Consider the following 57,070-nt stretch of genomic DNA (forward strand, 5'->3'; position numbering starts at 1 on the left):
CAAATTCTAACCCCATGTACCTTGCGACGGCGAGGGATGAAAACCTATACGGTTATATCGGTCTGCACGTACCGTTCTCTCACATGTGAATTTTGTGGGCAATTACCTATACGTCTATATCGGTCCCCACGTACATATCTCTCGCAGGCAAATTTTGTACGTGAATTGCCCGCTTAAGGAAAGTATGTACAAACATGTTAGCAGTCTATGTATGTTGATTGATTGGACTTATCGAACTGGACACTCGGTTCGAGCACATTGCATATGTACGTACTGACTGTGCCTGCCTGTTTTCTCTGTCAAGGCAGACCCAAGTCACGAGTGACGAGTTCCCATGGGTTAGCTCGGACTTCGTTTGATAGGGTTGGGTAAGGGGTCTCTTAGGTCATTTTGGCAGCAGCTCCTGTCTGACTAATAAGTTATAAAATGTCATAACTAAAACACTCATTGAAGCTAGTCTATGATTATGTAGTGGGGATATTTGAAATTGTTGCACGGACAAAAACACTCTTAGGTCTCTCACCATTTTTATTTGCATTACCAACCTATTTTATATGAAAGGCAAACAACTAATCACACACCTATTCCAATCATGTAAAGATGGGAGATCTGTCTCTCAATTACACTCTCAAATCATCAAAAATGGGTTCCTCCATGACAGTTTGCTTGTTACCAAGCTGAACTCATATTATGCTAATTACCTCTCTCTAGAACATGCACGTAAACTGTTCGATGAAATTCCTCATCGAACCGTTTACCTTTGGAATTCTATTCTTAGAAGTCACTGTAGAGAGAAACAATGGGAAACTACTCTCTATCTATTCAATCAGATGGTATCTACTACTACTGCTGAAAATGATAAGCCTGATAATTTCACAGTACCTATAGCTATTAAAGCTTGTGCCGAGTTATTGGCGGTTCGAACTGGGAAGGCAATTCATGGGTTGATCAAGAAGAACGAAAAGATGAATTCGGATTTGTTTGTGGGTTCAGCTTTGGTTGAGTTGTACTCTAAATGTGGAGAAATGTGTGATGCTTTATTAGTTTTCAAGGAGTTTTCTGAACCAGATGTAGTTCTATGGACCTCCATGGTTACTGGGTATCAACAGAATGGAGATTCGGAAAAAGCATTGAGTTTCTTCTCTAAAATGACGATTACCGAAGGTTTAACTCCTGATCTAGTTACTCTCGTAAGCGTTGTTTCTGCTTGTTCACAACTGTTGAATCTTCTGGATGGGAAATCTGTTCATAGTTTTACAATCAAAATGGGGTTAGATAAAGATCCATCTTTGGCTAATTCCTTGCTCAATCTATATGCAAAAACGGGTTCGATTAGAAATGCAAGGAATTTGTTTGAGATGATGGATGAGAAAGATGTGATTTCATGGAGTTCTATAATTTCTTGTTATGTTCAGAGTGAGAATGCTGATGAAGCTTTGAGTCTTTTTAATGAGATGATTGAGAAAAGATATGAACCTAATTCAGTAACAATTGTTAGTGTTTTACAAGCTTGTGCTGCATCTAGTAATGTCGATGAAGGTAGGAAGATTCATGAGCTAGCTAAACGAAAAGGGTTCGAATTACATATATCAGTTTCGACTGCTCTTTTGGATATGTATATGAAGTGTTCATGCATTGAAGAAGCAGTAGATATTTTCGGAAGAATACCTCACAAGGATGTTGTTTGTTGGGCTGCTTTGTTAAGTGGGTATGCTCTGAACGGGCTTCCAAACGAGTCACTGGGTATTTTTCGTAGTATGTTGACGAGAGGAACTCGGCCCGACACAGTTATAATGGTGAAAGTTCTAATGGCCTGTGCAGAACTAGGGATTCTTCATCAAGCTCTTTGCTTTCATGGTTTCTTGGTTAGGAATGGGTTTAATAATAGAGCCTTTGTTGGAGCTGCACTTATAGATTTGTATTCTAAGTGTGGAAACTTGGAGAACTCTATTAGGGTATTTGAAGAGATGGATCAGAAGGATGTTGTTGTTTGGAGTTCGATGATGGCAGGTTACGGAATTCATGGTTTTGGTAAGGAAGCTATTCGAACATTCAATGATATGATTCAAACCTCGAAGATTATACCTAACCAAATCACGTTTCTCTCAATTTTATCTGCTTGTAGTCATACTGGTTTGGTTGAGGAAGGGTTGAAGATGTTTGATAAGATGGTTCAGAAATACAAGATTGAGCCTAGTTCAGAGCATTATAGTGTTATGGTTGATCTTCTTGGCCGGACAGGAAACCTAAAAAAGGCGCTGGAGTTTATCGAACAGATGAGAGTTCCATCTGGAGCCCATGTTTGGGGAGCACTGCTTGGTGCTTGTAGAATTCATCGAAATGTTGAGATAGGAGAGAAAGCTGCTAAAAAGTTGTTTCGGTTAGAACCAAATCATGCCGGGTACTATGTGTTGTTATCGAATATTTATGCTGTAAATGGGAAATGGGACAATGTTGCAAGAATAAGAACTCTGGTAAAAGACAAAGGACTAAAGAGAGTACCTGGGCAAAGTCTGATAGAGGTTAAAAGCAAGGTACATACTTTCTCAGCTACTGATAGTTCACATCCAGAGTTTGAGCAAATATATCGGTTACTAAGAGAATTGGAGGTGAAAATGAGAGAGGAAAGTAACGTTCTTGATGTCGATATCATGCTGCATTGTGGTTAGGTTAGGAGCATTCTTTCATACAGAAAAATATATCGAACACGAAAAAGTGGCAATTATAAACAAAACATTCGCAATATTGTATTTCAGAATAAAACTCTGAAGCATGAAATGCTATGTTCTGATTGTTTACACAGGCAATTCAAAATAAGAAAGATAAGTGATTATCACCCTACAAAATTATTTGAAAATGCTAAACCAAGAAATTACCGAATACGAGGATCAGGATATCTAGATCCTGCCTGTGCCCGAACTTCTTTATTATCTTCTGTACACGAAATCCATGTAGATACATTGAATCAAAGATCAGAAGATTGAGAAATCATAACTGCTGGTCAAGATAGTGGTCTCTTGGAGAGTTTGCTCCAGATCCCAGGTATCCTGTAACATTCTTCAACCATGAGGTGCTTCGTGTCAGCCATCCAGTCTGAGCTTGTTCATTGTTAGCTTCAAGTGTGCTCTTACGTTCTTCCTCGATTAGGATTTCAAGCAGGAGCTTACTCATGAACTCCTTCACAGCTTCAACTCCACGATTTACGATCTCTGTAGGAGGAATTGTAAGTGGGTTTTGTTCCAAGTTAAGCTTTTTAAGATTTTCTAACCGACCAAATGTAACAGGAAGAGCACTAATCTGATTGTTACTGAGATCAAGTTCTTTGAGATTGATAAGATCACCAATTGTGTCGGGAAGAACTGTCATATCACTGAAATTACTACTAATGTTAAGGATTTCAAGATTTGTCAATAGGCCAATTGCATGTGGCAAACCGTGTAGTTCGTTAAAGCGAGCATCCAAATGTTGCAATGATCTCAGTTCACAAATGGAAGTAGGAAGTGATCGAAGCTTATTAAGGTTCACGAAAAGCTTTTGTAAGTTAACCAGTTCATAACCAATATTTGTTGGCAAATACCCCAGATGATTATAGCTTGCATCTAGCTCCACAAGCGATCTGCATCGACAAGAACTACTTAATCGCATACTAAGTCAAAGTACTGAAAAATAATTACAAAGAGAAAGTGGGTTTTCATCAGAATTTCCAAAATCAGTAATCACCTGCAATGAGATATGCTGTCAGGGAGCTCATTAAGCTTGTTCGAGGACACATTTAACAGTTTCAGATTAAGTAGCAAACCAATGGAATCGGGTAATGACTCCAAATGGTTGGATGAAAGATTAAGCTCCTCCAAGTTTTGTAATCCTGCTATGGAATCAGGAATGACCTTCTCCCAGGAAAATAATGCCATATATAGTTAGAACTTAAGCGCAACTAAAACCCAAATATAAGTCAAAGCCTACTCCACAGCTACACGAAACCAATGGTCTCCATTTTTGAGTCAACTATCTCTCTCTCCTATTGGATGTTTTCATTCTCGATGGACAGTTGATTCCTATTTAGGTCCGGGGTAGGTCTACTTTTGTAGTGTCTTCTATCATTTTTCTTAATCGAACAAAATCCAAAATATCTGAATTTACAATCTCGAAATTATGCATAATTGAGTAAAGATTGATTCAACCCAACCCATCTTCCATGTCAGATATCATAAAATTCTACTTATAAATCAATTTTCAGAAGTTCAATTCTAGTTCATCAAAGTAGAGTATTGTTTCTGGTTACGAACCAAAATTCGAAAATTGTCATAACTCAATGTTTATGAATTTCAAAATTAAAATACTAACCTGAAGCTGATTGTGAGAGAGATCAAGAGAAATCAATCCATGAAGTTTCCCAAATGCTTCTGGAAGAAACCTCAATTGTCGACCAGAAAGTTGAATCTTTTCTAATTGCTTACTCAAAGCTTCCTGCAAAATCGATACAACTTCCTCATTTACTTCATCATCATAATCACCAACCGGAACTTTATTCTCCTCTGTTTCTGTCGCCGTCGTTGGTGATGATGATGATGATGATGATACCTTCTTCTCAGTTGCTTCTGCCGATCCATAAATCTTCACTAACCGATCTTCAGCAGATCTCAACAACTTCTCATACGATTCATGCATTTCGTCCAATTGAACAACAGCTCTATAAATACTCTTCTCTTTCTCAGCTTCTAATCGAATCTCATTCTCCCTATCAAGATCAATCTCATTAGGTCTAGATTCTAACACAATTTCCTCAAGTTGTTTCGATAACGAACATTCAATTTCAGTAATCTTTGATTTAGCAACATCAACTGATTCATGATCTGGACGATCACCTAGGGTTTTGAGAATCGATCGAGTGTGAAAAACATCAGAGATAGCTTTAGTCATTGAAGCAATTACTTCTGGATCTTTAAGATGAGGCATTTCTACCATTAGTAATCCTTCTGGTTTGTTCGAATTGGGGGATTCAGTAGGGCGTGGTTGTGGTTGTTCAATGTCGATATCATCGAAATCAGAATAAGATGGTGGTTTTGTACCAAGTTGGGGAATTTTGGACATGACATAAGAGACTATTGGGAATTTTTTAGGGTTTGGATCCATACCTTGAAAGAGAGAGATTAAAGAGAGAGAGAAGGAAGAAGAAGAAGAAGAAAGAATGAGGAAAATTGGAAATAACAGCGTAACTGAAAGGACAAGGAATTTTATATGAGAGCGGCTAAAGGCGCCTTCAAAAATTGTTCTTGCGCCCCATGGAGTAGATTGACTGAAGTCAATATCATTTGATCCATTGTCAACCGTTGGTAGCCCAAGCGGTTCCAAGGTGTTGACATAAACTCCAGAAAGTCCTGTAGGTTTCAGTTCGAATCCCAGAGAAAGTGGAATCTTTGGTTATTTGAATTGGGATTGTAAGGGTATAAATAATGTTGTTGGGTTTCAGGCAGACCATTGTCTTGTTGAGTTATAGGCCCGGTCTTGTTAGTGTTTGAGTGGGCGGTTATCGAGCTTATCACATCTATGATGTATCAAATGCCAAATATCACGATTTACGTAGATCTTAGTCGTCTTCCAAAAAAAATATCATTTGATCCATCGACACCTTGTTTGCTCAAGTGGTTGATATTGTTGACATAAACACCAAAATTCTAAAAGTCTCAGGTTTGATTTTCAGATGAGGTATGGTAATTGAATTTGCATTATTAAAAGTATAAATGCTACTCCCTCCGTCCCAAATTAAGGGTCACGTATAGGGAATCCAACTTATTTTCATATTTTCTCTTCTTCCATGTTTGCCCTTATTTATTTGATAATTTTTTTTCGGGGGATGAGATTTAAGTCCAAAATCGCATGATCAACGAGTCTAGAGACCAAAGATAATCTGAAACAGAAAATAAATCCACTCAAAGTAAATTACATGTCTATCCTCTTATTCTCTTTTACTGCCTAACCTATCCTAAGTTAAAAAAAAAAAAACAAGCCAAAATAAAAGATACCATAATATATAGATTCATTACATTTATTTCTTTAAAAACAAAATTTCTTTCCTCGAAAAAATTTGTCTTTTTCGTTTAGCATAACAAAAAAAAGTAGTCTTTTCTGTTTCAAAAAAATAACCAAAAAAAAATTGCCTTTTCCTCAAATATCAAACCAAAGAGAGAGAGAGGGAAACTCTTATCTTAAACACGCCCAAAATAAACCTAACAGAGAGAGAGAGAGCATCGAGTAGGAGAGAGAAAGAATCCATTGTTAGTTTCGTTCATCATCATCAACAATAAAGAGTAAGTTATTTTGGTTTTCATCATTTTTGTTGTTCCTTCAACTTTGTTTATGATTTAGATTGATTTCTACAACACAAAACGAATTAGGTTTTGATTTTTACAACTTTAACTATGATTTATTTTTCTGAAATTGATTAGTTAATAAGAAATTTCTAGGGTTTTGTTGTTTCGAAGTGGTTTAATGGAAGTTATTTTCAAAACCCTAAATCAGTTCAAAGTGAAGAGTATGTTTCTTTTTTGCATGCAACAAAAAATTTGTATTGTTACTTTGTCTCTGTTGTTGTGTAATTTCTTTGAATAAATGGTTTCTGCTTAAAATTTTTATTTTAGACCGACAAGTTAGGGTTCTATCTAATTTAGGATTTTGTATTGTAGACTTTCAAGCATAGTGTTAGATCCAGAATATAGTTACTTTCAATAAAACTTAATATTTTGTCTAGCATTATTAAGTTTCTTATAAAACTTTATCAATGGTTACCTGTCAAACCTGATTTTTTGACAACCATAGAACATTACATGGTGTAATATGGGAAAAAAAAATGAGAGAATAAATTGGATTGTAAAAACCATGTCATTTTTTTGTCTAGCATTTTTGAAGTTTATCATAGAACCTTGAAATGGTTACTGTTCAAAACTGGTTTCATAAGAAAAATGACTTGTTTGACTAGCATTTTTTAGTTTCTTATAGAAACGCATAAATGGTTACAATCCAAAGATGTTGAATTGGTTTGTTGTTTGAACTTTGACAGGCCTGATTGTAGGTTGTATGTGATTTTGCACATGGAAGAACTTTATATCGAATCGAACTATAAATATTTTCCTAACGAGATGCCAAAAGATGATTGAACAAAACTAGCGCAAAGGAAGAGGGGTGAACTAACTTGGTTGTTGCTGAATGAATCGAAGGATATATGGAGAAAAAATGTTTAAGTACTTTAACTTGTATTTTGTAACGGACTATGTGATAAAACGTAGCAAACATGTTTATGTTTTAAGTTTGAATAACATCTCGAGCAGTTATGGGATTATTTATCAATGTTCTATAATACCACAATTATATTATATTTTAAATGTCGTTCAACAGGTTCATAGATACGATAAAGATGTTACTCAAATTTCTTGGACATTATTGAAACTATACAATTGTAATACGTGGTAGGGCAAAGGCATGATGAACACAAACACTTAATGTTGAATCCATTGATAACATATATAACTAAGGAAACAAATAGTTCGTACAAAAATATATCAAAAATCTGGACATTTTGATTAAAATATAACAAAGGCTAAAACCAACCTGCTTTGATTGTATTGAAATATGCTAAATTGCTAGAAACATCAAACAAATTTTTCTAGCATGGTCCAATGGGTATAAAGATACCAGTAAGATGTTGACAAAATTTCTCCAACACTACCAGCATTTTTCAGTTTTTCGACATTTTGTAACTTACTCTAGCCAGATACACATGAGTATAACTACGATAATATCGTAACCATTGATAAAATTTAATAGGAAATAGGAAAATCCTCTTGTTTAAATACGATAATCTGGTAACATTGATCAAATTCTCTAAACATATAAAAGACATAAGTAGAATATTTATGTTTTTAGCAGAATAAGTAAACCTACATAATCAAAATTTAAGTTAGTTATTATATAGTTGCCGTGCATGAGGCACTATTGTGATAAGCCGGTTTTTTACACCGACCGCAAACCCTCATTTTTTTGGGTATATTTCCTGAGCTCTCTCTTCTTACTGTCCTTGGTCTTTCCGGTTTTCTCTTTGTTAACGGAGGTAGTGTTCTTGTTTCATCGATGTACTCCATTGGCTCATCATAATTTGGTATTTGGTAGACATAACATTGATAAGTGTTGACGAGAGCTTGTTTGGTGAAAATGATCAAAAAAAACTTGTCGTATCACCATCATAATTCTTGATGCAAAACATGACATGTTGACACGGGATACCATCTATCGACCACCTACCGCAACTACATGTGAGATCAATGAGATTGACAGAGTAGAATACGAATGTAGAAAATGCTAGTAGATGTCACTAGAATCGATAAAATGCTAGTAGAATACAGAAAATGTAACAAAAACAATTTCACCTTATACATTTTAATTACTAAAAAGTATTTGTTAACCTACTGTAACAAATTCATTCAACAGATACTGATAGGATGTAGAATATGCTAGTAGAATCAATAGGATGCTAGAAAAATAGTATTTGTATTTTAACCTACTGCAATAAATACATTCAACAGATGCTAATGGAATGTAAAAAATGTTATTAGAATCAATAAGATGCTAACAAAATAGTATTTTCTTTTTAACCTATTGTAACAAATTCATAACAGATGCTAATAGAATGTAGAAAATGGTAGTAAAATACCCGAAAATGTAGCAAACACAATTTCACTTTATAAAACTTTTTTATGAAAAAAATATTGAATTAATAGAGATTTCAACATTCACTTTTTACCAAAAAGTGATAAAAAATGTTACATATAAGTTTTTTGTTAGAATAAATAATTTTTTAAGAAGATTGTAGTAATAGAGATTTATAGATTCTGACGATCAATTTAAGTTGGACATACCTCACAAACGAATTTGTAGATGTCTAATTAGATTGAGGTAGAGATAAAACGCAAATCACAACTTCATACTTTCTTGAAGTTCAAAGAACAAAGAGTTACAGAGAGAGAAATTCGTTTTTGGGATTGAGCATCTCGTTTTAGGTAAATATCCATTGATTTGGTAGGTTACTTTAATCAAATACAACGGATTTAGAAATAATATACTTTCTTGAATTCAAAGAATACAGAGTTACATAGATAGAAACTCGTTTTTTTTAGAGTGCAACTCATTTTTGTTAAATATCCACTGATTTGGTTAAATATTTATGGAGTTTATGGAAATAAAGATTGGTATTAAATATCCAACATAAATATTCTTTCATAAAATATATGGAAAGAGTTATTAACTTAACCAGTATAAACCTTTGGTTTACCAATGGTTAAAAAATATTTATGAAAGGGCAAAAATGAGAGATAATTAAAGGATTGATGCATGGGCCCACCAAATAGTTAATTTTTGGACTTATTTTACATTTTCGGTTTATTTTGGTTTTATTTTATTTATTAATTTAGGAGTGGATATATGGCTCATTACCCCCCCTATTTTTGGACCTTAGACTCAAAAATCCATTTTTTTAAGTAATTCAAAACTTACAATTTTTTCATTCTAGAAATACATGTAACTATATTAATTTCTCACTTGATTAATCCAAAAAGAATGGATTTGTTCATTGGAAAACAAATTTTTGTATTGCAAATAATCAAATGTCTTCATTAGCTTAATTAATGGACCATTTATTGGAAACATATAAGAAAGGGTATTTATGGAAAAGTAAGGGATTTATGTGATAAAAAAAGAATGAGACTTTTAATTTGAAACATCTAAAAAGAAATAGTGGGCTCTTAATTTGGGACGGAGGGAGTAATAAATTTGTGGGGTTCTTTAATTATTGGTTTAACTTAAGCAATTATCGGCTTATCACATCTTGATGATGTATCAATAAGTGCACTGTAATAATGACTAACGTAGATCGCGCCCTTTTTGGACTAACCAATCCAACAGCCAAAGCAAAGCCTCAGGTCATTTCGTAAGGTCTCGAACTAGCCCAGTCGGAGAGCCAATGTAAGGCATCATACGGGACAGTCTGAGACTTTTCGGAGTGGTCGGTCAATAGGTAAGGCACTTTGAGTGATTATGTTCATAAGCCTTCATCGTTGAGGCACGAAAGCAAGCTAGGGCATTGAAACCAAATCACTCAAGAGGTTTATTGTTCTCATTATCTGGATAAACTTGCAAATCTAGGGTATAGAAAGCAAATTCTCTTCAAGCTCAAAGCCTTAGGTCTCGAATCTTCATAACCAAGTTGGGATCTTTATAAACTAGTTTGGATCTTCATCAACAAACAAAAGGATCGAGCCCTTTTGCAGTTATTCGGTGTAATAAGATTTGTTGTTATTCGGAGAAAAATCTAGTGTATTGAAGCTGGTTTTTAGTTAAAAGGAAGAGAACGATTGGAGAGAGAGAAAGTCAAGAGAGAAAGATGGTAGAGGGGGTGCTGGAGGCGCCTTTTGCGTAACAGGGAGAGGCGCGGAGAGGGGGGAGAAATGTGATGAGATCGTGAATGTCTTTCTTTTTTTTTTGTTGTTGAAAGATGAGATCATGAATGTGGTCTTGAGTTTCATGGCATCATATTTTAATCAAGGGCATGCCCTATGTTTTTTTATTTTTTTTGTTGAAAGACATGCCCTATGTTATCATTCCCCAAATCAGGATGGTGAATAAGAAATTGAGGCCTTGGGCAAACGGCCCAAAATCATGGGAAGAATGAGGACCGGGCCCAAGGCAGTCCGGAATTATGGATCAGGTCCAAAGTGTCAGCCCCTTGAAAGTGGAAAACTAAAAAACCTTCCATTTCATTGATATTACGGATTTGCCATTCAAAAAAAAGCGCGAAATTGACGAACTTTTTGGCCAAAGTCTGACGTCAAGTCAGGTTCCGAATGACTCCTCCACGCCAACGTCACTTCCTCATTACCTCGAGCCCACGCCTTTCAGTTTTGGAAACCGCTCACTCTCTCTCTCTCCATTACTCCATTACTCCTGATTATTCGTCCACCATTACCAAAAGAAAACCGCTCACTCTCTCTCTCTAAAAACCAGTTCAAACTCTCAAGCTGTTCTTCATTCCTTTAGTGCAAGATCAGTGAAAGAAAAACTCTGAAGTTGTTCTTCATAAAAGGTAAGTTTTCTTTAACAAAAAGAAAAAGGATTTTTGAGGGAAAAACCCTAAATCTAAAGAAAAACCCTAAATCTGACGAAAAACCCTAAATATTCCTTCGAAATCTGTTACAAATTTAACTTGGATTACTGTTTGCAGATGGTGAAGAAAAGCACAAAAACAACCTCACCAAAAAAAATCGCTACAGAGCCAGCAACGACAAGGTCGAGATCCGTGAAACAAAATAAGATGAAAGAAAAGCAACCAACTAGGAGTAGTCCGAGGGGGAAGACGAAGGTACAAAAGTCCACACTCTTTTTAATTTCATGTACACGATCCAGTGATCTAGAAACTTTTTAGTTTCCATGCACAATTTCGTTTTACTTTTTCACAAAGCTTTGAAGTATTTTACTGTTACCATCCTACCTTTTTTTAGTTTCATGTACATGATCCGCATTTCGAGCATGATATGAGTAGTAGTAACTCAGTTTAATACCATAATCTTTTTTGAAGGAACTAACAATATCCTTCGTGCTCTTGGTAGGGTTCTCTCTAATGTCTTCTGCAATCAATAAACTAACAGCTTCAGTCGATAGTCGAGGTTTCCGTACACCAGTGATGAAGTCTTCACAGGTATGAACGGGGTTATAGGCTTTCAGGATAAACATAGATCTCGACTTTAGAGGAGCAACTGCGTGTATTTTCCACTTGCATTTGGTACTTTTGCAAACACAGGTGACACGATCGCGGTCATTCTTAACAAACACATAATTGTAACCGTGTTTGATTGAGTAACGACTGAGAGCCTGGCGAAATGCAATCACACCACCAGGAAATTCTTGACCCTCATGGGTGAATACTTCAGGCCAACTCTCAGACCGGAGAGGCTCTCTTCTGACAAGAGCAGTGGAACCATCACCATGGTTAGAAGGCGGGAGTAAGAAGAAATCAGTGGGCGACCTACAGAAATACACAAAGTTTAAAATCAGGAACGGAATAACTAACATTACATTTAATTGTGGACCAGACATTTTACAACTCCCAGTAAAAAAAAGGTATAACACACAAAGTACTGTACCGATTCAACTCTTGTGGAATCATTGAAGTGTATGATCGAGGCACAATTGACGAATTAGGCGTGAAAAAACCACGTTCCAACCTGCAAAAGTTAAAGAAACGAAAAGTATAGACATATTGCAAAACGGGAACTGAATAATGTAACGGCAACTTGGACACTGAAGGGGAACGAATAGAACAGATGGGAAAATGTACCGATTCATTGCTTCTGTACTCATTGAGGGTGATGATCTTGACAAATTTGAAGCATTCGAAGGGAAGAATTCAAGCTCAAACCTGAATAATTACAGGAATAAGGTGAAGAGGTGAGGGACATGTACAGAAAAATTACCAAGTACAACACACCTTGTATAACTACGTAGGAACTACAACATGTACAACCAACTATAAAACACAACGGGAACTACATACTGACTAATAAATATACCGATTCATTAAGGGTGGTGATCTTGAAGTACTTGATGGGTAGGGACTGCAGAAATCACGATCTGCTTCACGAATGGACTCTTCATTTGACTGCGACCCCATTTCTTCTCTGTTCATTCTGCATAAAAGAAGGATCGGGAACTTTAGAATGTACGGTAAACTATCCAACGGCGAGGGAACGGGCTAACGGATAAGGAACGTAAGTTTGTACAGTATAGTCGAACAATAAAAACGAAAATATAAGGAATGAAAATATACCGATTCATTAAGAGTGGTGATCTTGAAGTACTTGATGGGTGGGGACTGAAGAATTGACGTTCTGGTTCACGAATGGACTCTTCATTTGACTGCGACGCCATTTCTTCTCTGTTCATTCTGCATAACAGAAGGATCGGGAACGTTAGAATGTACAGTAAACTATCCAACGGCGAGGGAACGGGGTAACGGACAAGGAACGTAAGTTTGTACAGTATAGTTGAACAATAAAAACGAAAATATAAGGAATGAAAATATACCGATTCATTAAGAGTGGTGATCTTGAAGTACTTGATGGGTGGGGACTGAAGAATTGACGTTCTGGTTCAGGAATGGACTCTTCATTTGACTGGGACGACATTTCTTCTCTGTTCATTCTGCATAAGAGAAATATCGGGAACTGTAAAATGTACTGTAAACTATCCAACGTCGAGGAAACGGGATAACGGATGAGGAACGTAAGGTTGTACAGTATAGTGGAACAATAAAAACGAACATATAAGGAATGAAAATATACCGATTCATTAAGGGTGGTGATCTTGAAGTACTTGATGGGTGGGGACTGAAGAATTGACGTTCTGGTTCACGAATGGACTCTTCATTTGACTGGGACGACATTTCTTCTCTGTTCATTCTGCATAAGAGAAATATCGGGAACTGTAGAATGTACTGTAATTTACACAACGAAGAGGAAACAGGATAACGGGTAAGGAACGTAAGATTGTACAGTAAAGTCGAACAGTAAAAACGAACATATAAGGAATGAAAATATACCGATTCAAAGTTGACGTGTTAAGATTAGAGATATGACGTTCCAACCTGCAAAAGTTAACTAAACGAAAGTATAGACATATTGCAAAACAGGAACTGAACAATGTACGGTCAACTTGGCCATTGTAGGAAAACATGTACAGAAAACTAACCAAGAACAAACACTATATAACTAAGTAGGAACTAAGAAATGTACAACCAACTATAAAACCAAAAGGAAACTGTAAACTGACTAGTAAATATACAGATTCATTAAGGGTGGTGTTACAGTAAATCATTAGTTTCGAAGGAGTTGTTCAAAGGATCCTAATATTCATAATTTTGGTGACCTCTGTTGAAAGTATATCCATCATCTTGAAATTATTTCATTCAATGCAAGTAGATGAGTTTAAATGTTTTTGTTTTTGTTTTTGTTTAAGGAGTATTCATGGCAGAAACATGAAAGGGACAGTGAAGCAATAGAAATATGAATGAGTTGTAGAGTCTAACTGTTTGTCTTTAAGGAGCAGTGGACCAAAAAAAACATTAAATGATAACATAGAAGGCTAAAAGATGAGATTTAAGAACATTAAAATGATAACATTAAATGATACCATTCAAGGCTAGAAGATGAGTTTAAATGCTTTTGTTTTTTTTTTGTTTTTGTTTTTGTTTTTGTTTAAGGAGTATTCATGGCAGAAGATGAGTGAGGCAAAACACTAGTGTTCCCTTCAAGCCAGGAAGATGATGAACATTAAAATCACTAACCTGATGTGGAAGAACAGTAATAGTTGGTCTTTCAAAAGATGATGAGCTTTTGTCTATAAATAGAGCTAGAAATAGTTGAATAGATTTTGAGCGGGACTGAAAATTTCAACCCAAATTTTCATCCAAATATTTCGGTGAAAATGGCGCCATTACAGGAGAGAGAACAGAGGATAGAGAGAGAAAGAAGAAAATCAAGGAGAGATTTGGGCGGGGAGATAAGGGAAGGAAATCAGATTGGAGAGGGAAGGAAATAAAATAGGAGATATTTTCTCCTCATTTAATGCTAAGGATTAGACAAATCCGGCTCATTAATTGCTGTCTCAATCAGCCATTAAGGCAGGTAAGGGAGAAGCAGGCAGGGGCAAAACGGGAAGGGAATAACCCTTAGAAACAGGAATTGTCAGACAAATCTGACATTTTGGACCTCTCCCGCAATTTGGAAATGGGCTGGGGCGGAAGCTAATTTACCGGGCTTATTTTGGTCCTCTCCCTCAAAAAACCTAAGAAATTGAGTTGAAAAACTAGTCAAGTCATGAGGAACATGTCAATCAGATATCACCTCATGACTTAGGGAAATGTGAAGACTTTGTCATCTTCACTGTCTCCACATCTAGTTGTCACCTCCACATCTATCTCCGGCCACCACCACCTCGACATCTAGTTGCCACATCTACATCTATCTCCGGCAACCACCACCTTCACCTCTCCGTAAGTCGTCTCTCATCCTTCTTTCCTTCGTACTACCTTTCCTTTTGTAGTCCGACTTCTTTCTCCGGAGTAAAGTTTGGGAGAGAACAACTTTTTGTATTCATTCAGTGTACCAGAGTGTTTTGCAACTTTCAAGAGTGAAAGAGACGCTCCTTATGCCATTACATGATTGGCTAATTGTTGAAAATTTTCACTAATGAAAACGGTTAAAGAAGAGGGAGATGAAAATGGTAAAAGCGGAAGATTTAAAAAACAAAAAAAAAGGGTAAGACAGATGAAAATCCGGACACCAGCAAATTTCGGGCAGACGGATGAGATGAACTAGAAAGCGAACACCTAGTGGATGAATTTTAAATCTGTTAAACAAACACTGGTACATGAATGAATCAAAAGCAATAAATGAACTTCAAAACTCAGATACTTTTTTTTTTTGAAAGCAAAACTCAGATACTTAGGTTTGCAAAGTTCTATATTCTTCAAAATTGATAAATATCATAAAAAAAAAAAAAGTTAATCCAATTCTTTGTTCTCATAGCTCATCTGTCTCAAGAGAGGTGGAAGAACTCGAAACTTAGATCTACCGGCACAAGCGAGATAGAAGATAGTAACAGCTAAAATCTGAATTACCACCCGAATCAGGTTAAACGACAAGAGACTCCTTATAGAAGTTTTTTCCTATCATTGGACTGTTGTTCCTCTTTCACCTCCATCTTCATTCTCAACCTGATACAACAAAACCAAACATATTTCAAAATTTTCAGTCACGGAAAAATGTGATCACAAACTTACGAATTTTCATGCAGTAAAAGAGAGGCAGAATCGTTTATCGAGCTCATTCATCTAATGTTATTTAGTTACTCATCATTATTTGAGGAAATGGAAATAAAAACAGGATGACGGATATAATTTTTCTCGGCCAGAAATGGTATCAGTTTAGAAGCTAGTAGTGTTTTATATATACACGCAAATGAACTATAGGATAAACTTTTACCTCGACTACTACCCTTCTCTTCCTCTTTGACTTGGCAAGTCCATCAGCTGATTTTGACTCTTTCCTCGCTCTCTTTTGGACAGTAGCTTCTCTCTCTTCATCATCTTCCACATCTTCATCTGAGTCACCTGCATCAGGTTACACAATTTATTATTCTACATATTGTAGGGTGCAAACAACCAAAAGGTTGCATGAAAAATGAATGGTACTAAATTATGCAAAAACATTACCGTAGTCAGCATCTTTCAGACGCTCATCCATTGCGAGGCCACTGAAATCTTCCATGTCATCTTCCTCTTCAAAATAGCCTTCAACAAACTCTCTCACTTCCTGATCATAAACATGGTAGTAACTTTGACTTCATTGTCATTGAAATAACCAAAATATTTCAATATCCAAGGAGACCGAGATGAAATATAACATACAACAAAACATTCAAAATAGAAAAATATACACAAAATAAACCTTACACTTTTACAGAAATATATAAGACATGAATTAGACATCCATTACTTGTTCTCTTCTATTAGCGACGCACCAACATATTATAATACGAACATAGATTAAGATGTATGTTGATTGATAGTGACACCTTGAGGTGTACACACCAAGAGTCGTACGCCTTGTATGTAAGATATCTACACCTCGTTTGTCATGTCAGACACAATCTCGAGATAGAAATCTAATGAATTTCCTTGAGGCTACGCATCTGCCTTACTAATCCGCGGTCATACTTATATAACATATTATCCTTAACCAACAGACCTATTTGTCACTAGTTAATGATTCCTAAAACAAAAAGGGTTTCTTACCAGAAAAAAGAATTTCATTAGCATGATAACAAAAGTATTCCTACTATTCTACTAATCAACTAACAGCTAAGGAGCTTCAAAGGATAAACCTTTTTGAGACTTACCCCTTCCTCCTCCTCTTCCTCTTCCTCTTCCTCTTCCTCTTCTTGCACTTCTAGATTAAGAACTCGTTCGTAAGCCTCAACATTAGTGTTGAGTATGTCATCCTCATGATATATTCCTTTCCGAAGACGTGCTAATAGTTCTTTCTCAATGTTCTGCAACAAATAATAACATTGTAAATACCAACTTCGGTGCGAAGACATGAGAGTTAAGATTCTCTCGCATATACACACACAAAGAGATAACCTTCTCCACAACTGCAGCCTTTTCAGCCTTTTCCAATCTCCTAGCATCTCTCTTACTCTCCTTCCTAGGTACTGTCATTATCTTCTCCCTGAGAAATTGAAAAAACCGTTAAGTAGTTGATCAGAGAATCTTTAAATTTCGTACCTCTTTCAAAACTAATATAGGTTAGACTGGAGTAATGATGATTCGACATGCTCCTGTTAAACATCATCATCTCGCATAGAACCAATAAATTTTGGTTAGCAACATAAATTAGTGTTCCATTGGCTGCTTTGCAAATCCTGTACTAGACCACCATGTTGAGAAAATAAAGTCATTGCTCACTGAATGAGCCACCAAAACTCGGAAAATGATAACTATTTTAGAGACGGTTTAGCCAAGACCTATTTCATATGGTCCAAGTGGATACTACTTTTAGTGTTATTGCTTTTTCCCCGAGTCAGATACTCAGGCGCCCAGATACACAATCATATTCTAAGTCAGCTTACTAAGTATAACGTGAGATTTTTTTTACTTGCTCGTACTGACACGAAATCGTGTTAGGACCACAAAACACAACTCTAGGTTAACTTCTTTTGTGTACAATTTAGCAAGGTTGATCCAAAACTAAACACTATAAATTAGAAAACAAATTAATTCAATAGTGAAAAGATTAAAACTATTATAATTCATTGTGAGAAAGGATTCCATTACATTCGAATCAAACAGAGAAAAAGTATTACCTTGTCTTCAAAGAAAGCTTCCTCATACGTATCCTCATTTGAGTCATTTTCGTGAGACGCTGCTTTATTTTGTGCAAGAGGAACTTGGGCCAGTACAACTATGAATGTCAAAATTAAACAATATTAGGGTTTTTTCCAATCATTCAAATCAAGGGTAACTTAAGCACTTAACTCAATTAACCAAGGCAAGTGAAAGTAGAATACCATATGCTTGTCAATGATTTCCATTGCTTTCTCATAGTTTTTGGGTAGTTTAACTCTTTCCCATAATTTATTCGGCATATGAGCCCTCTCTATAGTCTTCATATATAAATAAAATACTCCTGTTTCAAACACAAAATTGCAACATTTGATGAAACCCACAGCTAAAAAATCAATCTTTCATCATCCAAATATGTTTAGAGAGAGAAAGAGAGGAGGTATACCATCGTGATCCCTAATGGTGGCATAACGACTGTTAGCAAGAGGGCAAGAACTCCGATTGCAAATTCCAGTTAAATTATATGGATTTCGACAGAAATTACCCGTTTCAATTCTAAAAATGCAAACCAAACAAATTAAAATCCACCAAAAATGAAGAAATAATTAGCTAATAACAAGTTTGATTATTTATTCATCTGAATGAAATTAGTAAGGAGGGTGAGAACTACTTACTTGGCCATGAAACTGCAATGGTTGTGCCTGATAACTTGCCAGATAACTTCATCGTGCTGCATCTTTGATTCAACTTCTCTACAACAACAAAAACTTGGACGAACTCTAGGGTTTCAGATGTTGAGGGTTTAAGATTTTAGAGGTTTTAGGGTTTAGGGGCTCAGTGAGGAGGAGAGTTGAGAAATTTTCTCACTGCTCACTTCACGGTCGGCGTATTAGGTTTCTTTCCTCCTCTAGTAAAGAAGCTTAATGCCTTTTCAAATTTCCACCCAATTTTACTAATGGTGCAAGGGCGGTGGAATTAAATAGACATATCCAAACAGTCACTTCTGGGGCAACCAAAATTGAAGATACGTGCGTGAAATGGCCTAAATACCCCTGAGGGAGGAGAGGGCACAAGTTTTGGGAAAATCTTTGAGACTATTTTCCGAGATTTGTTTGAACCCCTTTCGTATAATTGACTTCCTATTTGGACTCCCTTTTTCCACTGTTGGACTTTAGACTTTTTTTTTTCAAAAAAAATGTTAAATATAACAGTCGAAATATATTTTGGACTATTTTACTTCTTCTTCATGGTGTTATTAACCACCACCACCACCGGAAACCACCCCACTACCGAAAACCACCCCTTACAGGCAAACTCAAAACCACTGTTCCCTAACAGAGAAGCTTAAGATCTCCATAACCCATCAAACTAACATGATAAAATTCTTGAAACTAACATGATAAAATCCATGAAACTAACATGGACTGTTTCCCTAACAGCAAATCTCCTTCTTCTCATCTCTATTAATATCCTTCTTACTCTCAAATCCATGAAACTAACATGATAAAATAACATCTTATTTGATACTGATCAGAGAGAAAAAGAAGATGATTGAGGAGAGAATGTAGATTAAGTTGAAATTTTAGAGAGAGAGAGGGAGTGGCTGAAAATTTGAAATCAAAGAGTGAGCGGTAGAAATTAAGAGATGATTGAGATAAATCTAGATGGAGAGCTTGATTGAAGGAGATGAGTAAGATGGTTGATTGGAGAAATCAAATAGGGAATCGGTTTGCTATTTTAGAGAGAGAAAGGAGGAAATTCTTATCTTCTTCTCCTTCTCCTCTTTTATAAATTACAGGACAGATTTCTGAAAGAGGAAACAATTTTTAATCATCATCTTCTATTCATCATTGTTTTTGAGGATTTTCTTGGTGTTTAACTGAATTAACAATGGAGAGAGAGAGAGATAAATCAGGGGCATACTTGGCTGAAATTTTACAGTAGAGAGAGAGGGGGGAAAAAACAGAAAGTCGATCATTCTTTTCTTCTTCATCTTCTTCAGGTTGTTCGTCAGGGAGTTCTTCGTTCTTTTCTTCTTTGGTGAATCAAAATCTTTGAGAGAGAGAGAGAGAGAGAGAGAGAGAGATAAATTAAGGACATACTCGGCTGAAATTTTACAGTAGAGAGAAAGAGGCGAAAGAACAGAGAGTCGATCATTCTTTTCTTCTTCATCTTCTTTTGGTTGTTCATCATGGAGTTCTTCGTCCTTTTCTTCTTTGGTGAATCAAAATCTTTGAGAGGGAGAGAGATAGATAAATCAGGGACATACTCGGCTGAAACTTTATAGTAGAGAGAAAGAGGAGAAAGAACAGAGAGTCGATCATTCTTTTCTTCATCTTCTTCAGGTTGTTCATCATGGAGTTCTTCGTTCTTTTCTTCTTTGGTGAATCAAAATCTTTGAGAGGGAGAGAAGAGAACAAAACAGAATAGACAGAGAGAGCATAAAGTGTTTGTAGAGGGAGAAAGAGAGATTTTTATGTTATTATTTTCTCTTCTTACTCATTAAGAGATTTGGAGATCTTAAACCGATTAGGTGGCTTAGGGAAACCTTTAAGTGGCATGAACCTTGACGAGCTTCTCAAGAATGTTTGGATAACAAAAGCTAATCGTTGAATTTGGATTATTGTGTTACAATGTGTAGTTAAACGGAGGAAGAAGATGAGTTAAATTTGAAGAAGATAAGTTCAAACTACTTGAGTTAATTAAACTAGGGGCCCAACTACAATATTAATTATGCAAGGGTGAAGTGAGAATTCTTTTAAGTATAACTTTGGAGACGGAATATACTCGGATGATCCCGTCAAAAGGGAGTCCAAAGTGCAACACTGGAAAAAGGGGAGTCCAAACAACAATTCAATTATACGAAAGGGGGTCCAAACAACAAATCTCCCGACTATTTTCACACATTTTTTTCTCGTAAGATATCGATTTTTACATCCAAAGAAAATCAAATTTTCTAACCCAATTTTCACATGTATCAAACGAACCCTAATATTTGTTCTCTGGGTTAATTCCATTTTGGCTCACAATTTGTGACCAACTCACTATTTGGTCCTTATAAGGGTCTGACGGTTCGATTTAACACCAAAAAACTAAATAAATTTTAACTTTTTCTGAAGTAGTGTTGGGGGACAAAATGAAATTACTTCCCAAAAAAATACTAAAAGCACAAAAGCCAGATCATCTCTTTCTTCCTCGTCCACTTCACCCTATCCCTCTTCCATCACATCTGTTCATCTTCACCTCACTTTTCTTCTAAGATGAAAGGTCGCCAACTGAAATAAAAAATTCTGACCTGCCACTTTTACCTAAAAAATAAATTATTCTTCCTTTCTCTCTCTAAGGTGTCGTTTGGCAACACTAAAATAAGTTACTTTTTTGCTTATTTAAGTAGAAAAGTCAAAAAGTTAGTTTGGTACGCAAAAATTATCGACTTCATTTAAGTTAAAATTCGACTTTCTCTTGAAGTTAAAATTTTTAGCTTTTAACTTCAAAGTAAAGTAACTTTATTTTTAGTCATGCATGAATTTTTCTTGACGATTTTTTTTTTTGTCCATCTCCGCTCCACTACCACAACTAAACTTCTACCATACCAACCATCGCCACCACCACGACAAGCATTGCACCTCCCCCACCACCCTACCTCAACTACCACCACCACCTTTGTACCACCACCACCACCACCTTTGTACCACCACCACCACCACCATACACCACCACACCTCGGCAACAACCACCTCGTAGCTCCACCACCACTACCATTATCGTACCTTCACCACCACCACCACCGTACCGCCACCACCACCACCACCGTACCTTCACCGCCACCGCCACCACCACCGTACCTTCACCGCCACCACCACCGTACCTTCACCGCCACCACGGTACCTTCACCACCACCACGGTACCTCCATCATTACCACCATACCTCCATCATTACCACCTACATATCTTATCCACCACCTTTACCACCATCACCATACCACCACCACCATAACCCCGTCACTATCACTCACATACCTTATCCACCACCACCATCGTATTTCCACCATCACCACCACCGTACTTCCACCACCGTACTTCCACCACCATCGCCACCATCATACCTCCACCACCATCGCTGCCACCATCATAACTCTCTACCACCACTACCGTCAAACATCAACCACCATCACACCCCATAACCATACCTTCATGGCACCACCACTACTACCAATATCACCACTACTTCGTATACAAGAGTAATCGTGGAAATCATAAATAAATTCAAATTAAAATCAAGTATCTCTATGAGAAAGAAAAATAAAATTATCAAAAGTAAATTGAGTTACCAAACTAACTTTTTGACTTTTTTATTTATAAGTAACATTTTTGCCAAATATACTTTTAAATTTTTTTTACTTTTTTAAAGTAAAAGAACTTCTACTACAAGCAAAAGTACTTCTACTTTTGGTTGCCAAACGATACCTAAAACCTCCGGCGAAGGCATAGGGGGAATCCCTTCACGGGAGGTCTGCTCTACATACCTTAGAAGGTATTTGGTGATTGCATTTCAATTTCCCCTGGGTTTTTAACGGCCCCAACCAGGCCCAAGTAAATTTCTCTTACATTACTAATGACCCAACTTAAATTACCAGATATTTGGGCTACTCGTCTGATTCAAGCACGTATTAGAGATCAGCAACGAATTAGGAGAGAGAGAGAGAGAGAAGATGCTGCAGTTTCCGGCGTTCATGACGCAGTACCCATCAACGACGACCATGATTCCGTCATCTGCTCTTCTTCCTCCGCAGTGGCCGCACCCTCAGAGTGAGGAGATACTCCTGGCCTTAGAGGAATCTGAGCTTCAACACAAGGTTAATTTCACTACCCATTCACTTACCCAAAATTATTCAGATTTTGTCTACATTAGGTTTTCTTGATCATTTTAACACTAAACCCTTATAATTTCTCAATGGGTTTGTCTCAAAATCTTAACTATTCTGTAAATTTGATCTTTTTGGTTGCAATTAGGTTAAAGTCTTATTAGTTCATCTTCATGTGTGAGAAGTAATGTTGCAAATTTGTTCCTTCTAGTAGTGTGCTTTGAGGAAATGCTACTTGATTATCACTTTACGGCATCGAAATTTCTTCAAATACATGATTATCACTCAATAAGGTATCAAAATAATCCGACTTTGCTCGGATTGTATCCATGCCTATAACAAAGCATGGAGGAGTTCAATACCCATTTCTCATAGCCACATATACTATCATGGGTTGCCGTTGCCCCAGCGTTTACCTAGTGTGCTGTGCCGTACGCTACCAGGCCAGGGTTATACCTTTTCAGTACGCTATTTTCTGTTGCAGTACGTTTTGGACTATTTATCAAACCAAAATATACTCTCTATGATGCATATATAATAGATACACCAACTTTCAAACATTATATCTCCATAAAACTTTAAACCTTAACTAGCGAATAAGGAAGTCTTGTAGTGATCAGTTGTTAATTTTGTTGTACTTGGATGCAACTTCAGGATGAGTGGACGAGGTTGTCATGTATCCCATCTCCCCTCATCCATCTTCATTGATAATATCTTCTCTCTGGGAGTTGTAATTGATTCTTATATAGTTTACTCACTTTACACTCACCTCACTCACCCCCGTTATCTGCTCATATACGGTCTCTTATGCGTCGAACATTAAGATTGATATATGGTATATAAGGTATTAAAAAAACTGTAGCTGACATAGCATGTTATAAGATTTTAACCTAGATCTTAGACCCTCATTAGAAACGTGACTCAACATTTCAGCTGTCAAAGGCTTCACATTGGCTCTTGAAGGCTCAAAGTTATTTCAGGTACCCTACGTTTCTAATTTACTGCCTTCGGGAATGACCATGTCGACATATGGAACTTTAGTTTTTGGTCCGTTAAGCACATTTGAAGTAAGTGTGCAAAACCTAAGTCGTTATGAGAGAGCCTAGCTCCCTACTTGAAACCTAGTCGATAATAAGTTGAAGCTGAACCTCAACCTGTCCAATCATGTAAATAAGTTATTACCATATGAAGGTTCAAGACCAATATACATGTGTTAAGGCGAGGCGGAGTGTTTCCGCCTTGAGGAACACACACTTGCAGAAATCATAAAACTTACAAGAATCTTATAAGTTAATGCAACATAAGAAGTACATTTACATTTCTTGTTTGTTAAACGTTTAAGTCGTTATATATTATTCTAGCAAAGTGAAAAAGGCTATAGTTCCTAATCTCTTAACATTAATGTGGTATCGTTTTTTTCTTTAAAAGAATTAGTGTACAACTTTTACCCATCGAGGCATACGCCTCAATGTGGCGCTTCGCTTTTTAGGGAGCAAACTGCCTTGAGGTGAGAAAATGTTTTTTTTTTTTTATAACATTGAACCCAAGTAGGCCTGAGATGCCTACAATCTTACGGAAATTATTAGTAGATGAAAGCATATGAAACTTGTTATGCTTCAAGTTGTCCACTATTCTCTTTTCCTCCTGAAGTCGAAATTATACGGGTAATGCGAGAATCTTAAAAGTTTTCCTAGGTAGTATAGAGTTGCTTGCAGCATCTTACTTTGCTTTATTCTTTGTTTACCTTCTATTTGTGCAGTTTAATGAAATCAGAAAGACGAATATCAACCTAGTTGTAATCGGGAAAACAACAGTAGACAATGACAAAGAAGATTTCGATAATGATGCAGATGACGATGATGCTGATAATGCAGAGGAGTCTGAAGGTGATGATTTTGAGCAGGAAACTGGTTGATCGTATTCTTCTGTAAGTAGTTTCTTCAGTTTTCTGCCGTAAAGTTCCTGAAAGGTTTAACGCCTGCCCATGAACTTGCTATTGGATACACAAAACTCAGTTTTTCGTTAGTATGGTATACATGAGGTAGTTTTTTTTATTTTATTTCAGGAAGTACGTTAGTAGGAACACATTGTCTCAAGTTGTAAGGTGCCATACCATTTCTCATGATTGTATATCGATTTTCTTTCCTTGTGAAAACTTTTAGATGTAATATAAAACTTCCATCCAATATAAGCATAGTTTGGTACCAAAGAATAATCTAGCAAAGATTTCATATTCTCATGCCTATAGCACATCCTTTGCAAATGGTATGGTTGCTTATCAGACACCCATGTAGCAAGAACATCGTATATGAGGAATATTTGAAGGACCTTTGTCGAATATAGACTCGGGAACCCTAGGCCCTGGTATATGACGAATATTTGAACTTTGTAGAATATAGACTCAGGAACCCAGGGCCTAACTATCCTGATTCTATGGATGGGTTATACTAGAGAGATTCCATTCTGCCCCCTAGAGATGACCAATTCACTAAAATAACCCACTAAAGATATCCAACTTCGAAAATTAACTTTTCTTTTTTTTCCATCTTTCAGTTAGTCAACTTTAACAATTAACATTTTTTCCTTCTTTACCCATCTTATTCATTCCCTTGTCGTCCTTCATCCTCTCTCAATATTCGTCGGAGAAGAGTATTTTGATGAGTTGGTCATTTTTAGGACGTCATTTTGGTGAGTCAGTCATCTTAAGGGGATCAAAATAGAATCAACCCTTTATACTACATTGTCCTGGTTCTCTCTCTCTTTCTAGTTATCAACCTATTCAGTAGTTGAATACCAAGTCCACTAATGATTTGTTTTCTCACCTACTAGTAGTCCATTCCTTCTATTATATTCTAAGAGTTGGAATTCAAATTATAGATGGTTTGGGTTGATTATAAAAATATTCTAACATTTGACTAGTGAGATGTCCAGGAAATGCTCCAAGATGCCTCAGTTGACCCCACTATAATGTCCAAGAAATACCCTAGATGCCTCTCTTCAACATTTTAACGGAAGGATTCTTCCCAAAAATCAGTCAAGAGGGGTTTCTTTTATTAATTTGCACATTTGTTCTTTAGAGTTGACTAATTCCAAACATAATATTCCTTGATTCTTTTCTCATATTACCAATCTTTCTTTAATTATGCTCCTTCTTTTGAAATCAAAGGTTTTTATTAACTCAAATCACCTCTTAAATGTGATTTAGGGTCTAAATTGACACGAGTTAGATTTTCAATAATTTTATCTGATTCGTGATGTTTTTGCGGACTTCACCGTCCATTTCAGTCATGTTTGTTTGGTATCCAATTGAGGAAATATTTTTCTTATAGGTGAAGATAGTTGAGTCCTCGTGTTTGTTTGGTATCCAATTGAGGAAATATTTTTCTTATAGGTGAAGATAGTTGAGTCCTTATAGGTATAGATAGTTGAGTCCTCATGGTAAATGTAACCACTCTCTTCCAACTTCCACAAATCTCTCTCTCTCTATAGATTATTTCCCATGTCCCACCCTCATAACTCTCTCTCTCTCTCTCTCTAGATTATTCCTTTGAGTTCTTGACCCCATCCATGTGATAATCCCACAAAACTCTCACCATCACCAACCTTCTTTCATTCACAGCTATCATGTAGGTCCATCTCTTTCTCTCTCTCCCTCTCTCTCTCCAAGTTCAATGGACATTTTGCCCACAATACTTGCAGAGAATGAGATTCTTCACCTAATTCTCTTACCCTTTTTTCTCTTTTCAAAGAAGACAAGCCAACCAATTCAAATAACACCTTAAAACCCTAGCCCCATTCTAGTAATTTGGGTCCATTTCCAATATTCCTCATCCACCTCACCATATATATATATATATATACCAATTATCTTCTTCTTCTACCCTTTTGGCTTCTTCTCTCAACCTGCAAATTGAAACAAAAAAACAGAAAACGAATTAAAACCAATCAAATCAACCAAACAAACAAAAAAAAAAGGAGAAAAAGATAAGAACCCAATAAAATAAACAAATAAACCCTATCAAAATTGATGAAATCAGAAAAGAAACGTGGCCGAATGAAAACCCAACGAAATTCACGAATCCTTTGACGAACGAGTCAAATCGGCACCGGAATTCAAGAAGAACAAACAAACGTGGGTCACTGAACACAGTCAGTCATGGCGATGAATTCATGAAATTAGCACCTGGGAGTTTCAATTTTGACCAATTAAACGGTTGACCTATTTTGACTTTAACGGAACCCTAACGGCGTAACCATGATCAAGATTATAATCATTTCACCGGAAAAAATGGCGTCAAAATTCAGGTGATGAAGAATCACTGATCAAAATTCGTCCAAAATCATAAATTTATGTCTGATTATGTATATTCATATACTTTTCTACTTACCCATCACTCTTTTCTTTCTTAAATCGAAACGATTTACAGTGAAAATACATCCAATCCAGTAAACAAATTTTTAGGGGGTTTTCCTCTTTTCTTCTTCATCCTCATAGTAAATTTAGGTTTTACCAGTCTGGGTCTTTGTTGATTTAGTATTATATATGGTGTACAAGGTAGTAAACAGGGCTAGGGTTTCCACGAGGAACAGGGGCGTAATAATGGAGGTATCTTCCGGCAGCTGCTGGTTTTTCATAATAAACAGGAAGTTGAACTGGTTTTGAGATCTGATGGTGACAACAATGAGATCGAGATCGAGATCGAAATCCGGCTTCTTCCCTAAATGAATATCTACCTGTACTATCATCAGAATTAGGGGATTTAGCTGATGAAGATGGAGAAGAAAGTTTTTTGATTGATTTGGAAGATGATGATGATAAAAAAGCTCTGATCTTTAATGAAGAAGATGAAGCTTTACTTGCTCGATCATATTCTTCAATGATATTAACAAGATCTTCATCACTTCTGATTGAAACTAAAGCATCTAAATCTTCAGTTGGTAATTTACATCTCAAATTCACCATTGACGTTGATCCACATAATTCTCCAAGCTTTAACAAAACCTCTGTAACAAACCCAAAATTCTCAATCTAAATAAAACCCTAGAAATCGAAATTGGAATAGTAAAAGTTTAAATTTGATTGATGAACGAACCTGGGTAAGAGATTGATCGATTAACGGCGAGGACTCTAGTTTCTCCACCAACGTAACGGAGCTTTCCGTCTGGATAACGAGGGAGAATTTTGCCACCATAACTACAAAGGAATTTAATAGTAGTTGTGGTTTTATTGGAATCTATGGGTGCTCCCACCGCCATTTTTAGGGTTTTGAGTTGACAGATAGAGAAAGAGATGGAGAAGGCAGTGGTTGTTGTTGGTTCTTCAAGCCTCACCTTGGTAAGGTTGGCTCCTCTTTTATAGAATTTGAGGAAGAAGGAAATGGGACCCACCCGTATTATTTAACTCCTCCCCCACACGCAATTTCAACGTCGGCCTCTCAAGTAACTCTTTTTTTTTCAACAAAATTCGGGTTATTTCCCGCCCCCAACTTTGTGGCTGGTTTCTTGCCTAGCCCCCTACTTTATCAAAAATATTCAGATGACCCTCTTTTTAAGATTCCGCTATAACACCGTTAACTAGTCATCCTTTCTCTCTCCTCCATCTCATAACCTCTCTCTGCCACCTCATCTTCTCGCCACCTCATCGTCTTCACCGGCGAAGGTCGCCGGCCGGCCAATTTTCCGGCAGGCGACCTTCAAACCTTAAAAAAAAAAAACAATTTTTTTTTCCTTTCTCCTCCCTCTCTAGAACAGATTTAGAGAGAGAGGAAAGAAAAAAAAAAAATTCTTTCTTCTATATCCTAATCTCTCTCTCTCAAACTAATCTCTCTCTCTCCCCAATCTTTCTCTCTAACAACTCTATAAAAATTGAATCTCATCTCTAATGGGTTCGACCCCAAAAAGTCATCTCAAACTGTGGCTACACAGTTTCCTGAACCACAATCACCGATAAGGCAAGAGAATTTACCGGTTGAATCTTGGGAACAATGGGTTCGACCCCAAAATCGACCTGAGAGCATCTCCAATCCCAGCCTGTCTTAGGCCGAAAAAACCACTTTTTCACCTAAAATTACTGGCCTCAGCTCAGCCTCTAAAATTCAGCTCCAACCCCAGCCTCTCTTGAGACCGAAAATTTGAATTAGAAATTTCCCAATTTACTAATAAAATTCAATTAAAAAAACATCGATTACAACTACTAATTGATTAAAAATTAAAAACTACTTAAATACGACTAAACAACACTAGAAAAATTAATTAAAAATAACTAGAAGGGGTTTCTTGGGTCTCGTGGTAGACCGTTGAACCAAGCGTCTCGCGCCGCTAAAAGCATTCGTTGAGCATGTTCGTCGAGAGACCTAACATCAATCTTCATTAAGTCCATCCCATATTGTCGGTTCGCCAACTCCGTTTGCACCCGTAGAAAATCTTGTTGCACCTTTAGGGTCTCTTATTGAACCCGTACAGCTTCACTCAAACTTGTTGATCTTTGTTGGGATTCTTCATCTCTTTTTCTCAATATCCCTCATTGGGAGTTTTTGAAGCGGTAGAATGTGTGGATGGTTCGCCAACTCTTGCATTTGCTTTGGCTTGTTTACGGCCAATTGGTCTTTCTTCCGATGGATTGGTATTAAAATCTCTTTTGCCGGATGTTGACTCTTTTGGCATGTCTGCCATCCACTTGTTGTGTGTCATCAAAATTTTGTAAACATGTAGGAACCTAAACCCTTTACCTTGATGATTTTTTTTATACAATTCGATAGCTCTTTGTAACTGAAATAAACAAAAAATATATAAGTATATATTAAGAATGAAGTGAAAAGATAGAAAAAAGAAATTAAAAAGTTAGAAACAATTACCCGGTCATAATCGCTTTCTCCGCTTTTTGGAACTTTATTTATTATCCTCAAAGTCGATATAAAACTTTGACATTCCGAGCTTATCTCACTGAAACGAGATTTACAACTTCTAAGTGTGCATTGAAACTTTGCACTCGTATTATATTCATCCGATATTTTTTGCCAAAATACTTTATATTTTTGACTATTTCCGACAACCGCATCAAATGTGATTCTCAAATAACAATTAGCAAGTAAAATATCTTCATCCGGCTTATACGGTTCCCGTTTAGTTATCTTTGTCGAAGTCGTCCCTCCTTGCACGCAAGAATCCTCACATACTTCATAATCATCAACTCCTAATTGAGCCGACGGGTAAGTAGAATTAGGGGACAACATTTCCATATAACTTTGGTTATCGAATTCGTTGATGTTTAATGGATCCATGGGTGAACAAATGAAAAGATAAAAAAGAAATTGAAAGAAAGAGAGATAGAAATGAAATGGAGAGGATGGAAGTTGCAAGAATGAGAGAAAGAAAGTGAGATGAAGAGTGTGGGAGATGAATAATGGGTCCAACCCCTATTTATAGGGGTTGGACCCATTTCTAGCCGTTGGAGCAAATCCAACGGCTAGGGGCATTCCCCAAGCGACCGTTGGGGCCTCCCTTCAGTCGCCCCTAATGTTGGGGCGACTGAAGGAGGAGCTCCAGCCTCCGCTCCAAGCAGCTGGGCTTGGAGCACCGGGCGGAGGCCATAAATTTGAATTTATGGCCTCCGCCCCGCTGGGGCTGGAGATGCTCTGACCATGAAGTTGGAGCGGTTATGGTATTGGATTCCCCCTTTTTCACAATCAGACTTGTAACGGCTTGGTATTCATCAAATATTGGGGTTTTATTTATGAACAAGTATCTATTGAGTAACTATGGATTCAAATATCCGATCTTCCTCACTATGTGACATATGACAGCTTGTTCTTTATTCAGCTATGTTGCAATTGCTTGGATGAAGATGGTACCAATGCAAACAATTCGATCACAAGTTCAGTTCATTTAGATCGTTGCTCTTAGTGATGCAGGCGCATAAACATGTGGGCCTACGTCCACGCGTGCCCACATCCTATTCGGCCATAATAGTAGTTTTAATTAGTATAGGATTAGGAAGTTACTTTAATTTGGTATTTCTTTATTTTGAAGTTTCTATGTTTTGAGTATTTTATTATTTTAGGAATCCTAGTTTGAGTCTATCTAGGAAAGATTGTTATCCTATAAAAGGAGGTCTAGTCTATTTTGTTATGCAGATTGAAGAGAAAACCAAATCAAAGTTTATTGTTTATTAAGTTTATTCAGTTCTTTTACCGTTCTTCCTTTACTTTATTTATCGTTTTTATATTTCCGCTGCGTCTACATCAAGTGGTATTCAGAGCCTTTTTTTTTAACCAATCACAATGGTTAATACTACCGTTCCTGCTACAACAATCAAAGAGAAGACACCAACTTTTGCCTCCGAATGGGACAACATCAACAAGAAGTTATCCTCGGTTACAAAATTGGAAGAAGCTTTCGAAAATTACAAGAAGGAAAATATGGAAAAATTCGACAATATCAATCATCGATTCGATCAAGTCAATTATTCCATCATGAAGTTGTCTAAGCAACTCGAAAGCATATGTAAGTCTCCCTCTTCTACCACCACTCCTTCATCTTCTACTTCAATTCAAACATCATCACAACAACCACCTCCAACCGCCACAAACACAACCGTTGACACCACCACACCAATTCCAATACCCCTATTAGGTCACCCTATCACCAACCCATGTCCGACTACAACCCTACCACCGATTCACATCAACCCTACACCACCACTCTCACCGGTTTTCCCATTAACATACATAAACCCTACAACCGTTCCAACCACACCACCTTTCTCCTTCACCGATCAACAAACATCAAACCGACCCGAGTCGTTCTCTCACCAATCTATTACCAACCCGATATAACCCAACCATACCCCTTCCATGCCCCTCGACAATACTACTCACCAAACACCATTCCACTCGAGACTCACCACCCAAACCGCAACCTCGAAGTCTCGAGAACCAACATTGATACACCCACTCGCCAACACTCTCATGCCGTATCCCCCCACCTCACGCCAAACCGAGGTACCTCTTCTTCGAACCACCGAACCGAAACCCACCACCCCTTTCATCACCAAGAACCGGAACCCCTCACTCACCACGTCCAACAATTTTCCGACACCTATCCACCTTCCCGAACCCGGCTAACCGAATCAATCTTCAACCAACCCACCGATTTCCCGTCTCTTCCTCATAACCGAGACCCAGATTTCCCCTTGACCCATAACCATAACCGAGAGGAACTTCGTGACCAAAACCGACAACACCTCGTTGAACCCGACTACCCACCTTACCGCCATGACACCCGTCCTCAAAACCGAACCCACCCTTATGAACCGAATCGACCCAAAACCCGTCCCAACTATCAAGAACCGAACCATAATAGGTCCATACAACGAAATCGTATTGCTCATCCACCACGTCCCACTTATCACGAACCCGACGACCATCATCCCGATGATGATCACGATTCTCCACCGGCTTATTCTTCGTACCGAGTCCGAATGGACGTCCCGACTTATGACGGTTCCATCAACATTGAAAACTTCTTGGATTATATTGCTCGATTGGAAATTTTCTTTGATGTTATGCAGGTATACGGACAAGAACAGGTAAGATGTGTTACCGGTTATCTTTCAGAAACAGCTTTAACATGGTGGAAACAAGAATCTGAACAACGACGGTTATCAAATCTTCCTCCCTTATCCTCGTGGTCTGAACTTAAACCACTTATGATGGCACGTTTCCTCCCTCATGATTACGAAAATCAGTTATGTCTGGAATATCTTCGTTGTCGTCAAGGACGACGTTCAGTTGAAGAATATGCTTCCGAATTCCAGCGTTTGAGTACTAGGCTTAATCTTCCCGATACTGAGTCCATGAAATTGGAAAAATACAAAGATGGCCTTCGAGGTGACATTAAGGATCTTGTCAACCTCCGTCCTTTCTCTTCCGTCTCGGAATGTATTAATGTGGCTCGTTCTTTTGAGTCAGATTCTCGATCAATCTATAGGGGGAACTACAATCGTCCTAATTATGTTCGACAACCTTCAGATGATACTGATCTTTCAAAACCAACGGATGACGGATCTAAGAATGTTCCTGAGAATCCATACAAAAAACAACCTCCGGGTAAGTGTTTTCATTGTTTTGAAACAGGTCATTATTCTAATAATTGCCCGTTACGTGGTAAGGCGAACTTGGTGGAAAAACAAGATCACTTGGATTCCTTCGATGAGGAGATCGATCATGTCAATATTAACCCTGATTCAGGTGACCGTGTTATGTTAGTAACTCGTAGGGTACTTTTTACTCCTCTTGAACCCGACCATTCTCAACGGAAAAATTTATTTGTTACACGAGGAACAGTTTTGAACAAAGTTTGTACTATTGTTATTGATAATGGGTGTGTGGAGAATTTGATTTCTTCTAGATTTATAGCTTACTTGGGTATTCCTACTATTCCAAAACGACATCCTTACCGTACTGCTTGGATTCGATCCGGTACTGCTACACGTGTTGATCGCATGTGTACCTTTTCCCTCTCTATTGACTCTTTCTATTTGTCTGATATTACTTGTGATGTTACCGATATGGATCTTTGTCATATTATTTTGGGACGCCCTTGGCAGTCAGATGTGGATGCTATTTACATGGGACGTTTGAATGTTTATGAGTTTCCATGGAAGAAGAAGATTATCACTTTGTTGCCGATTGCGGAAGGATCTACTGAACTTACCTCCATCCAACAATCGGTTCGGGACGAACCTTCTGGGGAATAGGGTGCTGATGCTGGCGCATAAACATGTGGGCCCACGTCCATGCGTGCCCACATCTTATTCGGCCATAATAGTAGTTTTAATTAGTATAGGATTAGGAAGTTACTCTAATTTGATATTTCTTTATTTTGAAGTTTCTATGTTTTGAGTATTTTATTATTTTAGGAATCCTAGTTTGAGTCTATCTAGGAAAGATTGTTATCCTATAAAAGGAGGTCTAGTCTATTTTGTTATGCAGATTGAAGAGAAAACCAAATCAAAGTTTATTGTTTATTAAGTTTATTCAGTTCTTTTACCGTTCTTCCTTTACTTTATTTATCGTTTTTATATTTCCGCTGCGTCTACATCACTTAGTTTTTTTCTTACCACAGAATTCTAGAGAAAGAAAGATAAAAGAATCATCATCATGTATGGAGGAGATTGTCAAGTAATGTCATCAATTGGAGGAAATAACGTAGTAACATCACCTGATTCACTTTTTTCATCATCTCTAATGGGAAACCCTAATAAAAATAATCTCAATTTCATGACGAATATGCCTTTCAATCCTTTCTCTTCCATGATTCCAATAAGTTTCTTTTTGTGAATTTTTATTTTATTTTCCTTTTTGTGTTAAAATACACCGTTTAGATAACTTATTTAGATGGAGGAACATCAATAGATGAACAAGAAGATGAACAGATCAATAAACCCAAAAATAAAAGATATCATGTCACACTGCTCGTCAGATTCAAGAAATGGAATGGTAAGCTCTCTCTCTCTCTCTCTAACTATCTATTTACCTAATCTCTCTATCTCCAATATCTCTCTCTATTAACTTGTTTTGGGTATGAATTACAAGATGAGCTTAATCAATGGAGATATTAGAACCCATTGTTCCCAAGATTCAACCAGAAAATTCTCATGCCTTATCGGTGATGGCAATTCAAGAAACTGTGTAGCCACAGTTGGAGATGACATTTTGGGGTCGAACCCATTAGAGATGAGATTCAGTTTTTATAGAGTTGTTAGAGAGAAGGATTGGAGAGAGAGATTAGTTTGAGAAAAAGAGAACAGGAGAGAGAAGAGAGGAAAAAAAGTTTTTTTGTTTTTTTTAACGTTTGAAGGTCGACGGCCGGAAAATTTGCCGGCCGGCGACCTTCGCCTGTGAAGACGATGAGGTGGCAAAAAAGATGAGGTGACAGAGAGAGGTGATGAAATGGACAAGAGAGAGGTGATGACTAATTAACGGTGTTATAACGAAATCTTAAAAAGGGGGTCATCTGGGTATTTTTTATAAAATTGGGGGTTAGGCAAGAAACCGGTCACAAAGTTGGGGGCTATTTAGGAAATAACCTTTTTTTTGTTGAACGAAGTAACTCAACCTCTACAAAAATAAAAATAAAAAGAAAAGAAAAGTAACTCGAACCTCCACCATGCCAAAATTTCAAAATTTTGGCTTGCGCCCGGGGATGTTCAAGCTGTGTGGGTTGAGGCTAAACCCCAACAGACCACTTCCATCCAAGGAATAGGGTCGGGTAGAAGTCCCAACATAACTGTTAGGGACATCGCAACGGTCATGTTGGGGATAAATCTTAGCAGTTGGATTTGTTTCAACGGTTACAACTCCTATAAATAGGGGTTGAATCCATTCGTTCTTCTCATCCCACTCTCAAACTTTCAATTTTTTCTCTCTAAATCTTTTCCAATTTCTTTCCATATTTACCATTCAAACTTTAATTTCGATCCTCCTATAATGGATTGCTTAGATGTTAACGAAATGTTCGACTAAAGTTTTATCGATATGTTGTCTCCTACTTTTCCGTCGGCTCAATTAGGGGATGGTGAAAGCAAAGAAACATCTCCACACGTTCCCTCGATAGTAGATGAACTTTTTGATGATTCTTGTGGGTAAGAAGTCACGACTTCAAACAAGATAGTTAGACGGAAACCGTATAAAACAGATGAAGGTATTTTACTTACTAATTCGTTTTTGATAACCACATTTGATGCGGTTGTCGGATATGGTAAAAAATAAAAAGTATTGTATCAAAAAATAGTGGATGAATATAATGTGCATGCAAAGTATCAACGTACACACATGAGTTGTAAATCTCGTTTCAGTTAAATAAACTCTGAATGACAAAGCTTCATCTCTACATTGAGACTAGTAAATAAAGTTTCCGAAAACGGCGAAAACGATTATGACCGTGTAATTATTCAAAATTTTAATCTCTTTATTTCTATCTTTTGACTTCATAATTTAAACTTAAAATAAATTTTGTTTATTTAAGTTACAAAGAACACTTGACATGTATAAAAAAATCAAAAAGGAAAGGGTTTTAGATTTTAACATGTTTACAAAATTTTGATGACACGCAACAAGTGGATCTCAGACATGCCAGGAGAGTCAACATCCCCCAAAAAAATTCTAATACCAATCCATCGAAGGAAAGTCAAGTGGCTGTAAACAAGCCAAAGCAAATGCAAGAGTTGGAGAAAATTCCGCACATTCGACTGCTAAAAACAAATAAGTCAGTAGTTCTTCAAAAGCTCAGACAGAGGGATACTGGAAAAAGAGAGACCAAAAAGCCCAGCGAACAACAATAACAATGGAAGAAGCTCTACGGGTTCAACAAGAATCTCTACAAGCAGATAGAGAAGACAAAAACCGAAAATATAGGATGAACTTAATAATGATTTATGCTAGGCCTCTCGACGAATATGGTGTACGAATGCTTAAGGCAGCGCGAGACTCTTATTTATCTGGTCTTTCAAGAGAACCAAGAAACCCCTTCTAGCTATCTTTAATTTTTCTATTGTTTTAGTCGTATTTAAGTATATTTAAAGTTTTAATCAATTATTAGCTGTAATCAATGTTGTTTAATCGAACTTATTAAGTAAATTGGGAAAATTTCAAATTCACATTTTCGACCTCAAGAGAGGCTGGGAAAGCTGAATTTTAGAGGTGGTGAAACTGAAAATTTTGGGTGAAAAGTGATTTTTTTCACCTTAAACAGACTGGGGTTGGAATTGTTCACCTCAAACAGTTGTCCACATCCACAAACAATGGTCAGACATTGAGTAGGTGGATAATTTGACATAAGCTCCAAAATTCTAATGGTTCCAGATTTTGATTTAGTTTTCATAAGAGGCAAATTTCATGATTGATTGAACTTTGGTTATTAAAGTATAATTAATGTTGTTCGATTTTCGACCATGGTTTAGTTGGATCAATTTCTAAAAAGTAAAAGAACACACCCGAAGTAACACTTTGGGTCAACTTTGGGTCAAAGTAACTTACTACTAAATTTTATTTTATATAATTAAGATACTCCCTCCGTCCCATTTTGTTTGGGTGTTATTCCTTTTAAGGAAGTCCCAAAATGTTTGTCCACTTACTTTAAATAAGACTCATTTATTACTAGTTTTAGTGAGGTTTCCTAAGCTACTCTTACTTTTAATATTAATAAAAAATTTCTATTGGTTCTACACTAGTTTCAATGTAGTTTTCAATGTAATACTCTAAAGTAAATATGAGTAATTTAGGAAAATACATTTAGTTAGGAAGCAATAAATGGCAATCCTTAATAAGTTGGATCTCCCAAAAAGTCAAACAAAATGGGACGGAGAGAGTAATAAATAACATAGAAATAAAATTAATAGATAGATTTTCAAATTTCTTAACAAGGGTATTAAGAATCTTCCTTTAGATGTTTTAATTGGAGACAATGTTAAAAAAACAAATACCTCAAACAATTGTTTGGGCGGTTGGTGGCTTTAGGAATTATATATTTAGCGATGGTCGTCATAGGGTATAGTTAATTTTATAGTGTGTGATATTTAAAGTTTAATTTTGTCTAGTAAAAAATATGATTAGTAAAAATCTGGTTTTGTTCGTAAATTATTTAGATTATGACGTAGTAGAAAGGAAACTGATTCTAGAGTTAAATAGTTTACGCTTTTGTTTTTATGGTAGAATCTTATTTTGAGATTTATTTCTAGGCCTATGTTAATCATGTTTCGCTCTCACGCGCTTAATGCAACCCGAGTGTAAATTTTTTTCATGTTTTATACGGATCTCCTTGTATTGTAAACAAATTTTCTTTTTTTTTGTTGAATTATTGTAAACATTTTTTAGTTCAACAAAAAAAAAAGAAGAATTATTGTAAACATTTTAATGTGTATGGCATGTGAAAATGTATTTGCACGTGAATTACAATTTGCCGATGTTGGAGTAGGTTTGTGTCGTTCACTCTCGTCTGATTGGGTTAGTGGTGTAGCAAAATACGGGAAGTTGGGACAACAAAGGTCTAAATTCACAATCGTACCTCCACCCCATAAATAACTATATGTTACTTTCAATTGCTCGTTATATTATCTTTTCTAAAGTTCTATGAATAGACAAAGCATTCTCACACCATAAGGTTGTAAAGCGCTTAAGGTAAATTCGACCAATAGCCAGTTCTCTCACCTCATAGAGTTATATGTATTTCTACCAAAAAAGAACTATACACTTGTTACCATGAACACATTTCATCAATTGCTTTTTAAATTGCACTTTAGATGTGGAAAAAAACCTCATCTCATTGGTAGCAAAGATAATATTGATGATGACATTTTAGTGCAAATATGGGACCTTCCTTACCCAAGTGGGTTAGCCAAGGTAGGAAGCATCCCACCAAATTCCCACCAGGAGAATACTATAACTCTAGAATTTGTTGTGATATTGATTAGAGTTTAATATGTTCGTGAACACGCTTAAATAGCTGGTATTAGAGATTGAATATCTTACGGTTACTTTTATATCGAAAATTTTATTAAAAAATGTTTTTACAATTAAATTAGACTTGCAGTTGGTAATTCAAAAATAATTGACGGAAAAGATGACTAGACTCCTCTAAATTATGCATATAGCTTATAATACTTGTTAATTTATCGGTGGGGACGAAATCTATAATACCATTAGTTGTGCATGCAATTTTGATTTAAAGAGTGATGGGAGCTTTGGTTCATTCCTATAAGATATGCCTAGCCTAGTGCCAACCCCACCCATTCCTTATCCTTAAGGGACATCTTCATTATTGTTATCTTTGGATAACCTTTTCTAGGCCTTCTATCATATTGGATTGTTTTATATTTGCCATAAGACAAGCCATTATTGCTTAAATTATATTAAATGAAATGAATTGCCTTAATTATATGATATAAACATTAGATATTTATATTATTTAAGGATTATTACGTTATAATAGTGCGAAGCCATCACTATGTTATGTGGAATTGATATGTCATCAGAATAATTTAAGCATATAAGATATTAGGGACACAAGGTAAAACATTTAAATTGCGTCCCACATCCTGGTGCAGTGGTTCAACACTCATTCTTAAGGTCAACAGTTGGTAGCCCAAGTGGTTCCAAGGTGTTGACATAAACTCCAGAAAGTCCTGGAGGTCCCAGGTTCGAATCCCAGAGAAGGTGGAATCTTTGGTTATTTGAATTGGGATTATTAGGGTGTAAATAATGTTGTTGGCCTTTAGGGCATGTTCTAGTTGGGCTATAGGCCCGGTCCTGTTAGTGTTTGAGTGGGCGGTTATCGAGCTTATCACATCTATGATGTATCAAGTGCCAAATGTAACGACATACGTAGATCGTAGTCGACTTCCAAAAAAAAAAAAAAAACACTCATTCTTAAGTCCATGAGGTCCTTGGTTCGAATCTCGGGAGCCCACGGAGTCCTTGGATTGAATCTCGTGAGCCCACAAGGTCCCATAACTTCCCAAGAATGTTAAAACACAATAGAGAGTCAAGATTAAAATTCATATAACTTCTCAATCTCGGTGGAAACAGTTTTAGCCATTCATATAACTTCCCAAGAATGTTAAAACACAATAGAGAGTCAAGATTAAAATTCGAAAACCCAATAAACTGAACCAATCTTTTAGGTATTGAAGTTCCATATATACATTTCTTCTCAATCAAAATCACAAATACTCATAATCTACTTGCTTGGGTTTCATGGAGATAGCTCTTGGACAGAAGGAAGACTTGGTTGCTATTCTAATCCCTGCCAAATGTTTGCTCCTTTAATGGTGGTACAAGTTGTCTGTTTATTTCTCTTCTATGTCTTCTAACAACACATCTAGATGACCTTTCTACAGAGTGAAAGAAATCTTTTGCAGAACTCGGATTCCCTGAAAATCTTCATATTCTCCTCTGGTAGTAGCTTTGCTTCAGCACGAAGAAGGGATTCATGAGTTGATTGAAGATCTCCGTCTGAGTAATACACATTCCCGGCTGTTTCTCCAGCATTTCTGATGTAAGACTCGGATATCTATATCGATGAACAATCCACCTGCACGACTTACCTATCTTTCTGTTGTAAGCTGAAGTTTTCCGATCTTGAAGCTTCATCGTGTTCCTTGTCGCTTCTTGTTTCTCTCTCTCTCTCTATAGTCTCGGTTGGCTTAAAACAAGAAGTTTATCCTTTTTTCCGCATCTTGATCTAATCATCAAGGAAGAAAGAAGTTCAGTGTTCGGTTTCAAGTGTTATAGTAGAATGTTAGAAGCTTACAAATTGTTCGGATGAAGTATCTTGTTTTCTTCATTGCGGGTCGTTTTTATTTGAATAAATTTCTTTGAAAATAAGGGGTCGATGAAACCGAGGTTCTTCGTATCCATTGGAACCAAGAAGAAAATTTGAAAAGGAACAAACCGGGTTTACCAAGAGCTTGTCAATTTGGTTCCGTACCAGTTGTGCAGACACATTCTTGAACCAACATCGTACTCCCACAACCCCGATTCAACTTGTCGTTCTAGCTTCTTCTTCCTTCCATTTATCCAATTATTATGAAGAATAATGCACCCTTTCTTCTTACAAGCTGCTTTCACATTTGCTTTCTCCCATAGGCCTTGATAAGCTCCATTAGGGAATTGATCCCTATTCAAGAAATGAACCATGAGGTTTGATTCGGGCTCGAGACACCTATCGTCACCCACACGGTTCCGTCCACCTTCCCCACATAAAACATCGTAGAAGCTCGGTTGCTCCGATAACGTGGACTTTGAAGCATGTTCCACCACTTTCTCTAGTGCAGAGATTGTCACATCATCAGAATGTACATAGTAGAAACCAGAGTTTAGGCGTCGAGGCAAGTTAATGGGCACTGTCAAATCATCGTTAATATGTCAATCAGAACACATTTAGAAAACTATATCAGCAATCATAATGACTTCCATTAAAGGGAAAAGTATGAGAGAGTTATTAGTGGGAGTAAAAGAGGCAGAGATCTATGAAGAACGATACCTGTTTCATTATATTCATCGGATTGTGCTACCAAAACAGAAGGACCAAAGGATCGAAGATATGGCAAAGGATTTTCAAACCAGTAGACATCAACATCGCTCATCAGCACATGATATCCCATCTTGAGTAGCCGCAAAACCAATTTAGATTTCACTTTCGTTACACTCTGAAAGCATTTAGTCCCGAAGTGGCAGTTGTTGAAGCTAATATCACTTGGAGCTAGTGGGTCTTTGAAAACGGGCAACCCCTAATAACCATAGCTTCATTAATTTAGCTCGAAAATAAAATCGTAAATAGAGATTTTACTTATGAAACAAATACTTGACATTTGTGAGGGCATTAGAAGCAAATAAATGAACTACCTAAACATATAGAAGAATGGAGCAAATATACCTGCAATACCGAGAATTCATAGATTTCCTGATCAAGAGCCGATATTACAAAATTAGAAATAGAAAGACGTCGTAGACGACAAACCCAACTCATAAGCATGTCTCGATAACTGTTTCCAGCAACTGCAAGAATGATTGTCTTGTCGTTGTCTGCAACCATTGGGAGGAGCAATTCTAAGGAGAATGGCAAAGATAAAGATATCGGCAATTTGAATTCCTCCTTGAAGGAACAGTCCATGTTCCTGTCAAGTGATTTGCTAACTTCAACACAATCCATTCGCTTCTTTTCTGTCCTGGATCTCATTAGCCTTCCTTTCCATGAATTAAGGGAACCTTGATCCCTATAAGGAAAAGCAATATTTTCTTCGGTGTCGAAGAAAAGATAATGACCGTCACACTTGATAAGTTTGACTAGTTTGTTAGAAAAATTGGCTCCACGGAAGTATAAGGATCCGTAGAGTGATCCAAGAAGAGAATTACCGATATATTCCCAACTTCTCTCTTTCATATCAATAGATATAGAACTTTTTGGAATTTCTTTATTCGAACCACTAAGATCATGCGAATAGAAACTTGAAATGGCCTCACTTGCATCAAATACAAAACGAAAGTCCGACGATAATGCCTCGTTAATGATCCAATGGTTGTGAATCCCCTTTCCATATAAGAAAGGAGGCAAGACTCCAGCATGTAGAGGTAGCTCTCCCGTGTTCCACGCCATAAGTATTTTTCCCTCACAATGATTCCACTGTCGCTTCTGAGCTAGAAACTCCTGCATCTGATTGAAGAGAGAGAGAGAGAGGGAGAGAGAGTAATGTTTAAAGCTGTCCCATGAGTTATCCAATCCGAATAAATAGATGTTGTGACCTTCATACCTTCTGAATATTAATATTTTCACCGCCCTCGTCTAACCATTGCTGCCCAGATTCATCTAAGTAAAATGGGAATTGGGAAACATTTGGTGTTGATGCAACAAGAAGCCAATCGTGGTCGAGTTTATGAACAAAATTCAAGGTGGGTATGAAGTCGGGAAGGAGTATAGTCTCAGGGTCTATCAAAACAGATATATCGGCAGTTGAGGCCTGTGATCTCGCAACCATGGAATGGAAGTATGGGGTACCTAGAAACCTAGATATAGAACAAAGTCAATCAAATAACTTACAAAATCAATTTCTATAAATCCAATTCATAACAAAAGCAAACAATATAAAAAGGTAGCGATGACTAGGAACGTGATTCCTATTCAAGAACCACTTTCCAAAATGGTGTTTCGTACACAAGAATGAAGTAAGACTTCCATTGCGAGGAGGAATTGAATCCAAAACCCAAGGGCGGGCGAGTAGGCGATTCCCTTTCCCTTAGAATTGTCGATCAAATTAACCTAAGGACAATATCAATCTCTACAAATCATATTCCTAACCAAACCAAACAATACATCAAGGTATTGCTATTACTGTTCCTCCGAAAAGGGGACTCCATACCAAGGGGTGGCAGCCTTTTTGTGTCCATTTCTTTGATATCGTCTGTTAAATAATGACAAAACAATCTCTATCAATCATTTCCTGACCAAACCAAATAATATCTTAACTTATTGTGATTCAAGGAATGTGAGTCCTCCTAAAAGGAGATTCCAAACCCCAGAGGTGAGTGGGTTTACGATTGCGCTTCTCTTAAATCGTCCATCAAATAATCAATGAACAAACTCTATCTCTACCAACCATATCCTAGACAATACCAAACACTAACACGAAGTAATGTTATTACTAGGAACCTGGTTCCTCCTACATGGGGATCGAAACCCAGGCGTGGGTTTGTGATTCATTTTCCTTGATAGAAAATCAATCTCTATCTACTAATCGTATTCCTGAACAAACCATTCAATATAGTAAAGTAATGCAATTAGTTGGAATCACATTATGGAATTGTTACTTATGGTAATAACATTCCTAACCTAAGCACAGAAATGGCCTAAATTTACAAGGTTATCATATTAGAAGATTATTTTAACTACCCAAAATTGAGCAAATTAGAATTAGAGAATTCAAAATCAAATTAAATAGAGAGTAATGGGCATACGTGAAATCGACATCTGATTCGATTGAAACTCGAGAACCAAGAGCAGCAGCAACAGGAAGAAGATGAGGGTCTTGGCTGAACAAAACAACATGAAGGTTTAAAGATAAAGCAAGCCATGATCGAATAGCTAAGACCTGTCTAGCTGCAACCAAACCAATGAAAGGGTTGGGAGCAGAGAAGATAATGATTTTAGGGTGAGTTATTAGATCTTCAGAAAGAAGTTTGTGGGTAAGTTTTGGATTCTTGATCTCATGATCCTTGAGGGATGATGGTAATCTTTTTGAAGCATAGAGAGATAGAGCTATTAAGATTAACCCAGATAACCAAACTGACCATAAACCCACTTTGTTGTAACCCAATGAACCCAAAGTAGATGAAGCCTTCATTCTACTATTATAGAGAGAGAGAGAGGTTATCTTCAAAAAAAAAAAAAAAAAAAAGAGAGAGAGAGAGAGAGAGAGAGAGAGAGAGAGAGAGAGAGAGAGAGAGAGAGGGGATTATCAGAACCCAAGGCAGCTGAGAAAGAGATACTAACACCCACAGGGGACTGTGAAGGAGGTGGTGGTGGTGGTGAACATGTGAGGGGAGGAGGTGGTGGTGGTGAACATGTGAGGAGAGGTAGTGGAGGAGTCAGCTGTCAGCTCTTCGAGTGGATTGAGATCTAACACCCCCAAACCCAATCAAGATCTATTTCAGATGTCAATGGTTTCCCTTTCATTTTTTCCCCTTCACTTTTGTATAATAAATAGTTGGTGTGGTAATAAAGTCTCTTACTTTGCTTGGGATATATTTATAGATCCATAGGTTGACGAAAAATTGAGTTTTTCATTAGGTGGTTGTAAAACTAAGATTCTCCTATTTTTGTGTGGCTCTAACACAAATCTCAGAATTCTTTTGTTTACTTATGTTTATTCAAAATTTGTCCTACCATATAGGATGTTGAGACTCATACTTAGAATCCCGCTACGCTTCTCACGATCGGGGGCGAAACCTACAAAATTCAGAAACTTCTTAGACGCTCAACAGTAGGATTGCCTTCACGCAAAATATTGAGTATTGAGTGTGATGATGTCAAAATTTGTCCTTCTGGTAAAGTTGTTGAGACTGCTACATTGAATCCCGCTATGCTCTTCACAATTTGAAGGGCGAAACTCACAAAGAACTCGGAAACGTCTCTGAAGCTCAAGACAGTCAGATTGTCCTTGCAATTAAAATATTGAGCATTGAGTGTGGTGATGTCAAAATTGGTATCAGTGAAGGTGTTGAGATTGTTACGTTAAATCCCGCCATGTTCCTCACGATCTGTGGGTCGAAACTCACAAGGAACTCAGAAACCTCTCGACGCTCAAGATAGTCAGATTGCCCTTGCAGTTAAAATATTGAATATTGAGCATACTGTTGTCAAAATTTATCTTCCTAGTATCAGTCAAGGTGTTGAGACTGCTATATTGAATCCCGTTATACTCCTCACAATCTGGGGGCGAAACCTGCAAGGATCTCGGAAACTTCTCTGACGCTCAATACGATCAGATTGCCTTTGCAGTTAAATAATTGAGTATTGAGTAATACTCGTTCAGTGTCAGGTTTTGTCTGCTTTGAGACGATCTGATTACCTGTTATAGGCCTTTGTAGCTGACTGCGTCGTGTGGCTGAGATGGGGATGTTGAGATGCACCGTGTTGGAATCAAACTACTATTTCGTAGTCCTACGATATTAAGATTCTTCTTTAGGATTATCTGGTATATTAGTTTAACAAGTTACCTTGTTGATGTAGTCGCAGCGGAAATATAAAAACGATAAATAAAGTAAACGAAGAACGGTAAAATAACTGAATAAACTATAAACTTTGATTTGGTTTTCTCTTCAATCTAAATAATAAAATAGACTAGACCTCCTTTTATAGGATAACAAACTTTCCTAGATAGACTCAAACTAGGATTCCTAAAATAATAAAATACTCAAAACATAGAAACTTCAAAATAAAGAAATATCAAATTAAAGTAACTTCCTAATCCTATACTAACTAGGACTACTATTATGGCCGAATAGGATGTGGGCACGCGTGGACGTGGGCCCACATGTTATGCGCCTGCATAAGCACCCTGTTCCCCAGAAGGTTCGTCCCGAACCGATTTTGATGAAGAAAATAAGTTGATGCACCCACATACGATGAATTCTTCCAGACCGATCCTTAATTCCCACTTTTCACGAAATTTGCTGAAAATCCGTAGAAGACAAATCTGGACCATACCACCAACTATAAGTTGAATCATATATTGCCAAGATACTCGCAATATTACATTTAGGGAATCAAGAATAATCATCTCACCATCTTTCCACGGTAGACTTAACCACTTAATAATTTTCAAAAAAATGACAAGTAACACGAGCAAATCTGGAGTAAGAGAAATTGTAGCTAATTTCCAAAATTCCTCGTCAATATCCAAAGTAGAAGCATAGCTAACTCCCAAAAAGTTATCGATATTGAAACACGTAGCGTCGATATGACACTCAAAAACGACCTTCCCGTATTCATCTTCGTGAAGTTTATATACCCTAATTTGATAATTACGTGGAAATATAGTTACTTTCCAAACCAACATAGCACCATAAATAATATTTTTGACCGAAGTGTTTCTTTTTGTAGAAGGTATCGTAGCAAAAATACCTATCTCATTGATCTCTCGAAGAAGCATTTCAGCGAAGACGTTGGAGACATGAAGGATCAGTCCCATCAATCTCCATATACCTCTCTGTAGTAATTCTCCTGTTTTATGGTCTTTAAACCCATCCAATGTTTCTCCAATAAAATTATCGAGAACATAATGATGGAAACCAATTGGGAGAGAAGGAAGAAGTTCATGCACTTTGTAATAAAATCCTAACTTTCCACCATTTAAAGGCGAAGTGATCCAGTAAATTGTAACAAAAATACAAGTGTGGTCGAGTAAATTGTTTAAAACATACCACGATTGCGTTGCATATTTGTTCCGAGTAAGAGATCTACTGTAATAGACCAGCATTACCATATAGCGTTTTGTGTTGATGAGATTAGGAAACACAGGTGCTCGAAAATCGGGATTGCGGTTCACATGTTATCCCAAAGATGGTATCACTTGTGCCAAGATGTATTGCTAAATAACTACTATACATCCATATGGGTGATTCTTTTGTGTAGAAGGCATCAGTGACCTGATCACTCAATAGTTTCCATGGATTAAGAGCAGTTAACTTTGTTAAACTTCCAATCTGCCAGTAGACACTAACATGTTGTCCACTACCCGAGAAAACATCAACCATGATGTTAAGGGGCAGCCTCTCAATTTGTATGGGGTAGCCATGCTCTATATTTTTCTTACTAGTACTTGTAGGAGCATTTAGTTGTACTGGTGCAACCTTCGCTGTTGTAGGATTTTCTACAAAGTTCGGCACCTTTATAGATCTTAACATTGATGCATAACACGACTTTGAAGCATCTTCTTTCGAATTTGTTTCCTCCACAACCAGGGATGGTTTGTCTACATTGGCTTTCACAATTGAGGGCCATCCATTCCAATCTTTCACAATTGCGGGTCCCTCACTCCATTGGTAATTCCTAAGTTCACGTTGATCTTCTGCTTGACCTCCCACAATTAGGTGATCTTGCTCGAATGCCAATTGATCATCTACTAGATAACTTTCATTATCTAGAGAATCTTGGCTTTCCACTTCGACAGTTCCTTGAAAATACTCCCTCACTTGATCTTCTACATTAACATGGTCGTCCATAATTTCCGGTCCATCATCTGTTTGACCTTCGAAGCTTTCATCGTCTTTTTCTTCTTCGGAGTATGGTTCAGTTAGGATTTTCGAGGTTTTGAGAATAGAGAAATTACTCCTCTTTTTCTTCATTGTTTCAAGAGAATTTTGCAGGTGGAGATTTGATAGAAAAAGATTTGATGTGAGACTTAATTCATGCGGAAAAATTTTATGATTCGAAACAAGGATGTCTTCTCCCGAAATTGGATATGAATCAAATAATTGATCCGGACTTGATTGTTTCGTACCACGGCTAAGGTTTAGGTCTAATGAAGGAAAATTACTTCCTTCTTCCTCCTCCGCCGTTGACTGTATTTTGTTCCTTTTTTCCATAACTTCTCCTTCAATATTATCAATCTTAGTGATTGAAGTAACTTCGCAGAACTGTCTTCCAGATTCAATTTTTGTTTCGACACATGACAAATATTCATCGAGAGGAAGAAAACCATACTTGAGGATGCTTTTCAACGTCGTCCAATCGTCTATGATTTGTTTTCCTTCGTCAATGAGTCTCCATTGCATTGCATTGAATTGTTCATAAATTCTTTCGGACATATGTTGTTCAACCAAAAAAACTTTATCATTGTCATGAACTTCTTGATTTCTGAACCAATCTTCCATGCTTTGAATCCAGAAATTTATATGGAATTGACCTTCGAAGAGTGGAATTTTAGAAACTTCATGAATTTTTCTTTCATCCTTCCGATCCATATAAAATTGAATTGTATCTCTAATTGGATCCCAACATAAACGTGGAAAATTTTTCCAACATTCAAGAGGAGATGTATCCATAGATATTTTTATTTTTTTTTGAGAAAAAAAATTTCAGAATTTTGATGGCTCTGAATACCACTTGATGTAGTCGCAGCGGAAATATAAAAACGATAAATAAAGTAAACGAAGAACGGTAAAATAACTGAATAAACTGAATAAACTATAAACTTTGATTTGGTTTTCTCTTCAATCTAAATAATAAAATAGACTAGACCTCCTTTTATAGGATAACAAACTTTCCTAGATAGACTCAAACTAGGATTCCTAAAATAATAAAATACTCAAAACATAGAAACTTCAAAATAAAGAAATATCAAATTAAAGTAACTTCCTAATCCTATACTAACTAGGACTACTATTATGGCCGAATAGGATGTGGGCACGCGTGGACGTGGGCCCACATGTTATGCGCCTGCATCACTTGTTCAAGGATATTTAGTATTTAGGATAGATAGTGTTTTCGATCTTATAGAGTCGGTGGGAAAGTTTCCTCTCGTGAGTCTCTTAAAGCAAAAGTTTAACAAATACTTATGTTCCTCACCAACTGGGTCTTTGATAGGATTTCGAGATCACTAAAGCAGTGGGCAAGCTTCTGCTACCCTGTTTCGGGATTGAAGTATCAGTCCAACTTACGCGAACCCCCTAGTCTGATACCAAACTTATGTGGACCCCTTAATCTTCTCGTAAATCCCAAACATACCTGATTGTATTTGAACCAAGGCAGGACTTGGGCGCATAGGACGATCATATCAACCCCTCAGTTCGGGGCTCCGGGTGACAAACCTCTTTCGGATTCAACCTCACGGTTTACAATTGGTTGTAAATTTGACAACATAATTTCAAAATAATATATATTTTTTATTTCTTGCAATAGAATTTTGTTAATCGCTTTACCCCCCGAAACTAGGGCCAACCTTGGCTATAAGAAGTGTTGTAAATTTTTCGTCCTTCACTCAAATAGGATAGGGATTTGCCGAGACCCAATTGTCCAATTACCGGTATACCCGATGATACAGGTGAGCTCGAAAGGGTTTTGCCGCCAAAAATATTTAAATAGGTTTCTATGATAAAAAAAGAATATATCAAATGAGCTCGACTGACCAGATTAACAAAATTAACGCCCTTTAGGTGTGGATCGGTCGATTTCCACCCCTATAATAAACTGAATTTTCCTCATTAAATCAAAACATTTAAACTGAATTGAGTTTTTTGCAAGAAATTTTTTTATTTATTTATGATTAGTAAGTGTTTCCTGACCCCTATATTTAAATTTTTCTAAGGTCCACCTTTTTTTAACTTCTCATTTCTTCACCAGCGAGGAGTCAAGAGCAAGTAGTTCTAGGGTTTTCTCTCTCAGATTTCAGGTGAGCAGCTTTGATTGTGTAATTTGTAGTACTTTACATAATTTAAATGTTCTGACTAATCTCCACTTTCCTTATCAAGGATTCTCATAATGACCACGTTATTTTTATAAAGATAATTGATATAATTAATAAGTTTTACGGTATCAATTTGAAAATAAATAACTTTTCTTATTAGTATCCTGAAATTGATAAATATTATAGTATTAAACTTAAAATAGATATATTATTAAATCGTTAATTATTGATGTAATAAATCTATAATAAATTACTGATGAATATATACTGATCAATTGGAGTTAATAAGTATTACGATGTCAAGTTCTCATAATTACTATATTATCTTTATAAAGATAATTGATATAATTAATAAGTAATACGGTATCAATTTTAAAAGAAATAATATTATATTTTAATATATATATTTTTATTACTAATAACTTACAATTGATAAATAGTAAGCAAAAAAAGTTGTTTACATCCGAGTTAAATGGAGTGCGTTTGATTTATCAGATGCAAATTTTAAAAGAAATAATATTATATTTTAATATATATATATTTTTATTATTAATAACTTACAATTGATAAATAGTAAGAAAAAAAGTTGTTTACATCCGAGTTAAATGGAGTGCGTTTGATTTATCAGTTGCAGTTGGTACCCGGGTGCAGCTTGCTGTATTCCGGGGTCACCACAATATAGTTAAAATGCTACGATTATAGTTTACTAAGGTAAATAACATGTTGACATAATATATTATCAATGCAGGTAACATGAGTTCGAGAGAGTATGAGACTGTAAGTTTGTTTGAAAAATAAAACGAGTAAAATATTATAAAGTTGTTTGAATCTTGGTCACACAAAAATCATATGGTGCAAACAGAGTGATATATATATATATATATATATATATATATATATATATATATAATAGTATCAGGGTATCAATTTTAAAATAAATAATTTTTATTATAATAAATATATATTTTATTGGTAACTTAAAATTTATAAATATTATATTATCAAACCTACAGTAAATGTATTATTAAATCGGTAATTACCAACGTAATAAATCTTTTAATACATTACTGATAAATACTTACTAATAACTTAGAGTGATAAGTGCTACGGTGTCAAATTCTCATAATTACTATATTATCTTTATAAAAATAATTGATATAATTAATAAGTATTGCGGTATCAATTTTAAAATAAATAATTATAGATTTTAAATTATATTATTTGTAATAACTTACAATTGCTAAATGTTATAGTATCAAACTTCAAATTAATAAATTGTTCATTACCGATGTAGTAAATCTAGTTTAAATTATTGATAAATACTTACTAATTTATAAGTATTACGGTGTGAAATAAAAGAAAACAAAGATTTTTAAATGAATTGATCGATATTAACCTATTTAGATATTACGAACTTAATATAAAAAAATTATTAAAATATAAAATATAACATGACTCAATAACAATGACTCAATCGCCATTTTGGTATAAGATGTGTCTGTTTCTTGAGTTTTATTCATAGTTCAAACTCTATACTTGAAAAGTAATTTTAAACTTAAAATACAAAGATTAGTTAGTAGTAAAAGTAGGCACAATAAACACGCGAGGACGGACCCGAGGGGTTGTGAGATGTGGAGGTGTGCAACCGCACCCCGATAGATACCCCCAAAAAAAATTTAGTCATAGTAATTTTGTATAGCCTATTGATGGCTCTTTATACTTTGAATTGTTTAATGTTTAGCTCTTTATAACCAGCTTTCACTTAGCCTCCTAATATTCTATTATTTACTTTTTAGACCACCCAAGTCCCAAACCAAAAAATAGTATTTAAAATAAATATATTTTAAGTACTCTAAAATTAATTCTCTTCCACAACTACTTCTTCATCTAATCAAGTGTTCAAGTTCAACTGTCAACTATAGAAAGATATTTTTAAAGAAAATTATCTTCGGCTTCGTCAAGTTCAACACCCGTGAAGTTTTGGAATCGACTCCAACGTTATTTTTCATTCCAACACTAGAACCGATTCCAACACTAGAATTGCCTCCAACCTTGCTAAGTCCCCACAGATTTAATTTATAATCTTTAATTACTATATGAGGCAGAGTGGTGGTTTCTCGAATTTAGATGAGATTGAAGCTCTTGAAAATTAAGAGACATATCATTTAATTTATTTGCTCATCACTTTAACATTAACTATGTCGGTTGCAACTTCTTCCGTTAAAAGAATTTTTTTCATCGATGAAGTTAGTCAAGACACACTTGGGAAACAAGATGAGTGGTCCATGGTTGAATGATAGTTTAATCGGCTTTATTGAAAAAGAAGTTTTTATTGAAATTGACAATTAGTCGATTATGCGAACATTTCAAAACATTAAACTCTGGTACAGGTCAATTCCGTCTGTAATCCTTGGTGTATGATATAATTAATGAATATAAGTATTTTGTTATTTAATATGTTTACAAAAAAATTGATGTATTAACATGCGAGCATTTCAAAACATGAATTCTCGTAGAGATCAATTGCGTCTGTAATCCTTGGTTTATTAATATAATTAATGAATATAAGTATTTTGTTAATTACTACGGTTGATTGATAGTTTGGTAGTCTTTATTGAAAAATAAGTTTTTATTGAATTTGACAATGAGTCGATTATGCGAACACTTCAAAACATGAACTCTCGTAAGGTCAATTCCGTATGTAATTCTTGGTATGAAAAGTATAATAACTAAAAAAACCTATATTCTTTTCTATTGACTAAAAGGTTTCAAAATATTATGATTAATAAGACATAAAGCGTAAAATAATAAGACTAATTGCTAGGAAGGTCATTCTCTATTTTTTACATTCCTAAAATACCCTTATGTATTTAAACTAGTTTCTCTCTCAACGTACCTAAATTTTTTAGGTTTTCCTTTTTTCTTCTTCGATAAAGTGGAGACAGAGAAAATGAGAGATTTAGATACAGAGAGAGAGATGATGAAGTTTGATTTTCAGAGATTGAACACGACACAAAGGCATCATTATCTTCGTTCTGATCTTTCATCATCAATTTCATCCTCAACTCAAATTTCAAATTTCACTTCTTCTCCATCTTTTAGACAACTAATTTCTTTCTCCTCCACCAAAAACAATCGTTCTTCAAAGAAATGTTTCAGCTTGAATCCAAAATCTTGTTTAGGATAGAGAAAGAGTTTTGATTCTCCTTCACAATCACTTCGACGCCTACTTAAATCTTCAAGGATTCATCAGGGCCCTGCTTGTTTTGATGCTCTCAGTGCAAAACTTGTTGAAAAATTAGGATTTGATTTCTGTTTCATGAGTGGTAAGATTGATGATTAAACCCCTAACATTTTACCCTTTTTTCAGTTCTTCTTTGATTCTGCCTTACTTAAAATTTTTATTGGTTTTCAGGATTTTGCTAGATTAGGTTTACCTCGTGTGGGACTAATTTCATATGGGGAAATGGTAGAACAAGGTCGTCAAATTACAGAAGCTGTGTCAATTCCTGTAATTGGTGATGGAGATAATGGATATGGAAATGCAATGACTGTTAAGAGAACTGTCAAAGGGTTTATTAAAGCTGGTTTTGCTGGCACAATTCTTGAAGATCATGTTCATTTTATTTACTTGCATTATAATTTCAGTTTAGGTATCAAGATGAAATATTTTTCGATACTCTTGTTGTTTGGATTTTTTCAAAATGAACAACACTTCTGCACTTGATTCAACAATGGTGTGTATTTTTCTTCGAAGATCGAAAAAAACCGAGGTTGAGCCAAAGAAGAAGAGATGGGATATTTTCAGAGACAAACAGAGGAAAAAGATGAAATAGATTGAAAACAGACAAGGAAATGGAATATTGACTTTGTAGTCTGTAGTGATTTTTTTTGAAATGCAGTCTGTAGTGATTGTTGTTATTGTTGCTGCTCCTTCTTTATGAAAAAATTTATGAGACTATCTTGTTCATTTAGGAACTTACTTCAAACTATCTTGTTACAAGAATTATCATATTATATTAGCTTTTAAACCTAATGTATAAATTTCATTTAGGAACTTACTGCAGTTCCCAAGATAGTACTGTAGAAGGATGCTATGGATTCCACCTTAAAGTAACAAGTAGATGAAATTTAAGTTCCACTACATAAGAAATTGAGTGTTATTAGAGTTGGTTTGGTGTTGCAACTAGTTATGTTTTTGTAGATTGGTGCCTTTCGCGTGATATAAGACTGTAATACTTTTACCTGAATCGCTGGGAGATCCGGAACAAAATTTATAAATACAAGCTTGTTCACTTCAAAGATTCCAATTCGTAATCCATGGCTGTAAGAAACAACAAAAAAGTTAGTAAAATTCAAAAGTTGCAAAGAAAGTAAAATAAAAATGAGACTTGACCTTGAAAATACACCAAGAATGGTTGGGATAGATCCCCTGTATAATGTGTGAACTCCAATATGAGGAAGTTTTGAAATAATTTCCGGGCATGACGATCTAGACGCTTGTACTCGAGTCTGATGGAAAATGGAACCATTGCATAATTCAATATAGAAAAAAAAGCATCTTAAATTGTTAGGACTTCGGATTAGGTGTTTGATGAATTTCCTATTAGAGATGTGATTTCGTGGACTTTAATTTTGGCTTGTTATATACTGTGGGTATCCAAGAGAAGCTCTTATGATTTTTTATCAAATGTGTTTGAAGGATCACACTCATCCAGCGGAGGTGGTGGCAGTGGTGGTGGTGGAGTACCATTACTCCAGATTGAGGAAGAAAGAATGAAATTGTTGTCCGGATATGTAGCATTACCATAGTCTTTGTTTTTTAGTTACAAGTGGGGTTAATGGGTATGGTGCTGGATATGATTGTAATGGTGCAGAACTACAATTGTGAATTGATGATGGACCCAACAGATCGACTGTAATAAGTTGTTGATAATAATTGGAGTTTGAATTTTCTTCATGAAATCGAGTTTGCAAGATCTCCAACCCGAAATCACATATGCAATGTTCACAAATCATGTTTGCAATCCATATTTTGCAAACACAGTTTGCAGTTTACATTATGCAAACACATGTTTGCAGTTTACATTATGCAAACACATGTTTGCAGATCAGATTGTTGCAAACACGTTTGCATAACAGATTTGTTGCAAACACGTTTGCAGAAAAACGTAAATGAAAAAAATGTCGTTTTTTCTGGGGTTTTTTTTTGAAAAAATGTATTGAAAGTGGGTCTTGTTGGAAAGCTAATGAAAAATCATTTCTAAATATATAACTTTTATAGAAATCCGACATCTCAAACAAAAGTTATATTGATTTAAAGTTTAAAGAAAAATAAAAAAATTTAGTTACACAAAATGACAAAAAAGGGTATTTTAGTATTTGAAAATTTTTTGACCTGAATAATAATTTTCAAATGTTTTGTGCTTTTCTACTCATTTTTAATATTATTTTGACCTTTCTAGAAATTACCCCTTAATATAATTATCGAACATAAGTATTATTTTTAATTACAATGTTGGCAAAAAAAAGTTGGGTATACAATTTTGCACCCCCAGGTCGAAAACGAGGATCTATCCTTGACAAGACATAACCGAGAGAAGCTTCTCATGCATCATCTCTTGCTCTCGTACGTCTACGCTATATACACTCACTCACCATGCAAAGAAGAACAAAAGTGCAAGACAATCTTGAAGATAATGATCTAGCAATGATTATGATGTAATAATCAAGAGACTTCAAAAAGATTTAGATAAATATGAGTTTAACAAAGAAATTGTTAGTCTTAACTAGGCAAAGCAACTTGTATATAATATCTGAATTTCTGAAGTTTTTCATTTCTTTTCTGTTGGTGATTGAGTAGTTCTATTTATTTATCCTTTAACCTGTTATTAATTTTTTTTTTCTTTTGACGTCTCAATTCCTAAGAGAGATAATATTTGAAACTTCACATGGTATTAGAGGATAACTGATTTTTTTTTTCTAGACCATCGCTTCTTCTGCTGATGACTCGTCTACTAATGCTCCACTAGGTCAACAAAAATATCTATTGTTTGAACGTTCACCATTTCGATTCTCCAACAACCATTTAAGCACACCCGTTCTTCTGGGTGATAACTATCCATCATGGTCTCGTGCCATGAAATTGTCTCTTCATGCCAAAGAAAAATTTGCTTTTGTTGATGGTATAATTCCTCGTCCTACGTCTCCAGGAACAACCGAAGCAGGAACAACCGAGAGGTCACAGAGACACCACATAAGACTCGGTCCTTGACCAGACGCGTCTGGACCAAGAACAAGGACCCGCGTTCTGGCCTATGACCAGGACGCATCCCAACCGAGACCGACACGAGTTGGGACATGCCAGCCTAGGGCCGTGCCATGCCTGACCCTTGTCGAATGCCTAGGCCGAGACAAGTTCTTGAGCTTCGACCAAGACTTGTCTTGGGGCCGTCTTGGGTTATTTTAATGGGTCTTGTTTTAAGTCGGAGTTTTTCGTCTAAAAATCGATTTTTTTCTCCCAATCCCACCCAAAACTTTCCGATATTGACCGGGCCATCCGAAGGCCCAAATGGAAGTTCTCTTTAACCTTGATTTTGAAAATCATAAAGATAAAACCAAGACGCACCATTAGTCTAATCCTTTGAATAAAGACTTAAGGTCCGTATGTGACATAGGGATGTCGTAAAAAGTATCTCCCGAATAATCATGCATATATAAATGTTAGCCTTGAATATTATATGAATGCATGTAATGTGAATGCGGAAACTAGTATGACCATAGAATTTGTTTTATTCTATTCTTGTTTTAAGCACGGATCGCCGCAATTTGTAATAATTTTAATTTCAAGTTTATAAGATCTGCGAATTGTTTGGGTCTTGTAATTAGAGTTTGGGGTCTATGAGTCCATTGAAGAAGCTCAAGGATGGGATCCTGATTCAAGTGGGAGAAATTAATGGAGGTTCAAAGATGGCGATCTAGGCGAACCAAAAGGCAAAACAAGAAGAAACCAAAGGAGATTAGATCTTTTAGGTTATGGGCCATACTAGGATCCATATGTTCTTGATTTACTTTCTCGCGCGCATTTACTTATTTATTTACGTTTTATGTCGTGGATGTTAGTCGTACGATTTTTAGGGGGATCTGGCCGAAAGATCGGCCAGCCCCCGTCCGACTAGAGGGACTGAGAAATTAATAGAGTACAAAACTTATCTTCAAGCTTTACCTTATTCTGATCGTTTAGAGGGCGATCGCGGAGTCACTGAATGAAGTCCTCCGTTTCTTTCGGAGGTGCTGACTCGCAGCGAGGCAGAGATGACTAAGTGACATATGGAATATGGCGACGACAACAACACTATAACGCATGTTAGACAAAACGTAAAAGTCCCTAAAAGTAATTTTGAGTGAAGTGCCTATCCAGATTAAGACATGTGTTGATCTCTCGTTCGTGATGGTGGGTCTGCCTTCGCAGGGTGCCACCTCTACCTTGGGATAATGCGGGTAGGCCTATGGCAGAAGCCTACAAGTCTAAATGGTTCTATCAACGAGATCAACAAAAGAGTTCTGAATACTCGAGGCAAAATGATGGATTTAACATATAACATGTACTCCATCAACTGAGAGTCATAGGGAATGATCAGTGAAGTAGTTTACTCACCTAAATCGATGGGATTAAGGGCAAGGGCCCTAGTCCGCTTAATCCTTGAGAAATGGGGTCTCGAAATCGCATTATTCAACAAAGGATATATTCTTGCGGTCTGGAGGAATGTCCTTCCGAAGGAGTGTCCTTCGACCAAGATGGCA

The 57,070-nt window shown here is 36.3% G+C and overlaps 6 protein-coding genes across 11 annotated transcripts; 2 read left to right on the plus strand and 4 right to left on the minus strand.

Annotated features, from left to right (window-relative positions):
• The first annotated feature begins 554 nt into the window (after positions 1-554).
• LOC147547601 (Tetratricopeptide repeat (TPR)-like superfamily protein) lies at positions 555-4,185 on the plus strand. Its single transcript, XM_086666797.1, has one exon. The coding sequence runs from the start codon at positions 555-557 to the stop codon at positions 2,667-2,669; it is 2,115 nt and encodes a 704-aa protein (XP_086522923.1). The 3' UTR covers positions 2,670-4,185.
• Positions 2,723-5,277, minus strand: LOC147547602 (plant intracellular Ras-group-related LRR protein 9-like). The gene is made up of 3 exons (XM_086666798.1): positions 4,345-5,277; positions 3,721-3,887; positions 2,723-3,616 (listed from the first exon to the last, which is right to left on the minus strand). Exons 1-3 carry the CDS (start codon positions 5,131-5,133, stop codon positions 2,989-2,991), a joined length of 1,584 nt encoding a protein of 527 aa, XP_086522924.1. The 5' UTR covers positions 5,134-5,277; the 3' UTR covers positions 2,723-2,988.
• A 10,214-nt stretch (positions 5,278-15,491) lies between these two features.
• On the minus strand, positions 15,492-19,261 carry LOC147547603 (uncharacterized). The gene is made up of 9 exons (XM_086667126.1): positions 18,619-19,261; positions 18,390-18,499; positions 18,169-18,287; positions 17,965-18,062; positions 17,243-17,330; positions 16,999-17,151; positions 16,313-16,412; positions 16,083-16,210; positions 15,492-15,814 (listed from the first exon to the last, which is right to left on the minus strand). Exons 1-9 carry the CDS (start codon positions 18,678-18,680, stop codon positions 15,770-15,772), a joined length of 903 nt encoding a protein of 300 aa, XP_086523252.1. The 5' UTR covers positions 18,681-19,261; the 3' UTR covers positions 15,492-15,769.
• A 3,335-nt stretch (positions 19,262-22,596) lies between these two features.
• On the plus strand, positions 22,597-25,018 carry LOC147547604 (transcription termination factor). The gene is made up of 3 exons (XM_086669773.1): positions 22,597-22,800; positions 24,569-24,736; positions 24,875-25,018. The coding sequence occupies exons 1-2, from the start codon at positions 22,657-22,659 to the stop codon at positions 24,722-24,724; spliced, it is 300 nt and encodes a 99-aa protein (XP_086525899.1). The 5' UTR covers positions 22,597-22,656; the 3' UTR covers positions 24,725-24,736; positions 24,875-25,018.
• Positions 25,019-25,921: 903 nt separating this feature from the next.
• Positions 25,922-28,148, minus strand: LOC147547605 (RAF-like serine/threonine-protein kinase 20). 3 transcript variants are annotated; one of them, XR_015237806.1, is made up of 4 exons: positions 27,903-28,148; positions 27,544-27,813; positions 26,318-26,712; positions 25,922-26,076 (listed from the first exon to the last, which is right to left on the minus strand). XR_015237806.1 is itself a non-coding variant. In XM_086669772.1 (3 exons), the coding sequence occupies exons 1-3, from the start codon at positions 28,063-28,065 to the stop codon at positions 26,708-26,710; spliced, it is 438 nt and encodes a 145-aa protein (XP_086525898.1). In that variant the 5' UTR covers positions 28,066-28,148; the 3' UTR covers positions 26,181-26,707. The 3 variants fall into 3 exon arrangements, 2 of the variants coding, with proteins under 2 accessions (XP_086525898.1, XP_086525897.1); XM_086669772.1 differs by lacking the exon at positions 25,922-26,076 and having other exon boundaries at positions 26,181-26,712; XM_086669771.1 differs by lacking the exons at positions 25,922-26,076; positions 26,318-26,712 and having other exon boundaries at positions 27,142-27,813.
• Positions 28,149-39,447: 11,299 nt separating this feature from the next.
• On the minus strand, positions 39,448-43,906 carry LOC147547606 (Nucleotide-diphospho-sugar transferase family protein). Of its 4 annotated transcripts, none has more exons than XR_015237090.1 (7): positions 43,790-43,906; positions 43,317-43,727; positions 42,116-42,368; positions 41,242-42,018; positions 40,849-41,095; positions 40,117-40,708; positions 39,448-40,047 (listed from the first exon to the last, which is right to left on the minus strand). XR_015237090.1 is itself a non-coding variant. In XM_086666801.1 (7 exons), coding segments are annotated over exons 2-7 (2,106 nt in total). In that variant the 5' UTR covers positions 43,703-43,727; positions 43,790-43,906; the 3' UTR covers positions 39,448-40,046. The 4 variants fall into 4 exon arrangements, 3 of the variants coding, with proteins under 3 accessions (XP_086522927.1, XP_086522925.1, XP_086522926.1); XM_086666801.1 differs by having other exon boundaries at positions 40,267-40,708; XM_086666799.1 differs by having other exon boundaries at positions 39,448-40,708.
• Positions 43,907-57,070: the final 13,164 nt, after the last annotated feature.

The sequence above is a fragment of the Eschscholzia californica genome, unplaced genomic scaffold, assembly GCF_041429995.1.
Source record: "Eschscholzia californica isolate CP2 unplaced genomic scaffold, dmEscCali1.0.p SCAF_3, whole genome shotgun sequence".
Classification (NCBI taxonomy): domain Eukaryota; kingdom Viridiplantae; phylum Streptophyta; class Magnoliopsida; order Ranunculales; family Papaveraceae; genus Eschscholzia; species Eschscholzia californica.

Bases quoted from the DNA above. Each gene is read 5' to 3' on its own strand.
- LOC147547601 (XM_086666797.1), top strand. From the start codon at position 555: ATGAAAGGCAAACAACTAATCACACACCTATTCCAATCATGTAAAGAT.
- LOC147547602 (XM_086666798.1), bottom strand. From the start codon at position 5,133: ATGGATCCAAACCCTAAAAAATTCCCAATAGTCTCTTATGTCATGTCC. The intron at 3,888-4,344 runs GTTAGTATTTTA...TCCTGGGAGAAG, and splicing joins TCTCTCACAATCAGCTTCAG to GTCATTCCTGATTCCATAGC. The intron at 3,617-3,720 runs GTGATTACTGAT...TTGTCGATGCAG, and splicing joins GACAGCATATCTCATTGCAG to ATCGCTTGTGGAGCTAGATG.
- LOC147547603 (XM_086667126.1), bottom strand. From the start codon at position 18,680: ATGCAGCACGATGAAGTTATCTGGCAAGTTATCAGGCACAACCATTGC. The intron at 18,500-18,618 runs GTAAGTAGTTCT...TTGCATTTTTAG, and splicing joins CATTGCAGTTTCATGGCCAA to AATTGAAACGGGTAATTTCT. The intron at 18,288-18,389 runs GTATACCTCCTC...TGTTTGAAACAG, and splicing joins CACCATTAGGGATCACGATG to GAGTATTTTATTTATATATG.
- LOC147547604 (XM_086669773.1), top strand. From the start codon at position 22,657: ATGCTGCAGTTTCCGGCGTTCATGACGCAGTACCCATCAACGACGACC. The intron at 22,801-24,568 runs GTTAATTTCACT...CTATTTGTGCAG, and splicing joins AATCTGAGCTTCAACACAAG to TTTAATGAAATCAGAAAGAC.
- LOC147547605 (XM_086669771.1), bottom strand. From the start codon at position 28,065: ATGGCGGTGGGAGCACCCATAGATTCCAATAAAACCACAACTACTATT. The intron at 27,814-27,902 runs GTTCGTTCATCA...GGTTTGTTACAG, and splicing joins TCGATCAATCTCTTACCCAG to AGGTTTTGTTAAAGCTTGGA.
- LOC147547606 (XM_086666799.1), bottom strand. From the start codon at position 43,702: ATGAAGGCTTCATCTACTTTGGGTTCATTGGGTTACAACAAAGTGGGT. The intron at 42,019-42,115 runs GTATGAAGGTCA...CTCTTCAATCAG, and splicing joins AAAATATTAATATTCAGAAG to ATGCAGGAGTTTCTAGCTCA. The intron at 41,096-41,241 runs GTATATTTGCTC...TATGGTTATTAG, and splicing joins ATGAATTCTCGGTATTGCAG to GGGTTGCCCGTTTTCAAAGA.